The sequence below is a fragment of the Nelumbo lutea genome, chromosome 4, assembly GCF_056320005.1.
Source record: "Nelumbo lutea isolate HS-2025 chromosome 4, American lotus-T2T, whole genome shotgun sequence".
In the NCBI taxonomy this organism is placed as follows: Eukaryota; Viridiplantae; Streptophyta; class Magnoliopsida; order Proteales; family Nelumbonaceae; genus Nelumbo; species Nelumbo lutea.
In genome coordinates, this window is record NC_142687.1 from 19082029 (window position 1) to 19154117 (window position 72089).

The window sequence follows — 72089 nt, forward strand, 5'->3', positions numbered from 1 at the left end:
ACAGCACCGAAGTCGGTTCTGAAGGATATCCCAAGAGGTGGCGAGGAAGATGACGGTATGGGCTTTAAGAAACCGCTGAGGATTATTGATAGGGAGGATGATTATAGGAAAAGGAGGCTTAATCGTGTTATTTCGCCCGATCGAAATGACGCATTCGCAATGGGGGATAAGACTCCAGATGTGTCAGTGAGGACTTACGCAGATATTATGAGGGAGGAGGCATTGAAGAGAGAAAAGGAGGAGACTTTGAGAGCCATTGCGAAGAAGAAGAAAGAGGAAGAAGAGAGCAAGGCTTCGGAAAGAGAAAAGGATGCTGGGTCTGCACCGGTGCAGCCAACTCAAAAGAGGAGGAATCGATGGGACCAATCTCAGGAGTCAGACACCAGTAGCAAGAAAGCAAAAACTGCATCGGCTTCTGATTGGGACATGCCGGATTCGACTCCAGGAATTGGTCGATGGGATGCAACTCCAACACCTGGGAGGGTAGCTGATGCTACACCTTCAGTTTCTAGAAGAAACCGGTGGGACGAAACACCAACGCCTGGTCGTTTGGCTGATTCTGACGCGACCCCTGCTGCTGGGGGGGCCACTCCTGGTGCAACTCCTGCTGGCATGACATGGGATGCTACTCCTAAGCTGGCTGGACTTGCCACGCCGACCCCCAAACGTCAGAGATCAAGATGGGATGAGACCCCTGCAAGTATGGGAAGTGCAACTCCATTGCCTGGGGCAACACCAGCTGCAGCGTACACACCGGGTGTGACTCCTGTAGGAGGAATCGACCTTGCAACACCAACTCCTGGAGCAATCAATCTTCGGGGTTCAATTACACCTGAGCAATATAATTTACTTCGATGGGAGAAGGACATTGAAGAGAGAAACCGCCCATTAACAGATGAAGAGCTGGATGCGATGTTCCCTCAGGAGGGGTATAAGATCCTTGAGCCACCAGCATCATATGTTCCAATCAGAACCCCAGCCAGGAAGCTTCTTGCCACCCCAACTCCACTAGGTACTCCTCTTTATGCAATCCCAGAAGAGAACCGTGGGCAGCAGTTTGATGTTCCAAAAGAAGCACCTGGTGGTCTACCATTTATGAAACCAGAGGATTACCAATACTTTGGGGCATTGTTGAATGAAGAAGATGAAGAAGAGTTGTCCCCAGAAGAACAAAAAGAGAGGAAGATCATGAAGCTTTTGCTCAAGGTTAAGAACGGGACACCTCCTCAGAGGAAAACAGCACTGAGGCAGCTAACTGACAAAGCTCGGGAGTTTGGTGCAGGTCCACTTTTCAACAGAATCCTGCCATTGCTCATGCAGCCCACATTAGAAGATCAGGAAAGACACCTTCTAGTTAAGGTTATTGATAGGGTACTGTATAAGTTGGATGAGCTGGTTCGGCCTTTTGTTCACAAAATTCTAGTCGTTATTGAGCCTCTGTTGATTGATGAGGATTATTATGCTCGTGTAGAAGGAAGAGAGATCATTTCCAATCTCAGTAAAGCAGCTGGCTTGGCAACAATGATTGCTGCAATGCGACCTGATATTGACAATATTGATGAATACGTCAGGAATACGACTGCAAGGGCTTTCAGTGTGGTTGCTTCTGCACTAGGAATTCCTGCACTCCTGCCATTTTTAAAAGCTGTTTGTCAGAGTAAGAAATCTTGGCAAGCTAGACACACGGGAATTAAGATTGTCCAGCAGATTGCCATCTTGATTGGCTGTGCTGTTCTTCCACATCTCAGGTCGCTTGTTGAAATCATAGAACATGGTCTTAATGACGAGAATCAGAAGGTGAGAACAATTACTGCACTCTCTCTGGCTGCGCTTGCTGAGGCAGCTGCTCCATATGGTATTGAAAGTTTTGATTCAGTCTTGAAGCCTCTATGGAAGGGTATCAGATCACATCGTGGGAAAGTCTTGGCTGCTTTCTTGAAGGCTATTGGGTTTATCATTCCACTAATGGATGCGATTTATGCTAGTTACTATACTAAGGAAGTTATGTTCATTCTGATTAGAGAGTTCCAGTCACCGGATGAAGAAATGAAGAAAATTGTGCTTAAAGTGGTGAAGCAATGTGTGAGTACGGAAGGGGTGGAAGCTGATTATATTCGAAGTGATATTCTCCCCGAGTTTTTCCGTAATTTCTGGGTTAGAAGGATGGCATTGGATCGTAGAAATTACAGGCAGCTTGTGGACACAACTGTTGAGATAGCGAACAAGGTTGGTGTGGCTGACATAGTAGGGAGAATTGTTGAAGATCTGAAAGATGAAAGTGAACCCTATAGGCGGATGGTGATGGAGACAATTGAGAAGGTAGTTGCAAATTTGGGTGCGTCAGATATAGATGCCCGGCTGGAGGAGCTGTTGATTGATGGGATCCTGTATGCTTTCCAAGAACAAACAAGCGATGATGCTAATGTTATGCTGAATGGATTTGGAGCTGTGGTCAATGCTCTTGGGCAGAGGGTGAAGCCTTACCTTCCCCAGATCTGTGGTACCATAAAGTGGCGTTTGAACAATAAAAGTGCAAAGGTGAGACAGCAAGCTGCAGATCTCATTTCGAGGATTGCTGTTGTCATGAAGCAGTGCCAAGAGGAACAGCTAATGGGCCACCTTGGAGTGGTCTTGTATGAATACTTGGGTGAAGAGTATCCTGAAGTCCTGGGGTCCATACTGGGAGCTCTCAAGGCCATTGTCAATGTTATTGGTATGACAAAAATGACACCCCCAATAAAGGATTTGCTCCCTCGCCTGACACCAATTCTGAAGAACCGGCATGAGAAGGTTCAGGAGAACTGTATTGACCTTGTTGGTAGAATTGCTGATCGTGGAGCTGAATTTGTACCTGCTAGGGAGTGGATGAGGATCTGTTTTGAGCTTCTGGAGATGCTGAAAGCCCACAAGAAGGGAATCCGGAGAGCAACTGTGAACACATTTGGCTACATAGCAAAAGCCATTGGGCCACAGGATGTGTTGGCAACACTTTTGAACAACCTTAAGGTGCAGGAACGTCAGAACCGTGTTTGCACAACCGTGGCCATTGCAATAGTTGCAGAAACTTGTTCCCCTTTCACAGTTCTGCCAGCGTTGATGAATGAGTACCGTGTGCCAGAGCTTAATGTGCAGAATGGTGTTTTGAAATCCCTGTCTTTCTTGTTTGAATACATAGGTGAGATGGGGAAGGACTATATATATGCAGTTACTCCACTCCTTGAAGATGCTCTCATGGATAGAGACCTGGTTCACAGGCAGACTGCAGCTTCTGCTGTTAAACACATGGCATTGGGTGTGGCTGGACTGGGTTGTGAGGATGCTCTAGTGCACCTGTTGAACTATGTATGGCCAAATATATTTGAGACATCACCCCACGTTATAAATGCTGTTATGGAAGCCATAGAAGGGATGAGGGTAGCCCTGGGTGCAGCCGTTATCCTGAACTATTGTCTCCAGGGTCTATTCCATCCGGCCAGGAAGGTCAGGGAGGTTTACTGGAAGATCTATAACTCGCTGTACATTGGATCGCAGGATGCACTTGTGGCTGCTTATCCCACATTGGAGGACGAGGCTAGCAACATATTCAGCCGACCAGAATTGATGATGTTTGTTTGAGCTGCAGTTACCAAGCAAGGTAGCCCATCAGGATCAAAACCATAGGGTGGCATCATGTAATCTTCTTTGTCCTGCGGTTTTTTTTTGAGATGGGTTCTCTTGCTCGTCCAAGTTAATTGACTTGTTATTTTGCTAATTCTGTTATCGAGATTTAGCTCGTACACCTTTTAAGTTTTAATTTCTCGGAAGTGTTGTGTAACCGCTTTTAATATGGAAGCTCCTTGGTGGAAAAGTTCAGGCATATATAATATGACATGTATTATGATCATTATTTATCTATTGTATGCTCACTTCACTTAAAATTATACATTTCTATATTTTTTCATTGATAGGTAAGTATAAATCCAACACTACACAAACTGTTCCGGCCAAGGTGGGCAAGACCACCAGACCTGGTCGGAAACAAAAAGATTTTGCCCTTTGCGCCATCGTATGGGCAATGCAGTTTGATCGTCCAGTGATTGCCAAAATTCAACACTTCAACATAAGACCACCCTCAACACTGATACGGCTCATTCATTTTCATTCTGTACTGTCCACAACTATGGCATCCAACAAAAGATGACCGTCGACCGGCTATGGGTCGACAAAACCACCAATGCAACGACGACCGAACCTAATTCTGATTCCACTCGAACCTTGATACTGCCCAAAAAACCACCTTTAGCAACCAAAAATTTATATTATGGTCCTGTCCTTTTTTTGGTAAGTTATTTATCAGGGTAAATGTAATTACCTGGATAAATATTTTTTAGGAAACGCTTATTTAGGTAAATGGATTTACTATGATTGTTTTAACCATAAAAGTCATTATTAAAAAGAACAAATTTATCCCATAAGTTCCTTTATTTTGTAACCCTCACCTTCACAAAATAAAAACATAGACACAGTCATAGCACCTTGGCCAAGTTTGTTAATTAGAATTGTCAAACCTGGGCTCTTAAACCTGGTAATGGAAAAAGCGAGTGGGTACCATTCTAATTATCAAACCTGGGCTCTTAAAAGATGCTGGAGTCATAGCACCTTGGCCAAGTTTGTTAATTAGAATTGTACCTTAATTAGTATAGGAAATGGCCCCAATAAGCATCTATCGTTACGATATGTTGCTGAGAGTGATGTCTACCTGTTTATGGGCATGTCTCAGGTTTGAATTTTGTCAAAATTTGAATGGACCTGGCGTAAAACCTGAGTCTGAAACAGTGTAAAGCCAAACCTGAAGCCAGGCCCATGTCATTAGGGGTGTCCATGGTTTGGTTTGGTTAACTGAACCATGTGCAATTTTTGCAAACCTAATTGGTGTCATTGGTTTTTCTATTTCTCCAAATTGAAAAGAATCAGTACCACCGGGGTCCGCTGGTTTTGGTTTTTGACCAGTTTGATTCTTCATTTTTTTTATATTTATAATATATATTATATAAATATATGTATTATATTATATTATAAATAATAAATGATATATAATATTATAAATTTTATAAAAATATATAATATATGTATATTTATATATATAATGAATATATATTTATACAATAGACAGATAATGTGACATATTAAAAATATATATAAAATATACATATAAATATATACCGGTCGGTTCGATTAATCACCAGTTTTTTTTTTGTAGGTTAATCAAAAATCAAATCAGTTTCGGTTTTTCAAAAATACCAAACCAAAACCGAACTGATTGATTCAGTTAACTGCATTTTCTGGTTTGGTTTTTCAGTTTGAGACAATTTTAAAAAGTATCAAAATACATTTTGGACATGACAAAAAGTTGGAGTATACATGGATACATTAGAGGAACAAAAATAAATCCCAAATTATACAACAATAATATTAAACTTGAGTCCTAGAAGACCATAAATATGGTATACACATGAAAAAACATACTTTAAAATTGTGTAAATATCGAAACACACGTTAAGAAATGTTGAAAATTATCAGACTTATATATCTAAATTATTAAGAACCAATATAATTCTTTTTTATTTTTTTGCTCAGAAAGAACCAACATAATTCTTTTTTAATATTTATAAGTGTAAATTTTAATAATTATATATATTTTAACAATTTTGAAAGATTTATTTTTATGCTAAATATGAAAGTTTTTGATAGATATGCAATAGGAAGCACTTGAGCTCTTGAAGAATGAATTTACAGTGTTGGGCTTGGGCCCTTGATCAGGTTCAACAAATGCTTGACCCAAACCTACAAAAGTTGCAAACTTACACGAAGAAACATCTGAAAGTTTAAATCTAGATTAGAACTCACGGAATTATGACAAGTAGTTAAAACATGGTAAAGTGATAGGTTGGTTCTCTGCTAGAAATAAGAGGTATAAGAAGGAATTCTATATAGTATGGAGTATTTATAAATTATAAAGGCAGTTTATACCATGGTTTTTGAACTGTCGTTGAATCAGACAGTTGGACTGTTTGGCTCGGGAATTGTTCAGGCAATCAGTTTCATTTTATTTCAAACTCGATTCTTGGCTAAAAACCATTGAATTAGTCAATAAACCATTGATTTGAATGGTTGAATCATCGACCTATTGACCCACCCATTCAAACCGAACAGCAAACCATCAACCCAAACACTGATAGCCAAAACGATTCCTTTTCTGGATCATTTTTTAAAACCATGGTTTATAGTTTAAACTCCTTATCACAATAACGATGTCACGTTGATTCTGACTGTAAAATCCCGGCCCCAGTAGAAGAACCGTAAAATAAATGTTTCAGTATTAGAAGAGGTGGAAAAGTTCGGTCAAACACCAATGCATGCAGCCTGGGTGGTGTATAAATGCTCCATCAATGATGTGGATTTAATTCCCACAAACCACCGACTTTGGGGTAAAAGTAGATAAGACTACATTTGGTTGTGGTACAAATTTCATTTGTGTTGGTATAAATGTGTGTGAGTGCAAAAAAGGGCTGTGTGTAAATTCCGGTATACTTTTGCTTCAGATTTGACTTTGTCTCAAGAAGTGAAATAGGAATTAGAAAGTAAAATGAAGTGATTTCCACTTTAAATGAAAGAGATAGAGGAAGGAGAGTTATCTATCTAGGAATAAGGTAGGGTGGAAGATGATGTAGTCCCCACTTTATAGAAAGAATTGAGGTAGGAGGAAAGCCAAATTTTGCATCATTTTTTTTGAGATGCAAAATTTATACTACTAATGAGTGCAAAAGAGACAAAAGTACAATGTTTATATCAGGTAGGAATACAAATCAGAACTACAAGTGAAACCAAAACTGAACTAGGTATAAATTTTACATCCAGTCAAGATATGCGCTACAACCAAACACAGCCTAAGGTTTGAACATTTCTCACATATAAATTGTTGATGAAATGGGAATACATACTTGAGAAAATCCGAGGCATGGGTTGGGATGGAAGTAGAACTGTAATGTGGGTCACGCTGTGCTGGATAGGGGTGTCAATGGTACTTGAAAATTCATTTTTGAATTTGAGATATAAAATAATCAAATTGAATTTGGATAATTTGAATATTTAATCATTTGAATTCAGATATGACCTGATTTGATTTGATAAATATCCAAATTTGACAGATTATTTCATTCTTATATACAATATATAAAATATTTAAATATTTTATATATTAATAATTAAATTATATAAATAATTTATATATTTGTGTACTTTATATAAATAAAATATTTATTAATTATCTAAAATAATTAATTGGTCGAATTCAAATTGAATCTAATATTCGAATATTTAATTGAATTCGGATATTGCCTGATTCGATTCAAATTTGATCCATTTACATCCCTAGTACTGGCACAACACGGATTAAAGGTGGCTCAGATGCCACCCGTGCTATGCTGTGTTGCGCCTTGAGCCTTGGTGGGCCGTGCTTGGGCAGCAAGGTCTCCCTCCTAGGTCAGGCCTAGCATAACCTATGGCCCAATTCCTAGTCGTGCCAGACCTATATTTTTGTTTTTTTCCTAAACTAAGAAAAATTACAAAATCATATAATAGTAGAAAATTAACATGAATGGTAGACAATAAGTTGGGAAAAATGTAAAAGTTTTATTTCATGTCAAATTTAATGTGTACAAAAAAGTAAAAAATAATACAATGGCGTTGAATTAATAAAATGATAAAAATGAAGATAAAATTTACAACAGGATTGAACTATTGGAAAATATTACAAATAATTCTCAAATAAAATTGAAAGCAAAAAAAAAAAAAATAGGATTCAACACTTTTTGAAGTTTCACATTCATCATATGCATCTAATGAACCATCAGTTAAGGTGTCATGTTCTGTTTTGTCTTGTAGCCTATGTTCTGTATTTGGCCAATCCTTCAAGTTGATGTACATTTCCAAAGATTGATCATTCAAGCTACTCTTCTTCTCATTCAGAACCCGATTACTTGTAGACTAACAAGACTTTGATGCAACAATTGACACCATAAGGGTTAGTATATCATGTGCAATGATTGAAAGAATTGGATTTTTTTTTTCCATTTTCTCTCCACCAGGCTATTATTTAAACTTCGTTTGCTTCCTCTGAGCTTAGTAAAAAATACTTGATTATTGCAAATAAAATTGAAGTTCACCAAATGATGAACTTGATGAAGAGGTGGCCTTTGATTGTTGCCTTCCTCTATTTATTATTGACCAAATTTTATTTCCACTACCACTTTCACGTGGTGTGGTTGAACTTCTCCTAGTTCTACTGAATTTTGAGATTCATACCTTTCATACATTTGAAATAATAAGGTATTAATTTCATCTTTTTTGTTCCAATTTGAGTTATCATATTTTTATAATAAGGATCAAGTAAAAGATCTAAACTTGGTTTTTTATGAAGTAGGATGATAAATTCTTGAAAATAAATTAGTTTCATCATAAAAAATTCGTAAAAAATCTTTCATCTAAATTGCAATTTTCCAATCTTCATTAGTTATGTAACCATTTGGCATTTTTTCATTATAGAAACATGTTAAATACCTTTATATGATAAACAATTTTCTAACATAGAATATGTTGAATTCCATCTATGTTTTACATACAATACAAATCTTTTATATTTTTATAATACAATTTCTAACTTCATTAGTATGGGGTGAAATAAATTCTAATGCATCTTGTACAAATTTAATATGTGACATGTACATCTAATATGAAAAAAAATCTATTAAAAATTAGTTTAATTGATTTTTTAACATATTTATTGCAAAAACATTATTACTAGCATTATCAACAGTAATAGAAAAAGCTTTATATTCATATAAAGTATTTAAAATACTCCCAGATATTGCAGTTCTAGTATGTGGCCATTTTAGTTTAGTAAAACTTAAAATTCTTTTTTTGCAAATTCCAATCTTGATCAATAAAATGTGTAGTGTCACAAATATAACTAATTTTATATTTGGATGTCCATATATTAGATGTATGAGAAATTTTAGAATCTAAATTAGAAAGAGTTGAAATTAAAAGGGCTGTTCAGCATGCACAATATATTTATCTAATTCTTTCTTCATTTTTTTTTCTTGGAAGTATTGGAAATTACCAAATACCCCATGAGAAATCTGCATTTAGTTTGAATAGTCATCTCCCTGTCTCAAATGAGATGCCATGTGTCTGGAGAAATGGCTGTTGCAACTGAAATCATATTTGCATTTTTTTTGTAAACTGCACTTCTTCTCTTTTTAGGGATTTTCTAAGTCTCAAATATATTCCAGACATTGCTAGTCCTTCTCTTACCAGAGCTGGACTTGGCATTACTAGTTGTAGCATCAATTGGAGAAGTCATATTTAGAGTAGCATTATTGACACTGGTATTTTCGGTGCTGTATTGGGCTTCACAACCTAGGCCTGCCATGGCACTGTAGCGACCTCACTGTGCCAAGCACAACCTCTGTTGTGCTGGACCACCACCAGCCCGGCCCACTTTACAGCTCTAGGTGGAAGAACACAATGTTAGAGTAGGTTCGAACAAGAGATGAGAAGATATAGCAATGTACATGTGTGTCTAAGTGACCCTCACACCTAGAAATTAATATTTGTATTAAGGGGTAAAAGGATGAATTTGCCCTTAAGATACAAAGAGCATACATCAATCTATACTACTTTAAAAAGCACCAATAACCTCAAGAATATTTCTGGAATTTTTTAAGGACAAAAGTTACCCTTCAATATTTAAATTTATTGATAAAAAATGAGGGCAAATAGGGTAATCAATTATTGATATTAAATGAGTTGAAAAGAGACAATTTTAAGACATTCAATGACTTCAATTCTCTCTCATTAAATCCAGCATTTAAGGAATTAACTTACATTCACTTTCATTGAATCATATATTTAAAACATTTTTGTTTCTTTTCATCATTAAGTTCTATTAATTAAATCTATACATAATAAATTAAAAATTCCAATAACATAAAAACTTATACTTTTCAAACCTACAAGATAAATAGTATTTTCATCTAGGTGGTGGTAAGAAATTAATCCATTTTGGGCCAAATGGGCCAACTCATGCTGCCACAATTAAATAATAAAATTCAAAAATAGAGAAAATGCAAAAATATAAAAATTAAAAAAATTGGGAATATTTTAGCATCACATATTCGACATATTAAACAATAATAACTATGATAAATAAGAAATATTTTTTAATGATGGAAATGGAATGTAAAATTCAAAACCAATTAGATATATTCTCCCATTAAATCCTATATTTAAGATATATTTTTTTCATCATTAAATTTTACTGATTAAAGTCATAACAGTCATTTTAATAGTATAAAAATAAATATATTGATAAGTAGCAATTCAACCATTTGGGATCAAATGGGTTAATAAATAATGCCATAATTAAATAATAAGAAGTTAAAATAAATAAAATATATAATACAAAAAAAAGAATTGGACATGTATCTAATGTTGTATATTCGTTATACTAAACAAAAATAAGTATGAAGCATAAGAAGTATTTTTATTAATGTTGAAAATGAAATTCCAAATTTAAAATCAACCTAAAAACGAAATTATTTTATATTACAATAATAAAATTTTAAAAATAGAAAATGTAAAGAATCACAAAAATAAAAAATAGAGAATTTTTTAGGTACATATCTAATGTTATATATTTATAAAAAATAAAATATTGGGTCAATCTCTAATATTATACATTCATTATATTGAACAAAAATAAGTATTATACATAACAAATAATTATATCAGTTATGGAAATGTAATACAAAATTAAATGTCAACCTAGAAAACAAACTATTTTTCTTTTTGGGTGGTGGGTTAGTATTTGGGCCAAATGGATTAATCGACAACATGATAGTTAAATAATAAAATATTTAAAAAAATTTAAAAGTACAAGTAATAAAAAATAAATTAATTATGTCAAACAAAAGTTAACTGTGATAAGTAAAAATTATTTATATAATGTATGTGAAATATATTATTTAAAATTAATACAAAAAAACTATTTTCTTATTTAGATTGTGGGTTTGTCAATGGATTAACTTTTCAAAGGAACTCATGATGTCATAATTGAATAATAAATATTAAAAAAATATAAAACAAAAAAAGAAAAAAGTATAAAATTTTATTAAAAATATTTGAGAACGTTTCTAATGTTCTATATTCATCATATTAAAGAAAATTAATTGTTAAAATAAAAATTTATGTTGTCGCAATTAAATAATAAAATTCAAAAATACATAAAATGCAAATAATGTATGATTAAAAAATTGGGATCATTTTTAACATCATTTATTTGTCATGTTAAACAATAATAAGTATGATAAATAAGAATTGTTTTTCTTAACGATGAAAACGGAATGTAAAATTTAAAACCAATTGGAAATAAAAATATTTTCCTATACTCTCTCATTAAATCTCATATCTAAGGTATATTCTCTCATTAAATCCTATATTTAAGACATATTTTTGTTATCATTAAATTCTACTAATTAAATCTATAACATTAATTTTAGTAGTATAAAAATTAAATATTTTGACAATTAGTAGTATAAAAATAAATATAGCAAAATGATTCTTACCTTTATGGTGTTAGGTAAGCAATTCAACCATTTTGGGTCAAATGTTGTATATTCATGCAAAAAAATCATCCTAGAAAATAAATATGAAATGTAAGAAGTATTTTTATTAATGATGAAAATGGAATTCCAAATTTAAAATCAACATAGAAATGAAATGGCAATATAGTTAAATAATAAAAGTTTTAAAAATAAAAAATTGAAAAAAATTAGGGCACATATCTAATGTTATATATTTATAAAAAATAAAAAATACTGGGTACATCTCTAACATTATGCATTCATTTTGAACAAAATTAAGTATTATATAAGAAATAATTTTATTAATGATGTTACAAAATTTAATGTCGATCTAGAAATCAAACTATTTTCCTATTTGGGTGGTGGGCCAGTGGTTTGGGTCAAATGGACTGATTGATGGTGATGGAGGGCAATCCGGTCGGTCTTAGTTGTCAACGATTTCGCCTCTGACTGGAGCGACGGGGAGCCTGAAACGGAGAAGATGAGGGAACTCCGGGGGGAACCCGGTGAGATAACTCTGAAGCTCAAGTTAGTATTCTCTCAAAGACAAAGTAAAGACCAGATGGCGCAAAGTTCACATACCTTGTTGTTGGGGGTAGGGGGCCTTTTATAACCACATCGTGTACTCACTCCGAAGCCCCTGTCAGGTCGGGTATGATTCCCTTTGTTTCTGCCAGTTTGAGTGTCGTCCTTTTTGCTGGGATAGAACCGCCACTGCTCCTTGTTGGAGCCGTCTCTGTAACTGGAGATGGCGGTGTCAGGTGGCGGTGGCAGGTAGCCGTTTGAAGTGCGGCCGCCAAACGTCAGATCCCAAGTCAGTCAGGTGTGCCGCCCCTGGGTGCGAACTTCCTCGGTGTCAGGCATGGTACGGTTTGTTCGGTTTGGCGTCCTGGAGGCGATGTGCTGGAGTGGTGAGCGAGGTGAAGTCTTGAGTTTAGAGGTATGTCCTGTATTGCTTTAGTGCAGACTAGTTCGGTGAGGTGAGTCCCGAACTGCTATAAGGCAGGCCAGTTCGGCGAGGCGTATCCCGAACTGCTATAAGGTGGGCCGGTTTGGTGAGGTGTGTCCCAAACTGATACAAGGCAGGCCAGTTCGGTGAGGTGTGTCCCGAGCTGCTATAAGGCAAGCCAGTTTGGGCTATTGTCGGAGTGGCTTGGGGCCTAAGGGAGAGTTCGGGCTCCTAGTAGGGAGTTCGGATTGCTGGTAGGGGAGTTCGATTTGCTGATTTCTCCCCTTGGTGCTCGCGCTTTAGGCATGTTTTTGTGTCGAGTTGTTCCCTTTGCCACGTGTTGCGTAACTTTGAGGTCGGGCCAAATCTTCCTTCATCAGATGGCATTATAGTTAAATAGTAAATCTTTAAAAATAAAAAGGGTACAAGTAATAAAAAAAATATAGAAAATCATATATTAATTATGTGAAAAAAAATGAAGTGCGATAAGTCAAAATTATTTATATAATGTAGATGAAGTATATAATTTAAAACTGATCTAAAAGCAAAGCTACTCTCTTATCTGGATGGTGGGTCATTGATCAATTTTTTCAAAGAAATTTACAATATGATAATTGAATAATAAATATTAGAAAAGATAGAACACAAAAAATGAAAAAGTATAGAATGCTATCGAAATTGTAAGTTGGTTCAGTGTCTTACAATAATTGTTATTGTACCTTAAAATTTTCACGTGCGACGCACATGCATATTTACTACAAGCATTGAAATTTATTTTTAATCATAATATTACTTTTGCGAATTTTAGTTTTCTTTCTTAACTATGATATATCTAAAATTCAAGTAATTAATGTGAAGAAAAATTTCTTATGTACAATACACGTGCTTAATTACTAGTAATACTAAGTATATGTTTGGCATTGATGCTGTAGATACAACACCGTTTTCTCGAAAATGGTGTCTTTTTTGTTTGGAAACGTTGCTGTGAGGTAAGATGTTTCCTAGAGCAACACCAGCATTTCCTGTTTAGTACCAATGCTCTTGGAAATGTTTTAAGCACTGGTACCTATTATCGAATGCCATGTCATGTCCCTGCCACTGCCACCTCATGTCCCCCCCATTGGCAGCAACGAGATGCAACTCCAGGAAATGCCAAATTCGGCGTTACTCCAAGCCATGCCTTCTCGATTTCCAAGGCATGACTTAGAGCACCATTTTTTATGGAAAAATGGTTCCAAACAAAACGCTGATGTATCACCATTTTCTGGAGCAACGACATTGATGCCAAACAGATGCTAAGTGTACATCTAGCATACAAGATAAGAAAAAGACAAAACTAACCCTCCCCAGATAAATCACCACATGAGTGGTAGAGGGTTTACCTTGTTATTTAGCAAAAAGACAAGAAGAAGCTTTTATATCTCACAGGACTTCTAGTAGCTATTTAACAAAGAGGGAGCCAAGGGGTGGCAGAGGGGAGCCATGGCCTTCATATGCCTTGAAAATCCTCATAGTAGCTATTTAAATCCTACATATATTTTGCCCCTCTTACCCATGTTTCTTATCTTTTGGCTCCCCTATCCATGTTTATTACAATTTGGTCCCCCGCCCCTGCCCGTGTTCACTAGTGTAGTGAAGTGAACATCAAGAATGCATATGCGCTTTAAAAACAACAATGCACATGAATTTCCAATCCGAATCTCCTAGAATGGGCTGGTGCTAATTAAGTTGAACACCAACCAATGAGAATTCATCAAAATTCATCAGGGTGGTTTTGATTGGTCAAACTCTAATGAGAATTCATCAAATCATTGTCTAGATAGATTTGCTCTATGATGAATTTTCTTTCATTATTAAAAGCGTACCCAGTTCCTTTTTGGCCCATAGTTTCAGTCCATGTCGTTTTTGCATTCTCCTATCTCTTCGGGCTCATTCAACTTGTAACACATCACATCACTTCTTTTTAATGGTGTTTGTAGATGACCTTCTTTAACTGTGCCTAAATTAGATGCATCTATTCTACCTCATTTGATCATTTCTTAAAGTTCTGATTTTTTTCGATCATTTCCTGTTTTTTTCCAATCCATCTCAACATTTGAACATCTTTTTTTGATTGCCCAACACTGTTTTATACAGCATTGTCTAGAAGATCTTACAGTAACTTACAGTTTGCTTTGATCCATATTTTGTTGAATATGAATTCTTATTTATTCGGTTTATTTTTAATGTGTAAATGTCATGCTTTTACAACAATGGAAGAAACAAGGCTGCTGCTATGCTGGTGAAAACTTCGTTCAAAATGCAAAATTAGTAGAACTATTTAGTTTCTTCCACCCCAACCACTCTTCCATCTGGCAAAAACCAAACACCCAGGTTATTATCAATTGAAATATGCACAAGAACACTGTAGAGAGGCTAATTTCGAGCCTGGAGGGTTCTCCACCAGTGATGTTCACTGCAAGATAGCTGTTGCGTTTTTTGGGTTCAAAAACTCATGTCATCAAATCACACTCAAGTATATAGGCAAGAGGCAAGATGCCAACTTGCATTACTAGTCAGTTGGTAAGGTCTCTTGTTGGGTGTATCAGAGACTTGGGATCGAATCCTTCTGTATTAGGGTTGGGGAGTTACGGGTTTAGCCAAAAAAACAAAGATAGACAAAAAGGGTCTGAATCTCTTATGCACAAGAATCCTACCCATACCTGCCCACACGACACTACATTGGAAACATCACAATCCGAACTCTAGGGTTAAACCCTTGATTTGAGGCAAAAGTGGGTTTTGGATTTTCTTAGGTTTGATTATGCGGTTAGAATTCCAATCTTAAAATGGAAAGCACATCATAATTCATAAATGTGATACCGTCACAGCCTTCAGCTTGAAAATGTTAGAGCCTTTAGGGGTGTCAACTGGGCTGGATTTGGTCTAATCCGATCCAGTCCAATGTGAATCCATTATAAATGGGCCAGGTCTAATCCAGTCCAATGAATATTTTGGACCATTCTGGATTGGTCCAATTTAATGTCTGGACCATCCAATCTGTTCAAATTTGTTTTCATTTAGATTGATTTCAACCCAAACCTGATCTAGTGACATCTATGTTCTTATCTTATATCAATAGGCCAGATATTGGCTTAATCCAACCCATTTCAATATAAATTTATTACGGATGGACCAGGTCCAATCCAATCTAATAAATATTTTGGACTGGATTGGTCCAATCCAATGTCTTGTTGATCTATCCAATCTGTCCAAATTAATTTTGAACCAGATGGGGTCCAAACCAAAACCGGCCCGTTGACACCCTTACGAGCCTTAGAGGACGCTTTGGATCATGGATCAACAAAGTCATCCTTGATTGACTATCAAATTAAACATGTCTTTAGTGATCGTCGCTTAGAACATGAGGGGCTTTCCGTTGAGGTCCATGAAGTTGGGATTTCTCAAGTTAACTGCTCTGTAAACCATTATGGATTCAAGTATTTCAATTGCAAGAACATTATTGGGTTGGGCCAATCTGAATCCAACCCAACACATGCACTTGAAAAAGTTGGGTTGGATCCAACCCATTGTTAGAGTCAGGGTTGGAAAATGCCAATCATTATAATATATATATATATATATATATATATATATATATATTATGCTCTTGCATATTATATATAATACATGCATGGATTTGTGTAGCCGACCCCATATAATTGGGGAAGGGTTTAGTGATAATGATGATGAGTTGATAATTGATTTATACATATAAGTATGTTTATATGGAAGGAGAGGAGAAAATAACGGTGACAAAGGGTCGTTTGATTTACTATTGAAGAGTGGGTTGAATTGGAAAAGGGTTGACCTGAGCCTCATCCAACCCAGCCTGAGTTGCATTTGCATCCCTATTATGAACCCACATTAGCTGCACTTGATGGCTGCATTAGGGACTGTTTAACTAATAATCATGCCCCATATCAACCATGCACGCAAAGTGCAGCTAATCCGAGTGCAATACAGATTACAGCCTTCAGCTTAGATTAACAAATAACATTTTGTATCTAAAAAGCCCAGACTTTCAGTGGAGGCCCATGGGTTGCCAACTGTTAAATACAGCCCTTAACTTGAATAAATGGCCATGCAACACTATCGGTGTTATACTGCCTACAGCCCTGAAATAAGGCCAAGTACTCAATAATACATCTGGCCAACTTTGCAGCTACCAAACAACAAAGTACCCACTTTTCTCCTCACTAAAGTTAGCTAATTCACTGTTTGATTTGATTCAACATAATTTACCAAACCCATTTGCTGTTCAATCAAAGCTATTTCAGGTGAGTAGGTAACAATGCTCCTCCACTCAATAAAGTCAGTGCAGTATCCAAAGCTGCAAAATCGTATAAGAAGATGAAAACCAGAAAAAGGTAGAGCTCTCCCAGACTTGCCTATTACCATTTCAACACTCAAGAAAAAGAAACCATCAGAAAAATCCAAGTTGAATCTTACTCTGGTAGATTGGAAAAGTGAAAAGGAAAGAGATTCAAACCATAAGTAGTCCAGATCTCAATGAATGGAAGAACTTCTTTCATGTGCCTCCTTGCACTTCCCAAGTAACCACTTTCAGCTTTAAATTCAGTAACATGGAATGGAATCTTTAAGACCCAGCTTCTGCTTGGGCTGTGTTTCAGGCTTTCAGCTTTCCATATAAACTACTACTTTTATCCTTTCGAGCTCCATCAGCTCTTTTTGGTTTCGAGCTCCATCTCTCACCAAACTCAAGGCTCAGCAATAAAAGCATCAAACAAGAAATATATATAAACAATGAACACGAGTAGGTTTCTCAACAATCCTATCTTGTATCTTCTATCAAATCATTGGTCGCTTTCCTCTGAAGTCTTCGCCATTAAAACAAGCTTTATAATAAGAGCTTCCACTTACTCTTAATGCGATTACACCAACCCCTTAATCATGAACAAAGGAGTAGTTAAATGAATAAAATAAAAAGAAAATGGACATCTAAACAGAAATAATGGATTCGGGTCATTAGATTTTTTCTATAAAATCTAGCGTCACGAGGGCTTAAACAAATAGTTGCAGATCCTCTACTGATTCTTGCTGTGTCGTTTGTTAGAGAGGCTTCAATTCATGCACCTCTCCCTCGGTAGGAAGTAGCATCGGTACATGAACAAAGACCGCGTTGAGGTCGAGGATTTTACTACTTTGGCCCATCGAGGCAAAAAAAAAAAAGAATTAAAGATAAGTTCTCTGGTTTCCAATTCCCCATTAAAGTTTGCTTCAAGTTGGAGTGCCCATTGGCCAATGTCGGGCCATCCGGGTCATGTGTGGGAAACACTCAAACTATACCCGACCCATCAACCCAATTGGAGGACCATTCACACTAAGCTTCTTAGCCTTAGGCGGGCAGTTTCTTTTCTGGTCGATCAGGCACCCAAAATCATGTTGGTCAGGTAATTCAAATCCAAAAAACATATCAGGTGGTTTTGGATTTTTGGGTGCGCTGAGGATTTGGGTCAAGACTTGCCACCCACTGGCACTAAGCTCCAAGCTTAGTTGGTAGAATGAGAATATTACTATTAAAACTTTGGGGCATCTTCAACTATTAATATAATGGGTCCAAACCCAATTTCCATTTGGAAGAAGTACAATAGTCCCCCTTCTCAACCATAACACTGGGGGCTGTTTGGGTGCCCAACCAATTTTTTGTTTTTCTTTTAATTTTTCCCTCATTTGGGTACCCAACTTGAATATGGCAAATAACCCTTTTCCCTTGGTCAAAAGAATTCCCATTTTACTTTTTCAGTCAGAGAAAAGTTTTACTAATTAACACATAGAAACAACAATGTACGTAGGACAGCTTTGCAAGGAAGAAAGGTGGTTGATCAATCTCAGCTGCATTATAAACATATGAGCAGCAAAATTGATTAGCTAGGTTGTCTTTCTTGGTCTGCTACCTAAGCAGCAATATACTTGACATACTTAATGGCTATTACCCAATGCTGGTTCCAGCTATTTGGGGTTTCTGGAGGGGTATATATAGTAATAAAATAAGTAAGACACACACTTTTACATTCTCAATAAGTTAAAATTAGATGGGTTATTAACTTATTATCTGTCTTTCTCTTAGACTTACCTTACTTTTCGATATCTTCGAGGCCCTTTTGTCATATATTTTCCATTTGAAAATTCATGACATTTGCAAGATTACAATGTTGCCCCTCTTTCAGGTTTCAGATCTATCCTTTGAGCTCAAATTTTGAAAATAGGTCCCATCCATATGCTTGAATTGAACTGTTGGTGGGTTGTGAGACGAGTGAACATTAGATTAAAATTATTTAAATCTGTTTGGGTTCTTTTGTAATCATCATCATCATAAAAGAGGAATGTAAATGTCTTTTACCTACTTCATCTTTTGACATATTTTTATGCTTGTTTGTCCTTTTTGTTTGTTGTGTTTGAGCTCCCTGAAGTCTAACCGGTTAAAGTTATTTGTTGTTGCCCTAGTTCTTACTAAAGCTGTTCATGTTTGTTGTTGCTTGATTTGATGGCTTAACAAATGCCCTTGACTCCATTAGAACAAGCTTTGCCTATTAAAACTTTGTATGTTGAGTTTATTTGTTAAGTCCTTCTTTATTAATTCTTAGATATGATCTAGGAAGAAAAGCAATTAATGAATAGTTCAGGCTTAGATATGATCTAGGAAGAAAAGCAATTTATGAGTATTTCAGGCTTGTATATGATCCAGGAAGAAAAGAAATTTATGAGTAATTCAGGTTTATATTCTTCAACCCATGAATATTGGTTTAAATATAAATTCGTGGCATGAATATCTCACTTCAGCCATGGGAGGTTGATATAAATATGGTTTTTAATTACACCTTGTGATTTATCTTAGGTTCTTCTTTTGGGTCCTTCTGCTATGGCTTGACTTTGTCTTTGAGAGTCATTTTTATTATGGTGATGGCTTTACTTTAGGTTCATCTGTTCTCTTTAAACCACTTGAGCACAATTTGTTTGCACTGCAATTTTATTTGCAATGGCGAAAAAATATGTGAGTGCAAATGATTGAATGCAAATTCTACTTTGTTTTAAAAATAAAACCAACCAAGTTGTGGAACACCCCATAAATAAATTAAGATAAAAGCCACAAAATCGGCTTCCGTTAGTGCAAGCCCATGCCCACATTGTTCCAACTGCCTTTTACAATATTGCATTGGGAATATCTCCCCATGAAATAAAGCATGTAAGCAGAGAAATATTCTCAATGCAAGGCTGTAAAGGTTGTTTAAATGGGCTTTGCCCTGACCGAAGCCGAACTCAAAAGCCACAGCAAAGTAAGGTAATAGACCAGAATTTATACTCTTCTGATTTGCATTACCAAACATTGTACTAGTGCAAATGAAATTTATGAAGCGGCAACAATTTTTTTTTGTTTCCTTTTGGTATTGAACCACTTGCCTTTGTGTCCTAATAAGGGCCATATTTCATTTTTTTTCTTAGCATAGTACCATACTTTCTTCAGTAATATTCTAATAACTCTTCTCCAAAGGTGGTGGAAGCTGATATATGGGCTCAAAACCACATCACTTCTGAGATTACCCAATTTACGTACCAACTGATGGTGCGTGACTTGGTCACTCCTAGTTGGAAGTGGTTGTGCTTCTATCTGGCGATGGACGAGAGACACCTGTAAGGAAGAAGATGAAGGATCTCAGGGGGCTCACCTGGCGGGAACACTCCGACGATTAAGTTAGTAAGCTAGGAGAGCAAAGGAGAGAGAGAGAGTTGCAAAGAAATTAAAGAGGTAAGAGTATTGATCACACAATACCTTCGCCCCTGGGGGTCAGGGTCCTTATGTACTGGTATTCTGACTTGTCAAGTGTAACCGCCTCCGAATCTCTGCTACGACGATATGCTGTTAGGTAGTGGCTTGGAGTGGCTGGCCATTATTTGTCAGAGTTGAGCTGTCGGGCAGGGGTGATCGCTGCAGGGTACGAACTTGCCAGACAAGAGACAACTTCTAGAGTTGGCAGGCACAATGCCGCCAGGCAAGAGACGTGGGTGCAGTCTGGCAGGTACGGATGTCAGGCAGAAAATCTTCTACGATACGCTGAACTGCTCTACAACGAACTACCTTACACCGAGCTGCTGGTGATGCACTGAGGTGCTTCTCTGGGGCGGGTCCTTGAGGTAGCCTTAGGCAGGAGCGAGCTTATGTTAGGGAGCTGACGAGCTTAACCCGAAGTGTCTTCAGTTCAGGATTCTCCCTACTTGGGAGAATTTTAGCTTGGGGTGCTTCCTACTTGGGGGAGTCTTAGCTCGGGGCAACGAAGCATCATCTTGTAGCGAGTTACCACTTTAGGCGGGCTGTCAGACTGAGTCAGCGAGCTTCGTTACGCTGAATTGTATCGAACTCGTTATGCTGAGCTGTCACTTATATTGAATCATGTCCACGTGTCCCCTTATTATAAGGTCGGGCCAAACCACCCTCCATCACCAACCAAGCAACCACTCACTTGCTAACAAATTAAGCTTGATTTTGTTGTGACTGATTATTCAGGAAGCAACTTATTTAGCTATAATTTCTGGATTAATGATTTTTTTTTCTTTGGCCATTTTATCCATTGTTAAAAAGGAGCATTTCTTCCTTTCTAAAAAGTAGCCAAAGTTTTTCCACAGTATGACAGTAATAGCCCCTAACTAACATTAACATGCTTAGGATTCCTCCATACCACAATTCTAATTAAATGTTGGTTTGAATGTGAAATCTGTTTGACCACATTTATCATGTTGACAAACCATTACATACATAAAAAGCACAAAAACGATTTTGTTGACAAAAGCTTTCTGTTTGGATATGGAAACATTTCTGCAGGTGGATAGGGGTTAAGACATTTCGTGGCCAATCCAACCTGGTCCTCCATGTTTCTTTTGTTGTTGGGCTTCGGTTGGATGTTAATTTAATTTGTTGGACTGTAACTTGCCACGTGGAAAGTGGAAACACAATTGGATGAACATGTAGAATCATTTGGCCCCACCGACTCCCCTACCGCCCTAAAAAGTGAGGCGTTTAAAAAGTTTTACGACTTCTTTTGCTCTCTGATTCGATTCAAATATAATGACAAATAAGAACATGAAAACAAACAAAGGAAAGAAATCATTATTAGATTGAGCTGGGGTTATTCATATCAGACATTATTTGATAATACACTGATCAACCAGTCATCGGATCACTTCAAATATTTTGCAGATAGTTGAAATTCACCTGATTAGAGTATTTATTTTGGTCTAAAGTCAATGTTTTAAAACCCGGTTTAGATGACATTTAATAGATAAACGTTTTGTATGAAAATGTCTCAAAAAATAAGAAAAACCCGGTTTAAATATTTTCTTACAATTCACTATTAATAGGTGTTATATGCGCAAAACAATAAAAAATCATCAATAGATCTAAAAAGACGTTATTTTTAGTGTTTTTCTAATAAGCCATTCTCATGTTACCTAAAACTGCATTTGGCATTCCTTATTTTAAACACTTGTCTCCTTTTTGCAGTTAAAAACTCAGTATTGATAGAGACATTTTAACTAGAAAAAAGAGATAAGCCCTTAAAATAAACACCATATTAATATCCTTTACATCAAACACCATTTCAATCGTTTCCTCTTTGGATTAATGTATTACAGTATTAGTAATAGATCACTTCATTTTCATTCTATTGTTTTTATCCTTTTTATTTTAATATTTTATACTAACTAATATAAATATTTTAAAAAAATAATTATACTAAAATCCAATAACCTATATACTAGTATTCTTCAATTATTGATACACAACATATAGGCACCAATCTATTATTGAAAGTTTGAAATAGACTGCGACATATAGAGCATGTCAATTCTTCGAATCTTGCCTACTGGATTTATAATTTACTACCTAGCGAGTTACAGGTTGAATCGAACTGAGATTGTGACCAGGTCACCGATTCCATCAAGCCGGGTCAATAAGAATTATTATATATATATATAATATTTATTTTGCTTCGCTCATGGAGATGAACATGATCACATGAATGCCAAAGTATGAATCAGAATCCAGGACGAATGGACAAAAGCTCTACCCTTTTACCATATCCATTGCCCAACTACCCACCCGCTTTTTTCCAAAACTAAAACTTTATACACAGTGCATGTACGTCGTGACAACCCCTCTAAATTTTATGGAAAAAGAATGTTAAGAAAGGTTTGTATTACTTGTCTGGTCTCTGTGTGACTGGGTTGCCGGTTTTTTCTTTTCGCGGAAAATAAAAATGAATCATCAGTAGAGACTAGAGAGTACACTCAGCCCTTGTAAAAAGTAGGTTTTTTTTTTTTTTTTTTCGTGAGGCATCCTTAATCCTATATCTCCGGCTCCCATCAACAAAAAGGAAAAAAGCGTGAAGAGTAAGAGCTTGAAAAGGGGGAAGATTCTCTCATTCCCACCAACAACCTGATGACTGCGATAGGTAAAGGCGATAAAACCTCCACAATCCACATGGCCAAAATTAATAGGACTCTCTTTGTTCACCTTCTTCTCGTTTGTGTTATGTGTCCTCCTCCTACGGTCTTCTTAGGTTACTTGAGTGATGGTGACTCGGGAGATTCATAGTTATCTTGTGTAAGACCTAGTGACCTACCCTAGTAGTTGTTGGCTAACAATATTCTGAGTTCATCATCCCACACTTTTTAATCTGGTCCGGGTCAGGATTCACCAGGGGTGTCAATTGATAGGGTTTGGGTTCGAACCTATTTAATTCAAAATCGATTTGAATGAATGAGTTGGAGGACTAATGGTATTCATTCGATTTGATTGGACCTGATTCATCTATAATGGATTTATTTTGGATTGGACCAATATTTGATCCAATGACAAAAGATAAGTGCAAGGATGTCAATAGATCATGTTTGGACTAGACAATCTAAAGTAAAACTAATTTGAATAGATTGAACACTCCAGACATTAAATTGGACTGGTCCAAAATATTTATGGGATTGGATTGAACCTGATCTATCTGAAATAAAATCATATTGGCCCTAGAATAAATTTATTTGCAATGATGCAAAATTATGATAGTACAAATGATTCAAGTGCAAATTCTGATCTATTATTATTATTTTTTGTTTCAATATTTTTATGTTATTTTGTTGGTTGTAATACAAATAAAATAAAAATAAGACCCAACTATTTTAATTAGCACTATCTGGTCTGACTCCATTATAATTGACGGTTAATTCAATGTCGTGACAACCAAAACCCGTCCGACTTAATTATAACCAAGACACGTAATGCAGGCCTAGACTATATACAATTGGGCCAATTCTTTCGGTTCTGTACTTATCTAGGCTCTGCCCAATACATTAGAACTGTATTATAGTGAATGAATATGTCAAATGAATTTAGATTTGGTCCTCATAAAATGATATTCACATTGTCGTCAGACCCTTTTGTAGCGTTGTATAGAAGATATCTTTATACTTGTATATATTTATTCATTGGGAGATATTTCTAATGCACGGTTACAAGGGATATGAGGACCAAATATGATTTTATGTCAGACAAGTTTCAATTCTATGGAGGTTCTGCTTGTAATGCTGGACCTGGGTCAACCATTATAGCATTGCATTGACACTTCACACCAGGAATGATAATTTTTCTCATTCTCATTGGATACATGGCTTCCCTAACATGATGGGAATGTTTGTCAAAATATATTTAAAGTATTATTTATATTTAAAAAATTTTCGTAAATCTATTTTTTATAAAGAAACTTTTAGTTTAAAAATTTTCAAGATTTGGGTTCTCGACAAAAAAAATTCTCCATAGGGGGATCAGGAATGGAAGGCTACTTTTATCCCTAATCGGGATCAGTGTAAAAAACAGAAATTTGTTTCAAAGGGTTGAGATGAAATACGACCCTCATTCTAAACCCGCCCTGTTGCCATTCCTAATTCACACGTGTGACTGATCTAGTGAATGTGTCGTGATTGACCCAATTTCGTGAGGATTGGGATTCAAGTTGGGTGGGTAGCTCAAGAACATTGAAGATAAAGTATGTGTTTGATAAGGCTTCCGTTTATTAACTAAACATTTGTACTTAATTTATCTTCAAAGCCGAGACAAGTAATAATGTAAACTGTTTATGACAAATAGGTGCCACTAAGTTCCATTAGGCACAACATCAGCAGAATAGTGAATAAACGCCTAATCATTGGAAGAAACATTAAAATGAAACTTCCCCCAACGATAGGCGCACACATAAATCAATACTTGATTTTATAAGTATCTATGCGTATAGATCACCATGATAAACTAAATGCTGATTTGACATTCTATGATCAGCTCAGCCCTCTTTTTCTCCTTTCGTCTCAGACACTAGAGAATGACCCCCATACTAAGTGCGGGGTAACTAAATGTGTATAGAATTTAGTTTGAAGTTTACTATTTAGTTATCAAAAATTAAACTAAAAAAACTAATATGAGTCTTGCATCTTTGTAATTGACAATCTATTCTAACCTATTTTATTTGAAATCCACTATTAATTTATGTTTTTTTTATTTGATTTAAGATATTGGATAAGATCTTATTGGTCAACAATAACCCACTTTATTTGGTATTGCAATTTATCTAATAAATATATTTTGAGTTATTTATTTTTAAAAGTTAAATTAGGTTGCTTCCTAAAAGTTAAATCAAGTTTGTAGTTAATAAAGTATTTTCTTTTTGAAAAAAAATTATTTAAAAACAAATGTGGGTTTATGATAATCTTTTAATGAGTCCCACCATTTGTATTTAATAGACTATGAATAAACATGTGTTAAATTAATAAATAAGTGTTTATTGAAAATGTTTAGAAGTAAAACTACCCATTTCTTGAATCATATTTTTTGAATTAATAGAATGCCCACATGTCTAAATGGTAGTAGTGGATTATGAGCTTTAATAGCAATTCATTAGAAAATATCACCTGTCTAGCTTTTCAGAGAAATGAGAAGGCCACATGTTTGAATGGTGGGGGGTTGATAGTGGGCAATGGGTTTTAGTAGGAATTTCTCAAAAATTACGTGTCTAGCTTTCCAAAAAATGAAAAAACCACTTGTCTTAATGATGATAATGGGTTGTGGAATTTAATATCAAATTCTCAAAAAATACCATATATCTAAAATTAAAAAATATAAAAATACCACGTGTCTCAATATCCTATTAAGCCACTATCTATTAGAGGCTTTTGGTGCCGCTAATTTTTCAAATGGTCAGATTGTTTAATCTCAATTCAACGTTGCAACAAATAAACTCATTTCGCTTTCTTTTCTTCTTGGTTGATTGTCAATCCACATTTGTCTAAAAACTTACTGGATTATCAATTATTTAATTCAAAACCTAAAAACATAAATTTATTTATTTATTTTATTTTAGATGATGGAATGCAATTAGGCCCCCAAAAAAGCATATTTTATTTTTTGTTAATAAAAAAATTAAATTAACAAAAAATCCACGTGTCGATATTTGATTCTGCATATCGGTACTAACAATTACATCAGTTCTGGCCTTCTGTGCTTCTGCCTCTGTAGCACCAATTCTGGGTCCAACCCAAGGAATTTTTTCATAAAACATAACTAAAATTTATAATAGCTAAATAATCCGGATTTTTGTAATATAAGATTTGGATGGTAAAAGTAATAGTTATAGTACGGTAAAAAGTCCGGTTAAAGTGATTTGATCAGGTTGGGAAAAATCAACTCCCTATTTTTCACATACCGTATTTTATCGACGTAACGGGGATTTTGAGTAAAATAAGAAGCATTTTGGTCATTTTGTCCAGCCAGTTCATTCTGATTTTGACGTAATAAAATACAGCTATTAATTAATTAATAATAATGGTGAGGGGAAAAACTGCATTCATTCGTTTCTGAAGTCCAAGCCGTGACGCCATCCTTTTCTTAAGTGGGCCGTGTATCTGTCTATTTCCTGTCTCCTCTCCCGACTCTTGTTGTTGTTACCACAATGTAACCCGGGCACCCGGGTTGACTCGTCTTATCACGAAACGTTCATAAAAAACCAGAGAACAGAGAGCAGACGACATTGGTATGCTTTTGTCTCTGCATTTGTTAAATGTGAACCATTGGATTTGAATTGCCTTTGCATGATCTGTGTATCCCACTCCTTCGACCTCATGAAGCTTACGTGTAAACATATGACTTCTGGATCAAACTCTGCACATGCCGACCTTTCCATCAATCAAAACCATTCGATTAATGAGTGAACTTTAAGGTTTTTCATTGATTTATTATATCCTTGAAATTATTATTTTAAGAAAATAAATTAGGTTATTAACATCTTATCAATAAATTGAGCGAAATTAAGAAAAATCTCAAGGATATTATGAAAATTTCAAAAAGCTTTTTTTTTTTCCGAAACTCACGTTTCATTAAATTTATGAAAATCGGCATCGGCTTCCGTATGGAGATATTCTCAATATAAGGCTGCAAAAACTGTTCAAACGGGTTTTAACTTTACCCTGGTCGGAGCTGAATTCTTCTGTTAGGACATCGTTAATGTTCATTAGTATAAAGTATTTAATTATTTTATACGATCAAATTACTAAATGTCCATGTAACGCTATTAAATATTTTTATTAGGGGTGAAAGTTAGGAGGGTTGAGTTGGGTTTATGGTAATCTAAGCCTAATCCTAAAAATTTGAATTTAAGGCTCAAACCTAGGTAGAATTAGAGGTCAAGTCTGATTTTCTCAATCGGATCCCAGCCTGTACTGTAATTTGATACTCTTGAATTAGGCTCTGGTTTAGGCTGACCTCGATTGGTTAATAAATTCGTTCTAATTTTGGACTCGAGCTGCCTAAGGAGTAAGCTCGGGCTCAGCCCGAAACTCGATATCTTGGGTCCGAGGAAAAAAAATCAAGTACAGCTCGTATAAAATTTCGGGCTGAATCGATTCCGGATCGGTTCGGACCCGCCTAAGTTACACACCTACGCGGCTATGCCTACTAAATACGGGTCTGGAACGACGAACGAATTGAAAACACGATTCACGATATTTGGGACGATGGACCAGAATAAAATAATTAACAAAAAAAAGAAAATAAAGATTTGTTTAAATGAGGGAGGATGACACGTGGCAATAAGAAGAGAGGTGGAGCTCGTCTTGGCCCGCGAAATCTCGGGGGGGAAAACAAGAAGGAAGCAGGAGAATGTACAGAATAAAAAGGGAGGGTGGTAAGATAGAGAATTGAGTCCGACGACGACGGACTGCTCTGATTTTTTTCTCCGTCTCTCTCAATCTGGTTTGAATTGGCAGCAGTTCTGGTTATTGTCGGCGTTCGTTATTGTCGTTGTCATTGCTGTTTTTATTGTTGTTGTTGCAGAAGGGGGAAGACCATCTTCGACCCATCTCTTCTGCAACAACGGCTACTTGCTCTTCATCCCTGCTGGAACTGGACCCTTGTCTCCCTTGCTTCAGGTCTCTTTTCTCTCTCTCTCATTTTTTTTTTTGGTTTATTCTTTTATGGGTTTCTTTCGATAGATTCAAATATTCTTATAATGGCATTCACGTCTCTGTGCGTTTGCTGGATTTACCGTTCAAGATTGCTACTCATTGTCAGATCCTTTTCAACTCCCTCTCTCTATATTTCCGTGCATTTTCGGCTCGGTGATATAATTTTTGTTTATTTGTTTTAGCTATTTTTATTTCATTTAATCTGTTTATAGATTCATCGGTTATACCGTTTATTTTCATGTTTTATTTGTAATTTGAAAATCGTTTGCAAGCGCTTCCTCATTCTATCCCTCTGTTTAATCAGTGCTTTCTTACACTTCTGATTTGCAAATCGCTTTAATTTTGTTTGGCTTGCATTACTAAATAATTGTCGTTTCTCAATTAAATTCCCAGAACTTCGTCTGCGTTCGGGAATTCCAAAGAATCAAATTTCTCGTTCTTTCTCTGCGCGCGCTTCTTTGTTTTTTTTTTTAATTCTAATATATATTTGTTTTCTTTTTTTATTTGGATTTGAAGTGGACCATTTGCCGTCTCTTCTTGTAGTCCCCTCCAGATATTTCATGTTCTATTTGATTTTATGTGAATGAGAATAACAGTCATCTTATTCTCGTTTCTACTTTCTACATATTCATTTTCAGTTGTGTTAAGAAAATTTCTTTTTTTTTTTTTTAATTTCTGAAATTTTTGATCTGTTTCACTAAAATTATACAGGTACGTCTTCTTTAGATCATAGCTACAGGATTCATGTTAAACTGCAAACCGCATTTTGAATTTGATATGTCCATATCAACATCTAATTTGGTAGCTTTTCCTTATCTATAGGGTTCTTCCGGAGGTGAAATACTCGTTTCTTCTCCAAATTGCATTTCTCTTTCCACTCTAACATGTCAACCGTATTCTCTGCCACGGTTTTGATGATTATGGTAAATTCCGAATTGCAATATCAATATCTTTTTTTATTTCATTCATCTTCCTCCATTGTTTTTCTATTTTCTTTATATTTTCCTGACGAGCCATTAATTGCTAATGTAAAAAACAAATGACAAGGACTCACAATCGCACTTGCGTTGGTGAAGAACCGGACACAGAGAAATGGGAACCTATTCATTTGAGTTTGACCTTACAATCCCCTAGTCACTTCAAGTGGGGGCAAACATTCAAGTGGGTATCTGTCTCCTTGACTCGTTGAATGGAGAGGTACTCTCCCAATAAAAGACCCACTCTGGATCATCTGAACCTTCAGGATCTGAGTTCAGAAAGTTTGTTTGACCAACAAAAAGGATTTCTTTTTCCTTTTTTCATTTCGGACTTCTGGTTTGGCACACAAGGTGTTTTGGTCTTTGCCAACACAACGTCGTTTTGTACTCTGTGTGTATCTGCGTTGAGTAGAACTTGTATGGGCTGCAAAATGGATTAGCAAAGCTGTAGTAAAATAGAACCGAAGGTGAATTAAAATAAGTTAACTTTCTTTCTTACATGCCCATGTTTTTTGGCTACTACTTGCCAGGTTCCTTGCGTTTCTGGAGTTCATGCACTTTCTACCAGCTCTTGTCCTGAGGGTTTCATCGCCTATGAAGAAAATTTCCCTTGTTACTGGGATTTAGTGAAGTCATAAATGGGTGCATGTGTATCAGCGCCAGACAGAAGAATTGTACCGCGGAGGAAGTATTCTTATAGATCCAGCAAACGCCGGGGAAATGCGCCAGAGAACCGGATTTGTGATGCAGAAAGTCGTGTAACGGATTTTGCTCTAAGTGAGTTTGTTCATGTTGATTTTGAAAAGGGTGCAACAACTACATGCACGAGATCAGAGGTTTCCAATTTGACATTCCATCTAACCCAGTTGCAATGGCATCACCAAGTCGATACGAATGGTACCTTCTCTCTCCTTATAACAATTTCTCAATTTGAAAACATTCCAATGTCAAAAAACAATCAGATCAGGTGACAGAAGACATCTACAGTGTGCATCTTCATGGTGCTCAAAATGGGAAAAAAAAGGAACGATAAAGAAGAAAATTATTCTGGCCATATGTGGAAATTATTCACTTAAGTTGATTTTTGACGGAAATGATATATTTATGTGGGACATGTTGAACTGTCTGTCACTAACCTTTTCCATGGATCTATATTATATTCTGATATTCTGTTTAAGACTGGTGATTGGGTTTGATGGTTTTTTGAAAGTGTACTCATTTTAGAACCAGATTTCATTGTTTAGCCTGTTTAATAAACTTTGTACATTTTCATATGAGCACCGCAAACTAGAAAGGGCAACTTGATCAACTTGGAGAAGCTTTGTTTAAAAAAAAAGAATTTCTTTGAATCATGGGATTTTTGTATATGCTGCGTACTTTCATATAAATAGGAAATTTCCAATTTTTTATTCCATTATACCTTCTACCTCTCGGCATGATATAAAAATTCCCATTACTAGTTTCCTACTTACTTGTCCCAGGACAGGAACATGTAAACAGTATAGATTACAGAATGTTATTAATGGGCTCTTAGAAATCTTTTAGATTTCCATTATAGGAATTGAAAGAAAAATTCTGATCTTTGATGATATGGCTTGTTAGGTTTGTAAAATTGAGTTTCATCTGTATAAATTTTATGGTTGGGAAATGAAATATAACCTTTCTCCTCAATCTGCTTCTGTATACATGCATACTGAACTCACATATAAAATATGAAAATTGTTCACTTGTACCTCATCAATTTAGATAACATTTCATGGAAGCCATTATCTTAAAAAAATTCTTGCCAGGGTGAATTACCTTCTTGTGCCAGACGACACGGGTTCCTTCATTAGATGATCTGAGAATTCACTATAGAGGTTTATTTGTTTGCAGCAAAATGCCAAGAGGAAGCATGGTTTGATTCTGCCAGTATTCTTGACTCTGACTCTGATGATGATGACTTTAGTAGTGTTCATGAAGGTAAGCCCAATCACCTTTTACCACAACCAGTTTAATTGAATGATTTGAATGCAAGACATTCTTACCGTATTTGAAGAGTTCCCAGCAATGAAAGGAACAAAAATTAACTCCATTGTTGATTCTAACCACCTTATTTTCTGCATCTCTGAAGTCAGTAAACTTTCCAGAATTCTATAAGGGCGCACTCGTTTTTCGGTAAATGTAGAGGGGAAGTTGGTCAATGGGAAAATGGTTCCCATTGACCATCAATCCGACGTTCTTTTTGCAGATTCACGTGGGTCCCACAGATAAGTCACTTACCATAGGTATCACTTATCTCCCAGGTGTAACTTTCCCACCTGGGGGGAAGTTGCCAGCCCATGATGGGATAATATTGTCCCTTCTAATTCTGTTTTTTAAGGGTAAAATGGTTATTATCTCACTCACCTGGGAAATTAAAGAAATACCTGGGTTGGCCAAAAGAAAAATGAATGGGGCCTAAGAGTTTGTTATGTTCACTCTATTACTCAGGAGGTCCCCTAGATGTGATCCATAGAATGCACACTTATCCATTTTTACTTTCTATCCAACTGGTCGACTGGACTGATTTTGCCATTTATGATTAATACTTGCCAACCTACCTGTTGCAGACTGTTTTCCTTCTATAAGCAATGCAATTGGGAATATCTCAGGTGCCCAATTACTTCAGTACGAAGCTGCTACATTTGTTGATTCTGGGTGCAAGTATGAGGAATTCTATGAAAGTTACTTGAAAATAGATGGAAGTAAAACCGAGAAGTTCTTGATCAAAGATGAATGCAAGAATGCAGATGGATTTTCACTTTTAAGCACCCAAGGTTATGAGCTTTCTTGCCTGGGAAAGGCTGATGAAACTTGTACGAAGATGAAAAAAGCATTAGATAATCCTTATGGAAGCTACTTTAAAATAGATGGAAGTAAAACTGAGAAGTTCTTGATCAAAGATGAATGCAAGAATGCCGATGGATTTTCACTTTTAAGTACTCAAGGTTATGAGCTTTCTTGCCTGGGGAAGGCTGATGAAGCTTGTGCCAAGATGAAAAAAGTATTAGATAAGCCCTATGCAAGTTTTAATGGTCTAAAAGAGGATAGGCATGATTCTGAAGAGAAAACTCAAGAAAGTACCCTGAAGTCTTGTTTACCTCGGTTAGGTCCTTCTGTCAGTTTTAATGACATGAATCAACCTCCATCAAGTCCATTGCCTCAATGGAAGAAGTCAACAGTTATCAGGCTTTCTTTCAAGCAGAAGTCCTATGATGGAGAGGAAATTTCTGGAATTTGTAAGTATACACATCCATTAAAACTTTATTATGCATTATTTCCTGAAAACGTGGACTACAAATAAAGTGGATACAGTGAAGGAAATAAGACATCAAATAAGCCTTGACCATCTTGTGGAATTCTACAACCGATTGGGATGTGTTTTGAGTTTCACAATTGCCCCTGCGAATCTGACACCATGCCAAGATTTGATCTGGTTTCATCAATCTAATAGTCATTTGTTCTTCAATTGAAAATTTCTCATTTACTACAAGAAATTGTTCTTTAATGTGATTAAATCACAAATTTCTCCCATTTGTTCTTCCTTTCTTAATTCCGTCACCTTCTATACAAAAAGAACAAAATTGATTCAGGTTACTAACCATGCTACTGCAGAGCCTTATTTTTCAACCCTGTTGTCTCTTCAGGGTGATTCAATTTCAATCTTAATGCCCTTGTATGACATCTTATGATATTGTGCACAGTTCTAATTTTATTACATTCAACAATTTCCATGATACAAGTGTAATTAAAATCATGCAGGTGCCTCAAAGAAATTCCTATATCGTCCAAGAGCAGGACTACTGATTCCATGTTCAACCGTAGAGAAGCCAACCCCAGGATGCTGGTCTGCAATTTCACCTTCAGCCTTTAAGCTTCGTGCAGAGAGCTATTTCAGGCATGCTATTATCTGTTTCATTCAATCATGTATCAAAATTTTAGACATTTTCCATTACTGCTGATAGTTCTGTTTTGATCAATGGATTATATTTGTGCATGCAAGGAATTGACCAACCTAACCTTGAAAATCAATCATGCAGAGACAAGCAGAAGTCCCCTGCTCCAAATTACAGTCCATATGCCCCTATTGGTGTTGATTTATTTGTCTGCTCAAGAAAGATAAACCACATTGCCCAGCATCTTGAGCTTCCATCTGTGACACCATATGACAAAGCACCCTCACTCCTAATTGTTAATATTCAAGTATGAATGATTTCTTCTCTTTACTTGAAACCCTTCCCCCCACCCCCACCCAATGTGGTATGTATCAATACTGAATCATCACATAATGCATTTTTTTTTTCTGCAGCTGCCCACTTATCCTGCTCCCATGTTCCTTGGTGACTGTGATGGAGAAGGCATGAGCCTTGTATTATATTTTAAGGTCTCAGAAAACTTTGAGAAAGAGATCTCCCCTCATTTTCAGCATAGCATTAAGGTAAATTTTTTATTTTTTTGTGCTTGTTTCTTGGGAGTTACAAATTATATCTTACAGATGCACTGCAGATGCTTTTGTTAAAGTGTTTTTTCTAGTTCTCATTTTATCTTATACTTTCAGCTTAAAGAATGTTTAATACAAGAAACTAATCTCCATTGACATTCCTCATAAATGAGTTTTATTTTATTTTATATTCATGAAGTCTATAATTCCCTAAAACATCCAACCTCCCTTTTATAAGAAATGCTTAGTTTCAACTCATGTTATTGATTAATTCACATCCCAGTATACTATGCCTTAAATTCACTCCATGATACTAACCTCTTCCTATGATGTGGATATGTATAATTTGTTATTCTGCAGTGTCATTTTCTTCCCATTTAACTGCAAGTCGAAGTTTTTTGGCATTATTGTATATTGTAAACTCACTCCCATGTTAACAAACCTTTTCCCATGATGTGGATGTGGAGTATTGGTTACTCTGCAGTGCCTTTTTCTTCCCATTTTATTGATAAAAAGGAGATGAATTCTGTTTACACAGGGTAGACAATTTTCTGACTACAAGTATGAAGATGGCTTGTATGAGTTGGTGATAGATTTTCTAAGGAAAATTTCCAAAGTCGAGTTTTAGCACTATTGTTGCCTAATGTTTTCCTTTGTTGTTACGATTTATTTCAAATGTTCCTTCTTTTACTGCTATTACATTTTATCTTATTTTAGGCTTTTATTATTTACTTTATATGGTATATTTTCTGGCTAATAATGTCCTTTTCTACAGAAACTGGTTGAGGATGAAATGGAAAAGGTTAAAGGATTTACAGGGGACTCAACAGTCCCTTTTAGAGAAAGATTAAAGATCCTGGGTGGTGTTGTCAATCCGGACGATCTTCACCTGAGCTCTGCTGAAAGAAAACTCTTACACACCTACAATGAAAAGCCTGTGCTTTCACGTCCCCAACACAATTTCTATAGGGTAAATAACAAATTCCCTTTGTTGTTTCCTGTTTCTGCCAGTGCAAGTTATAAAGGGAAAATCATTCCACTTTTTGAAGTTTCTAGTATTTGTGGAAATTCTCATGTTGGCATTATGAAAATGAAGAACTCAGATATAGAGTATCTGAGTCATCTGACTTGGTTCATGGAATTGTCCGAAGAGTGGCACTGGTACAAGACATTAGCTCTGCATGCTTTACAAGGAAAAATCCTTTTACCACAGGGTTTGTAGTCTGTTTTCCTTAATTGAGAAAATAGCAACTATGCACTAAATTTCAAAATTTGAATTTCAAGCTTGTAAAGTAGTTCTCTATAAGAAATCTTGAAGTTTCTTATGAAAATATTTTTAGTCGTGGAAAACTTGAAACTGCCCAGTCCTTTTTATCTTGGCATCTGAAGATCGATGAAAGGTTATAATTCAGCTTCTGCCATAAGATTATTCCTTAATGCTTGCCATTTTTCATGCAGGGTACAAATTACTTTGAGATAGACCTGGATATACACCGCTTCAGTTACATAGCAAGGAAGGGACTTGAATCATTTAGAGAACGTTTGAAAAATGGGATAATTGATTTCTGCTTAATTATCCAAGTACAGATCTTTATCTTATCAAAATTGCTCCTTCTTTCCCTTTTGATTACTATTTTCCTGTAATATTGAACAAAGTGGTAGTATTGTCAGACTCCGATGGGGTGGAAAACCTGAAAGCTCACCGGGCAACGGTTTTACTGGTTGACTGCATTTTTAGATTGTTCAACCTGTAAGAATCATAAAATAACCATGCCCAAAAAGCTCATTGGCTCACCAGTCACTGGTTCAAACACAGTTCAGTCGAAGTCTGACAACACTGCAAAGTAGTTTAGCTGATCTTTATATATATATACGCACACACACATCTGTACATTATGTAATGGGATAGCCCAAGCAAACTCCAGTTAACCAGGGTTCTAGATTTCAAATGTAATTTACTTTCCTTTTCTCTTTTCATTTTTCTTGTTGCTTTCTCCAAGTAAGTTTTATTACCAAAAACTTAGTCCGTGCATGTCTTCTAGTTTGACATTTGTTGCATGAGGTACTGGACCAAATTTCACTTCCACGTCACTATCTTCTTGTATCTCAGTTCCCATTCTTGAAGAATTCGTAAACTTGATAAACTGAACTAGGTTTTTATTGTCTACTAACTATTATTAAATGCCATGACAGGCACAGAAACCTGAGGAACTGCCAGAGAAAGTCTTGTGCTGTGTGAGATTGAACAAGATTGATTTTGTAAATAACGGTCAAATGCCAACCATTATGACGGTTGATGAGAGTTGATTTGTATAACAGGATGTGGAGTCATGTGCCATAAGTTATGATAGCCACAGGTGGACAGCTCAAGAAGTCCATATTGTAACGCTTCCACAGGCGGAAAAATCAATTTATTAATTTAAGAGAGATTTTTTTTTTAATTCAATAATGGTATCAGGCATCAACCCATATCTGCTTCAGTACTGAGTCTTCCTTAGCATGATGCACCCTCTCTAGATAAACAATTCCACAGAGTGGGAAAGGAGAAGGTCAGCAATCAGCACGAGGTTAATTCCATGAAGATTTTCCTATCCTGAGAATCAATTTTTTTTTTTTTTTTTTTTTTCTGTTTGGCGGAGTGACAGAACTGAGCCACCTCTCCTCTTTTTCATTGTTTTCTATTGTATATTTGATTTGTATTTAAAGTAGATGGAACCAGTCCAGTCTGTAAATAAGATCCAGGTTAGATCTGTTTCATGGGCATCCAAACAAACATGCCACCTCAACTCAACTCAGTTCAACTGAGAGATTATACTCCACTATCATATTCATCCCTTTGCTTTTGTGTTTCTCTATTCATTTTGAAATGGGTTAAAAGTTGCTATAAGTTCCTTTCACAAAATTTCCCTCAAGCTTCGGACTCAGTTTGGGAAGAATACAAATACAAAGTTCAGAAATACAGGGACATATTTTCAAATACGTTCAGACGCCTTACAGCATTGTAAGCTTTGCAGCCCAATATCATTAGTCTAGGATACAAGGAAGTAAGATAGAGCGGTCAATGGGTCGGGTTTACCAGAAAGAATTTGAACCGACTGAACTGATTATGTTAAGTTTGGTTCGATCTGTGCGGGTTTGTATCCCAATTATTGGGTCGGGTCCCTTTCCTGTTCCAAATCAATTATATAGTTAAAAGGGTAAACTTCATATGAGATCATTTTGGTTAAAAACACTTGCATTTTTTATGAATATATAACTACTTTATTATTTACTGTCATTTTTATTAACGTTATATTATAAAAAAGTTTCAACTATTATTATTATTATAGGTAATTATAGATAATTGAGCCTACTCTGTTCAGACCCAATTATCCCAATTAATAATCGATTTGGAACTGGTCTATCCTGTTCCGAGCAAGCCCCCATCCATTGACACAACTCTAAAATAAGGGAAGTATAATTAGGGTTACGATGAAAATATCCCCTTTTCTCAATCAGGTTTCGATTTTTTAATTTACGCAACTTCCTATGAGATCGGATTTGGATTTCTCAGATCTATAGGTGATTATTATTTTATTTGTTTATTTATTTTTCTTGTTTATATAAAATACCCAAAGGTATCCTGGTGGCTGATTTTGACACATCCCGTTTTTATGAAAGGAACACACCATGTTTTACTACTGAGAGGCTCGGTTGGCAAGTTTTCTGGTTGGTTGTGGCAGAGACGTGCCATTTGAACCTGCTGTCACCAAAAGGGGTGTAAACGGATCGAATTCGAATTCGATCCGGTAATATCCGAATTTGAATTCGATTCCGAAATCGATATCTGACGGATATTGAAAATTAATATCCGAATACGAATCCGATTCAATTCGAATTCGATTAATTAATTATTTTAGATAATTAATAAATGTATAAATTATTTATATAACTTAATTATTATATATTATATAAAATATTTTATATATTATATTTAAGAATTAAATAATCGATCGAATTTGAATATTTATTGAATCGAATCAGGTTATATCCGAATTCAACCAATTAGATATTTGAATTATCCGGATTCAATTCGATTATGTTGAATATCGAATTTGAAATCGGATTTTCGAAAACCGTTGACACCCCTAATCACCAAGGTTGGAGAATTCTGGGTGTAGAGTTGGGATCACCTAACAATGAAACATGTTCCAACACCCTACCAACTTGATCTGACACTGCACATTTCACTATAAAATTGGGGCCCACCATAAAAGTTGGCTTCGTCATGTATGAGATGTGCGGTGTCAGATGATGTTGCTAGGGTATTGGCAAGTGATCCGGATTCTTATGGGTATGGCCGTATGGGAGATGGGCTAGCCGACAACCTATGATAACACACACTCGCGCGCACACCATGTTTTGAATTTTGATATATTTGGTGATTAGGATATTCCCATTTTTCAAGAAACTAGTAAGTGTACATATGTTTTGCTTGTGACAATTCTAGATGATGATAATGATAGTAATAATGTATCCAAAAGTTTCAATAAAATTCATGTATTTTTTATTTTTGTTTTCATATTTTTTATTATTAATTAGATGCATATTGCAAAATTTGAATCCGATTACGTAAACACCTCATATTAAGTTGCAAAGTTTCAAGTATCATTGGTAGACCTAAATGCCTGGCCGAACTCTTATTTTTATAATATTTTATCTTCTTAATGCATCTATTTTTTGTTCATTTATAAAAAATGTAAAGAAAAGGAATTGAATGAGGTTAAAATTAGTAGTTCAAATTACATTTTAAACCTCATGAGTAAATAGGGATTAAATTAAAAAATGAGTATTTTAGTCAAAAAGAAAGTTTCACAATCTTATTCATATTTTAATAGTAGTGTAAGTATAGAATTATAGATGTGTTCATTTTTTTTTTATTTCTGTGTGTACAAATAATTATGATATGTCACACTTATTTTTGTTTAATGTGATAAATATATGATATTGTCATTGTTCCGAAATGTTTTTTTTTGTAAAATTTATGCATTTTTTCTTTCATTTTGTTTTTTTTCTATATTTTATTAATTTTTATTATTTAATAATGACATTAGAGGTTGAGACATTTGGCCCAAAAGATGAACTATTGATTTCTGCCGAATAGGAACATAATTTCATTTTTTGTTAGTTTTAAATTATGTATTTATTTTTCACTACCAATAAAAATAATTATTATTTATTACAATTATTTTTAATTTGAATAATAAAAATATCATAAATGTGTCTAATGTTTTTTCTACAATTTTGTAATTTCTATATTTAATTATATTTAAACCTGCTTTCACCAAGGTTGGAGAATTCTGGGTGTAGAGTTGGGATCACCTGACAATGAAACATGTTCCAACACCCTACCAACTTGATTTGACACTACACATCTCACTATGAAACTGGGACCACCCTAAAAGTTGGCTTCATCATGTATGAGATGGGCATGCCAGATGATGTTGCTAGGGTATTGGCATGTGATCCGGATTCTTATGGGTATGGCCGTTTCCGACAACCTATGATAATCACACACACACACACCACGTTTTGAATTTTGGTATATTTGGTGGCTAGGATATTCCCTTTTTTCAAGAAACTAGTAAGTGTACATATGTTTTGCATGTGACAATATGATGATAATGATAGTAATAATGTATCCAAAATGTATTTTTTATTTTTTCTTATTAATCAGATGCAAATTGCAAAATTTGAATCCATTTGTGTAAACACCTCATATTAGGTTGCAAAGTTTCGAGTATCATTGACATACCCAAATGCCTGGCTGAACTCTTCCTTTTGTAATATTTTATCTTCTTAATGCATTTATTTTTTGTTCATTTATAAAAAAAATGTAAAGAGAAGGAATTAAATGGCGCTAAAAGTAGTAGTTCAAATTACATTTTAAACCTCATGAGTAAATAGGGATTAAATTAAAACAATGAGTATTTTAGTCAAAAAAAGTTTCACAATCTTATTCATATTTTAATAGTAGTGTAAGTATAGAATTATAGATGTGTTCATTTTTTTTTTATTTCTGTGTAAAAATAATTCTGATATGTCACACTTATTTTTGTTTAATATGCTAAACACATGATATTATCATTGATCCCAAATGTTTTTTTTTTTTGTAAAATTTATGCATTTTTTTCATTTTGTGTTTTTATATTTTATTATTTTTTATTATTTAATTATGACATTAGAGGTTGAGACATTTGACCCAAAAGTTGAACTATTGATTTCTGCCGAATAGGAACATAATTTCATTTTTCGTTAGTTTAGATTATGTATTTCTTTTTCACCACCAATAAAAATAATTATTGTTTATTACAATTATTTTTTAATTTGATTAATAAAAATATCATAAATATGTCTAATGTTTTTTATATATTTTTGTAACTTTTTATATTTAATTCTATTTAAAAATTTTATTATCTCACTATGACTACTTCATGGTTGACCAATTTGATTCAGATGGTTGAATTGCTTATTTGTCACTTAATAAAGAATAGTTTTGTTTTTGAGTAATTAATTAGTTCCAAAGGGAAAATCTATGATACGGGAAATATATGGTATGGAAAGAGTTTTGACCAAAAGCACTTATAAAGTTGCCCAGGGGTAAAAGTAGGGATGTAAACAGATTGGGTCGGATTCAAATCAGGGTATATTCAAATCCGATCTGACACTGTTCATGTCAGATCCAACCCGATCTAAAGATCCAATTGGATCTTATAGGACTCGATTTGAATTCGAATCCTATCAATAAGTCGGATCTTTGGATTTGATCCAATCCGATTTGTTTTCTTTAAAAGTTAATAAATTGTTAAAAGAAAAAAAATAAAATATACTAATTTAAATAAAGTAAAAACAAAAAATATAGGTATTTTTTAATTGTTTTCATCATATATATACATGTTTTTACAAAAAATAAATAATATAACAAATTTATAAAATATAGTATAAAAATATATTTACAAATATATGTATTATATATATTTATATTTATAATGGTATGATCCATTTGCACCCCTAGGTAGAAGCTATCACCCGTTAAACCTTTTGACCAAACATTTTCTACTAAAAAAGCTTTTTAATGCTTATAGTTTGACTTGAACCCGAATCCATTAATGATAACACTAAATCTCTTAGCACTACTTTAAGCCACAAAGCCATTTTGCCTTTTATGTTATTTGATGAAATAAAATATATTTATTACCTTTTGTGTTCATCAAAACAATCTATACATACATATGATTAACAATTCCAACTAAAAATTAAAAGAAATAATATTTAAAATTAGTATTTTATAACTAAATGAAATAAACAATCTATTAAATCCAAATTTATATTAAATGATGATTTTAATCCCAAGAAATTTATACAAATAAAATACTAATAATAGAATAATTATCTTATTACTTAAACTTTATAAATTTGTGCATGATATATAATATAATAGTTTCACATTTATACATCTCATGTATCGGGTATCGGATACCTTAAAGTTAAAACCTAAACCCATCCCAAACTTTATAGGATTTTGATAAACAAATCCTATTAGGGTTAGAACGAATCAGATACCCGAAAATTCCCTCTATACTACTTTAAAAAGCACGAATGGACACAAGAATATTTCTGTAATTTTCTAAGGACAAAATTTACCCCTCTATATTTAAATTTATTGATAAAAAATGAGGGCAAATAGGGTATTTGGTTCTTCATATTAAATGAGTTGAAAGGAGTTAATTTAAATATATTCAATTCATTCAATTCCCTCTCATTAAATCTAACATTTAAGTTATTAACTTGCATTCATGTTCATTGAATCATATATTTAAATCATTTTTGTTTCTTTTCATCATTAAGTTCTATTAATTAAATCCATACTTAATAAATTAATAATTTCAATAACATGAAGGTTATACTTTTGAAATCTACCTAGCAAAAATAGTATTTTCATCTAGGTGGTGGTAAGAAATTAAATCATTTTGAATCAAATGGGTTAATCCATGTTGTCACGATTAAATAATAAAATTAAAAATAGATAAAATGAAAAAATAAAAATTAAAAAAATTGGGAACATTTTTAACATACATATTAAACAATAATAAAGTATGATAAATAAGAAATGTTTTCATTAATGATGGAAATGAATGTAAAATTTAAAACCAATTGGAAATAAAAATATTTTCCTATTCTCTCTCATTAAATCCTATATTTAAGATATAATTTTTCTCATCATTAAATTCTTATAATTAAATCCACAATATTAATTTTAATAGTATAAAAATAAATATTTTGAAAAGTAATTTGAAAACAAAACCATTTTCTTCCCTCCTAGTGGTGGGCAAGCAATTCAACCATTTGGGTCAAATGAATTAATAAATAATGCCATAATTAAATAATAAAAAATTAAAATAAATAACTATGAAATATAAGAAGTATTTTTATTAATGATAAAATTGGAATGTCAAATTCAAACTCTTCCCAGAAATTAAATGATGTCATAGTCAAATAATAAAATTTTTAATAATAGAAAATACAAAGAATCACAAAAATAAAAAAAAGAGAGAAAATTTTGGGTACATATCTAATGTTAAATATTTATAAAAAATAAAATATTGGGTACATCTCTAATATTGTGCATTCATTATATTAAACAAAAATAAGTTTTATACATAAGAAATAATTTTATCAATGATGAAAATGTAATACAAAATTTAATGTCAACCTAGAAATCAAACAATTTTTATTTTTGTATAGTGGGTTAGTGGTTTGAGCCAAATGATACCATAGACAAACAAAAATTAAGTGTGAAAAATAAAAAAATATTTTATATAATGTAAATAAAATATATAATTTAAAGGAAAAATTATAATCAAAGTTGGTTGTACATTTAAAATTAGGTTGCAGGTTGGTCCAAAAACCAACAAAACTCAGACAATTGGCTCTACATTTCAAATTATAAAAACCCCCGCCATGTCATCGAAGGCTTATGTGGTTGTTGCCAACATGGGACTTTTAATCCATGTTGGACACAACAAAAAACCTATACTGAAAATAGGTTTTCAGTTTCTCTCCCACGCCCTTTGTGTCTCGATCTGCCTCCCTTCTTTTTCACTCTCATAATCATCTCTCGATCTCCCTCTCCCTCTATCTCTCCCACTCTCTCAGCTTTGGTTTGTAGCCAAATCAAAACCTCTCTCTCTCTCTCTCTCTCTCTCTCTCTCTCTTGTTCTCCCTTAATCTCTCTCATTCTTCTCCCTCTGGATCAATATTTCCTTCTCCCTCAATCTCTATCGTTCTCGAGTTGGTGTAAATTTTATAGTCAAGAGTTTCTTGTGAATTTTTATCAAATTGATATAGTGATTTTTTAATCTTGCCAAATTGGTATCATGTTTTTTTATATGATTTGATTAATACCATATAAGTGTGTAAGAAAATAAAACAAATGAGAAAGGGAGCAAGAGAGAAACTAGAGTAGAACGATAGAAATTAAGGGAAAATGAGAGATCGACCAAGAAAGAGAATGAGAGAGATTAAGGGAGAATGATAGGTAGAGGGAGAGAGAATGAGAGAAATTGATATAGAGATTGTAAATACAGAAACCAAAAACCATTTTTATTTATTTTCAAATCACATAGTTATTGAGCAGATAAAGATGATTGTGAGTGAGATGGTGTGAGCGAGAGAGGGAGAGAATAACTAAAAACCTTTTTTTTTTTCCAATCACCCAACATTAAAGGGCAATTTCAATATAAGTTTTTTGTTGTGTCTAACATAAATTAGAGTCTCATGTTGGAAACAACCACATAAGCCTCCGATGGCATGGCGAGGGTTTTTAATTTGAAATGTAGAGCCGATTGTCAGAATTATGTTGGTTTATGGACCAACTTGTCGCTTAATTTTAAATGTACAACCGGTTGTGGCTATAATTTCCCTAATTTAAAACTAATCCAAAAACAATGCTATTTTCTTATCTAGATGGTGGGCCGACGATCCAACTTTTCCAAGAAACCCATGATGTCATAATTGAATAACAAATATTTAAGTTTATTTTTAATCATATTATTACTTTTGTTAATTTTCAATTTCTATCTTGACTATGATATATCTAAAATTCAAGTAATTAATATAAAAAAAAATTCTCAAGTACAACACATGTGCTTAATTACTAATAATATAATAGTTTCACATTTATACATCTCAGGTATCAAATATCGAATACCTAAAAGTTAAAACCTAAATCCGTCCCAAACTCTATAGAAGTTTGTTAAACAGATCATATTAGGGTCAGATCGAATCAGATACCCAAAAATTCCCGCAAAATTATCAATCCCTAATCACAAGTTACAATTTACAAGAGTGCACGTGCCTAAAAAAACAAACCACATTGGCCGTGTCGTAGCCCTCCGCTGAAACGACAGAATCAACGTCTTTGATGTTTTGCTATGGCCCTCCTACCTTGAATTAGGAAAAGTGACGTCTTAGTGGGGCCACTGCAATACATCAAAAGCGTTGATTCTCAATTTTAGTCCTGCGCTACCAGAGTGAGACTTCTTAGAAGAAATGAAAGAATGGCCACGAATCTTGTAGTTTGCAAGGGAGATCATATTGGCGTCCCATGGATGCCTCATGCCTGTCAAAACACATCCCAGCCGTGTATTGGGTCATCTGTTCCCAATGCATGCTCTCTGGGGCGCAAATGTGAACTGCTGCAAGCTGGCATAAATTCAAGAAAATTGAAGTGGAAAGGAGCTTTTGTCCAAATCTTCAGTGAGAGTGAGGCCCTCAAAGAAGATATGAATTACCCTTAAAATCAACAACCAAATAGCAATGCTATATAAAAAAGCAAAAAACAAAAATACCAATGCTATGCTCAGAGGGTAAACAAAGAGGGAAAACACTTGTGGGCCTTAAACAACCTTTCTATTCATTGATGTTGGATGAAACTATTGACTAGAAATCTAGAAAACTAGATCCTTAAAAAGTAACCGTAAACAAGGACCTAGTTAACTGTTAGATATACACATTATACAATTCTGGGACTTCCAGGAATTACAAAATTAATGTAGTTACAATCTACACAAATTGAATTCTTTGATCAAACGAAGCTCAGCTTCTGTTAAAAATGGACTTGGAAGAGCATTCGCCGACACTATTCTAGTTAACTAGTAAAGCAAGCTAGCTCCATCGCCTTCATTTTGGCTACCCCAGCTCAATTGCCATCATCTAAGATCCCCTGGCAGATGGCAAATTCAGAACCAAGAACATGGCAATTACCCTTCTCATTGCTTGTGTACCAAGACTTTTGGGGTCGGCATACCCTGGTAATAGATTCATCTCCTTATTCAGGGACAAGATTTGCATTTCTTGAATTACCTTCTTCATCAACGGGAGACTTCTGTTTGAACTGGAAGGCATACCTCAGACAGCTATTTTCCATGCCTTTTCCCTGCCATGGTAGATCCACCATATCAGTATCAACAAAACTAAATGAAGCCAAGCAGTCAAGACAACCTAGGCCACTAGCCACATCCATCCTAGAACAAGCAGTCAAGACATTGAATTGATAAAGGATGCTTGATACCTCTAGAATATTTCAGTACCAGTATCTAAGTTCTGGGGAAGTTTAAGAGACTGGTAATTTTCTTGTGACGTAAATATTATAACAAGGTCAAGATAAATTTTGTTAAGCATATTGCTAATTAGGTAATTTGGTATGCACAAAAAAACCAAGGAATCTTCCACATGGCAACTTAATTTGGGGCTCAAAAGGAGTGCCTGTATTCCTCTCGCCACTCCATATTCATGGAAAAGATTTTGGCCCAAAATTCCATGCCAAGGGCCATTACCCAATATGATGGGCCAAGCTCTCTGGGGTCTTGGAAGGGTTAGAATGGAAATAGATCTAATTTTTGGCTTTTCTTTTGGACAAAGCAGCCGCTCTGATATTTAAACCAACATCCTTTGCCATGTGCCCAAATAAATGATCTTTTATGGGCTTCTATATTGAAAAATTAGAAGCTTGAGTGATTGTAATTGGTTAATCAAAATTTCAATTTGGTACAGCACTGACATGAACTGTGGAATCATACTCATGGCAGACCATAATGGTCCCAACCTGATGGACAGTCCAAATTGGCCACATGGTTCCTCCATGTGGCAGAAATAGGTGGGGTTGTGTAGGGACATCCTTACATGACCGGCCGTATTTTTACCACATGGAATGATGATGATGTGGGATATCCATGCCGTTCATGAAGTAGGGGACCAGACCATAATGGTCCCAACCTGATGGACAGTCCAAATTGGCCACATGGTTCCTCCATGTGGCAGAAATAGGTGGGGTTGTGTAGGGACATCCTTACATGACCGGCCGTATTTTTACCACATGGAATGATGATGATGTGGGATATCCATGCCGTTCATGAAGTAGGGGACCCCATATTCAATCCTTTAGTCCATATCAGCCCTCTGCCCCATGTTTTATTACTCTTTTTCACAGATAATATTGGTTATTTAAAGTTTCAATGTTTAAGGTCTGATATACCAGAAACTAAGCATGCAGAAATTTTAGAAATTCAAAATGGAAATTTTCCTACCTCTTTGAAACCATGACCTGCGGACTGCTTGACGGATGTGACGCTCATGCCTCTCTAAGAGCTCATCAACTCTATGTGATTGAGACAATAATGGTCCTGAAAACTCAACCATGTCTCCTTGATCCTGATAACCCTGTGAGAGTTTTATATTTAATAAGAATTTAAACTCAAAGGGAAGAAGTCTCAGAAGGGACATTCAGCCTATTGATAGGAATGTCACTCAACTAAGTTACTGAGTCAATCAACCTTCAGCCACTCTGCTAGAATTTTCAAAAGAAGCATGGGCTTTTTTATATAAATTTGGGTTTGAACTCAGTCACTCAATCCTGACTTAGTTGATACCCCAAGTTCAAAAAGGATAAATAAATCTTCATCATTGATCTATCATTATTTGTGTCCTTACCAGATTGCTTCTCTTAGCTGCCATTTCCTCCCTTTGATACAGTGCCACTGATAGTTCTTGAGAATGGTATATATCAGATGCATCAAAAGAATCTGGATGGTCTAAATGGCTCCATTGTTTCAGCATTGCACGCTTAGCAATATCATGTGAGTCATGATCTCTAGAATCAATGCGAGCCCCATATAAAGCTTCCCCATTTTCTACTTTTAGGTCTGAATTATTACTTGTTTGCAGGAGACTTGATGGATCTACTGCATTAGAAACTTGACCTCTTGAACTAGACCTACTATGTGATCTTCTGGTTGCTGGATCCTCCTTTCTCCTTTTTGCCCAAGCAAAACCACTTGATGCTGTGACATGTAATGGGCCAGAGAAAGGAATTTCCCCTTGAGATGCATATTTCATGTGGAAAGCCTCTTGCATGGTATTTGGCATTTCACATAATGTAGTGTCTTTATCTTCCTTGGAAGTAAGTGAATCACAACCATTGATCTTATGGGCACCTTTGGTACTTTCTTGCAATTCCTGAAGAAAAAATAGAAACAATCAATGAGAACAAGGTTTTATCTTTTGTTTGCGGTGTGTGGAGAGAGAGAGAGAGAGAGAGAGAGAGAGAGAGAGAGACCGGTTTGGATGCCAGTTTACTGATTGATTCCCGTGAAGCTCTACAAACTCTTGTTGGCCTCCTAGTTGCTTCAGGTCCACGCACTCTCCCACCAGCCCTTCTCCTAAAAGCATTGCGGTAATGCAAATTACACAGTTAGTATTGGAGACATACTGAACTTTCCGAGCGATCCTTTTTAGCTAGATAACATGGTTCTTGAGATTAAAGCTTGATTTGGCCTTGATAAACTCCTGATTCAGTTAACATATAGTTCATGGACGCAATACTGGCTTTGAATTGCCACTCGTCCAACAATGATTCAAAAGACTTCAATACAACAGTATGGAGTCTTACACTTATAAGTTCAAAAACTAAAAAAGTTTAGCATAAACAAATTCTGAAACAACTAATAGATATTAGGCCCAAAACAGGTGGAACCAGTCCTGATGAGTGGCAATTTGACTTGGTTAGTCAACCTTTGTTTTAAACTTTATCCAGGGTTACAACCACAGATTCAGTTATCTAAGAGAGGATATGAAACCATAAAATTGCAGTGAACAGTTGACAAAGAGCTTACCTTCGTTCCTCCTCACGACATTTTGCATCTATCTCTTTGTTAGGTGGGTACTTTGGTAAAGTTGATGGGTCACATGCATAGGGCTTTGTTGTGAAATACTGAGATTGAACACAAGAAACTGAATCAGAAGAATATTTTTACTCTGGAAAGTAAGCCAGATACACCAAATACAGGAGAAGGTTTTACTAAAACCGTGAATAATTTCAGTTTCATATAAGATGAACAAAAGTAAAATAATTGCATTCCACTTTGAAGAATTTTGAAAGGAAAGTGTTTTATAAAATTATACATCAATATAGATATATGAAAATGGACTTGGTAGTCCAAGTCATTTAGTGCGCAAGGCTGAATGGCTAAGAAATCTTTCAGGTGGAAAATTCGTTAGCATTTCAAAATGGCCTCATAGTTTCCTCTCATTATCCTCTACTAGTGGGACAAATTTGAGCTAGAAGATCATACCATATATCTGAAATAAAGCATCTTATGACACAAATTCAATTCAATGTTAAAATAAAAGGTGGGGCATAGGGTTGATATGGACTGGAGGATTGAATAGATGGTCAGTTGGTCATATATTTGGTGGACATTGGATTTGACACATCATTCCCCCATGTGGCAAAAATATGGCAGGTGATGTAGGGATGCTCCTTATTTGACCCGATAAGGTAACCTTTTTCCTATGCACACACAAACACATACATAGTGCATTATGTATTTTCAATAAAAAATTGATGCATTTTTATTTCAAGGAAATTTAGGAAATTACATTTTTTTAGAAATGCCACAAGTTTTCAGCCATCTATCCAAAGAAGACATTGGGGATAAGCTTGGGAAAGTGTTGGGATTTCAAAAGTGTAATCTGGTTTTGTTTTGTTTGATTTATAATTGAGTTTGTTGGCCAGATTTCCTGGCAGTTGCTGTCAAAAAAAAAAAAAAAAAGATCAGCTTATTTCCAAAATGTGAATACAGTGTGGTGTCAAATACAACCTTCAGAAGAGGGAGTTTCCTTGCCACACAGGACCAAGGGAAAATGTGAGATATGGATGATCAGTCACAATTTGGTTGATAATAGTCGATAAATAGATTGTCTTCCCTCTGAAATATTTTAGTTGGTCACCCACAAGTTATGGCTTAAAATTTGGTTTATATGGATTGAGGCAATGTGCCAGGTAAAAAGTCAAGAAAATGGTGAGGGAATTTTTTTCTATGATTATTAAAGACAACATGCAAAAATCACATGGCATACAACCACTTGTGCAATAAAATAGCAATCTTTGTAGGGTGGGTTTGTATTTGAACATGCTGAAACAGATTGATTCTTTTTTTTTTCCAACATAATTTGTACATTAGGAATTTATGGGTGATGAAAATTCTGCATGAGTTACCTCAGATGCAAGAGCAGAAGAAGCAGTACCACGCTTGTATGGTTCTACAGAAAGAAGCATTTCTATCAGATTCACAGCAGTTGCAGGAAAATCTTTACATGTCTCCCGAAGACAACTCTCATATGGATGCTTGGGTCTAAAAATAGTTGCATGAGGAAGTTTGGACTTATTCCAATATTCATCAGGTGGGGAGCCACAGAGCTTGAAAATTTTGTGCAATTGCTCAACCTGTACATGGGATATGAATTCTCCCTTTAGAACTTAAACTGGAAAAGGTAATGATGTAGCCACCTAGAATTTATTTCCTGATATAAATATATGTGCCTTTCACTTCCACAAGAAAAAAAACTAAAGAAGAGAAATAAGAATAAGCACAAAATAAAAATAAAAACAAAACAAAGAAATCAGAACTGTACATGTATATTAAGCCAACAGATATTAGTAAGAGGCATCCCATACAACAATATATTTCATGCTACTTCCACATTGATCTTTTGATATGTTTTAAAGGGAACAAGAATAAGAAAGATCAAATCTTACTGTGCTTTATTTTCTTACTGTGCCAATGTCACAATGTTTGGTTGGTCAAGCCAGTGGATAATAAATATATCCCAAATCCCATGCCATAAACCTAATGCTCTTGGGCTCATTGGGCTCAAATTTGTCGAACTGCACCTTTTTCAGTCAACTATCCTCCCAGTGCCTAACTCGTGCTCAGAAAATGCAGATATATGTATCTTGCCCAATCTAGAATTCCTGGCTACTTATGAAAGGTTATACACTTAAGTAGATCAAAGATGGTTATCTTTCTCTGTTTGGGGGGGGGGGGTACAATGAGTTATCTCTATAAAGGAAGAATATAAGTTCCTCCAGAAAGGAGTACGAGGGTATTCAACAGATAGGAGTGATGTAAATATTAAATAGTGGGGTAGCAATTTGATGGGAATCATGTCCAACTACTTCCATAAGATTATATTCTAAAAATAAATTTGATCGTATACATTTTATCCATAGCATTACATAATGCACCGGAAAAAGTCTAGATTGTTCACTGAGACCATAGTTGTCAAGGTGCCACCTAGGCACCCATTGACTGGGCACCTCACCTAAACTCCTGACTTAAAGAAACAAGGTGCCCATATAGGCAACAAAAATGACAAGGCAAGCGCCTTCTTGTAATTTCAAAATGCCTCATCTTACTGATAAGTGTGTTAATATACCATATATATCATTAATACTTTGTTTTAAAGTTTTACTATTGAAATTTAAAAGATCAAAGGTTTTTGAAAAGAGAAAAAAAAAAGAATAGAAGTATAAAAAGGTTTCTTTTTTGTTTTTCCTATTCTCTCTCTCCATCTCTCTCACACACATTAAATAAATTTGCAGCTCCATCCTTATTCTTTTTCTCTTCAAATTTCCATCTTTAATTTTTTTTTATATAAAGTTATAGCCTCCTCTTCTAGTTGCTAATTGATATGAAATTGCTCTATTAAATATTCTATTAGTATTATTTGTGAAAACATTGAAATTAATATATTTAAAATATTATTTGTCATCTAGATAAGATGATTTGCCATGTTCTAAGAGGAAATTTAATGTTCTAATAAAGAGAATAGATATTTTTTTCAATAAATATGCATGCTGAATGAAATATAAAACTCGGAAACTAGCTAAATGATAGTTCTTTATTTTATACGCAACTATGCATGATTTCTTCCTTCTATGTTGATTGCCTTACTGTGGAGATCACTTCCTTCTAACAATGTTTTATTATTTGACCTCTACCATTCGCCAAATTGTCTTCTTATTCCCAAACTAAATACTGCTGAATAATATAACACTATTAGGATTTTCGTGCAAAAAACAAACAAGAGATACTTTAAGAAAATGTCATAAAATGATCACCTCAGTTTTTCCCTGAAGGATTGGCTTCCCAAGGAGAAGTTCTGCGAATACACAGCCAACACTCCATAGATCCACAGATGCTCCATATTCTGTGGAACCCAGCAAGAGTTCTGGAGGACGGTACCACAGAGTTACAACCCGACTTGTTAACAGTTGTCTATACCCAGGATTATAGAAATTTGCTAGGCCAAAATCAGCCACTTTGAGAATTCCTTCATTATTAACTAACAGATTGGATCCCTTGATGTCCCTATGCATGATACCGCGAGAGTGGCAATGCTCAAGTCCAGACAATAATTGGCGCATATAGCACTTAACCTGAACAGTATCGGCCATTAAAGCTTTGATACAAAATAATAAATAACAAGAAAGAATATGATACTCCGGGTTCAATAAACCAAACAATCCCAATATACATAACGTTGACATAGTTTTCCATCAAACCAAAATATTGGAAACTCTGATGATTTTGGATACTCTATGATGATCTAAACCATCCAATAAAATACAATTTAGTCTAAAAATTTGGGAATGACTCTATAAGCTACTCAAAGTTTCAACAATCAACCTCAGTGGTATGAGAGAAACAAAGTTGAAATTACTTGGATAGAACTATGGCTGTTAAGTTGGATGTTCAAGCCCTTCGTCTAGTATTACATTAACAATTATCTTTGTAAATCAGGAAAAAAAACTTGATTACTGTGCCATTCCTTTCCAGTGCTAATATTCCTGTATTTCTATTGTGCTAATGCATAACAAAGAAATCAACAAACCTGTGGCTCACTGAACTTGATGTCAGGACAAGATGATAGTCCGGCAAGATCATGTTCCATATACTCAAAAACAAGGTATATACTGCATGACAATCGAGAGGTAATTAACCCCTCCAATTTTACAATGTTTGGATGGTCAAGCCTGCGGAGAATCAATATTTCTCGTGCCATAAACCTAACGCTCTCAGGCTCAAAATTGTCAAACCGCACCTTTTTCAGGGCAACTATCTTCCCAGTGTCTAATTCACATGCTCGGAAAACGCTGCTATATGTACCTTGTCCAATCTACAAATATCAATGTAGAACAATAAGATTCTGGTCTGAAAATACTTAGATTTATTAGGCAAAAAGGGTGGGGATTTTAATAAAACTAGTTTCTGTTATCGGACACTTGGAAAACATGATTAGAAAGAAAAAAAATGAAGCCAAGCGCAGGAATTTCATTAGTACAATAAGGCTAATATCATGTTTGAGGCACAATGTCCTTAATGAGAACACCTCTCTCACTTACAGTAGCCGCATGCATAAAACTGAATCACAGTGCTAACGGAGGGTTGTAATGCTAAATCATAACCAATATATACTCTGGCTCTAGACCAAACAGGAAATCTTAAAGTCTTTGTATACCAAAATTACTTTTTCGTCACTTCACCAATTTTATTCAATTAACCTGGGAAAGTCCCTGAAATAGGTAAGCAAGCATCTAACTAAAAGGTGGTCCAAACCGTTAGGACCACAAAAGGAAATATACATGGATTAACAAGAATAACCATATCTGGAGCTATTATGCTGTGGTGGAGTTTTACAGCAGTTGGTGAATAAAAAATGTAGCACATATAAATAAGGATACTTATATATAGAAATATTATAAAATCGTATTAATAGTCTTGTAATTGATACATAATATGAAGTCCAGTTTATTTAATTCACAGAAGATAAATGTCAGAAATGGAATGTCTTCTTGCACTATACAATATACACGAATTCAACACAGGGAAGCAATTTCAGAAGGAAGCAAAAGACTATGATTGTGGCAAACCTATACAACTTTATTAATTTCGAAAGAAGCAACAATTTTTTTTTTTCGGGGGGGGGGGGGGGGGGGGGGGGGCGGTGGTAAGAGAGAATTTTAGGATGGCGAAAAAAACGAAGAAAACAATTGATAATTTTCTTGCAGGAAGAAGAAACAAATTGAAATCATCATCGAATAAAATGACAAATAAGTGAAAGAGGTGAAATGGGTAATCTTTATTTTTGTTAAATTTTCAAAAAAAAAAAAAAAAGAGGCATTGTCTCTTCATAAAATTTCATTTTTATTTTATTTTTTCTTTCTATTTTTATATGGAAATGCTGCCATAATAAGAAAAGGGGAAGAAGAAAAAAATGAAAAAGGAAAGGTTTAATGAATCCAACCGCATGAAAAAAAAAAAACCATCAAAGTTGCAAGTAAAAGAAAATTAAATACCGGGTAGGATGGTTTACGTAGGATTCTACCCTACCTTCTCCAGTTTCTCAAAAGAATCGGCTTTGAGGGGCACCCATCCTTGAATAGCTTCGCCCGCGACGGCGCTCAGCCAAGCAGGCCACCCGGCTGCAACTTGCTCCCCTTCCACATATTTAGGCAGATTTCCCAATCTCAAGATAAAGGAATCCCCGCCATTAGAGCTCCCCCTCTTTGACTCCCCCAATTCGCTAGCAGCATCTCCTGACTCGGCCTTCTTTTTCTTCTTCTTCTTGTTCTCCAATTCGACCAACCCGGATCGGTTTCGCAGTGAAGAAGTCGAAACCCCGGATCCGTTGTCCCGGAACGCCCCAGAATGATCAAAAGCAGGGGTTACAGAAACCGCCTGCTTCGACGTAATGCAACCCATTACTGAGCGAAACCTGATGACATCGACCGAATTGGAGAAACCCCAGAACGACCCAGATCAGGAAATGGGTCGAAGATGGGGAATTATCACAGATTAGCTCAAATGGGGATTGCAGAACAAGGAGAGATCGGGGGAACCGGCTAAAACCCTATAAGTAACAGGTTCTTTTGATGTGGAGAGGGTGAGAGCTGTTGTTGTTGTATCCTACTATCCTTCCCCGGCTTGGTTTCACTCTGCGGGAATTGCGGAGGATGGAAGGTAGATGGCTTTAATGAGCTGAGAGATTTGTAACAAACAGACCGAAATCAACGCGAGGCAAATTCGTGGGGTCCGAATGCCGAATCCCCCCTACCCAAAAAACAAAAAGTAAGAGGGTGTGAAATGTAGCCGTTGGACCTTATTTCTGTTCCCTTTCTGTTTTTGTTTTCGTTTTCCTCTTTTCTTTACGTTGTTTCCTTCCTCTATCTCTATTGTTGTAACTTGCAAGCTAATTCGATTGATTGCAATTTCAAGAAAAACTCATAAAGAGACCAGAAAGTATTCTAATATTTTCCTTTCTTTTAATTATGTATCTGATTTTACTTTTCAAATATATTAATATTATATATTTCTTGAGAGTTGTTGGATTGCTGCATGGTCTACAATTGGTTTTTTTTTTTTTCATTTTTACTTTGCTCCCACCGAGTTTTTTCTGTAATATGTTCCCACTGTATTTGTTTCTTAATTTGTTCCCACAGACCGCACTGAGAGAATGGTGGAAAAGAACAAGAGAAGCCCGAGTCAAAAAAGAGACGAAGGATTGATTAAAGAAGTCTGCCAAAAGACTAAAGGGGGAACTGAGCAAGAGAAAGAGAGGGAAAAGCCATCCAATTCCTTTATTTTTTTTTCCCTTTCCACGCCTCTAGATCCTCTACATCATTACCCATGGCCTACAACTTGAGCTGTGCAGGGACCCACACGGCCACACTAAAGGAATCTCTCTCTCTCTGATCTCCTACCTTTTTGCCTGATCTAATTTTGTTTCTCTATGTGTTACATGCATGATTACATGTTTCCATTATTAAAGCTTTCTTTGAGGACATTTTACCCATTACTTTTTTACTTGATTAAAGCTAAGTTTTTTTTTTTTTTTGTGGGGATACCAAGATCTTTGCTCCAAATATGTTATTTGTCATATATTTTCAGTTTTCTTTATAGGGTTCTTAACAGTTTTGATGTTATACCTTCCCAAGTCTCTGTCTGTGAGTCTGAGGTCTCTTCACGGGCAAATGCAGTCAATTCACCCGTGCATACTCACAAATGCACAATGGAATTGAATACATACGAGTCTTTTACACTTGGCCGGTAGTTATGACTTACGACTCACGACGTTCGCTAAGATTGAAGACGAACCAAAAGCAAATTCGGCCGGGGATTTGAAGCCAGAGCTAATAGCTATAGTGGGGTCTTTTTTGTTAGATGCACAACCCAAAACCAACTTTGGTTTATTAGGGTGAGGAGGCGATTGGGATTGGACCTTTAACTAGACTCTCCAATGTGAACCTATCAAACCCATTTGAAATTTTAAACTGGGCTAGGATTAGCTGAACCAAACAACTAGAAAACAGATAAAGACACATCAAAAGGCAGATTGGACTAATAAGTAGTAAATGCCACCCTTAGACAAAGTATGTCTCATGGCATACAAGAGAATGACATGGGGGAAGAAAGAAGAAAATATACAATATTTTCATGAAAAGTTGACAATATAAGAGAATGACCTACCACGTTGTTTATAGATAAAGAAAGCCATAGCTTTTGGGTTTCAAGGTTGAAGACCTTGTGGGTGAACTCTTAGCCACAAAGTGGTCATAAAGCCTTGATAAAAGAAATTAATTAGTGGATATTATCCTCTCTACCTAGCACCGATAATACCAAATTAGAGACAAACCAGAGAGAGAGAGAGAGAGAGAGCATCAGAGGTAGAGAGAGGTAGGTGCAGTGGTGGAGACGTCCAATCATTTTCCAACAACTTTCCTATTGGGGTGAGTCCAACAAATTCACTTCAGACCTCATAAGTCCTAACCGAGCAATATTGAGGTTTGAGACTACCAAATATCTTTGGTTTTTTTGTAGGAAACTATGCATTCGTGACTGAACACAAGAGAAGAGAGAAGACAAGTGACAAAGAAGTAAAGCTGGATCCATCACTCTATCTCGAGTGGTAGTAGAGAAAATGTCAGTCAGATTGCTTGATGGTTCTCATCATCAATTCAATTCTGCATTCACAATGGTACATTAAAGGGAAGTGATTAGGCATGGATCCACTCTGTAGAAGAAGAAAATGTGAAAGAATCTTTCTAGAGTTGCACTTTTCCAAACTACATGTGAAAAGGATAATACACCAAAGACCATTTGGTAAATGAAAGGGCCTGGTATTTTGTCCCTTCTTTTTCTATTATATTGGTCTCTAGTATTAAAAAAAAATGTTCATTGAATGGTGGATCTAAATTGAAAAATAAAATGCTTGGTTCTAATTGATCTCTCTAGGTCTTTGGGTCAGTGGTCAAGTCAGAGGAATTGAGGATTGAAATTATTATAAAAGCAACTTAGAGGACGGGATCAACAGAAAGAATAGTTTTGCCCAATTGGGTTTTATAATTCTTCTTCCAACTGAGCTTTGAGCTTTGAAAGGGATGACTTCTCTCAATGCAACTTGCAGACTAAAGAATAATAAGGTCTTTGAAAGGTTAACTTTAAGTTATCACAAAGGAATCATCATCCCACAATTGAAGGGTTTATTTACAATAATATTACACGAGAATTGGAATACCCTAAACCTAAAGTTCACTATATATAATACGTCAATGGTTTATCTTTTTTTTATTTTATTTATTTTTGAATTTTGCGTCTCTTGGTAAGCTGGATTCAAACACATGATCTCATGGTATAGTCAATGATCCACATTTAACTAACCCACATCACTCCAATCCATGAAGGGTTCGTTTGGTTCCTAAATTTGTTCTACATGCCGTTACATATGAGCTTTGTCATGGTGAGCTAAATATCTACATCAATATGTGCTAAAACCCAATGATGCCACCAGGCCAGGGGCTAAGACTGATTTAATTTGGATTATGGAATTGGACATATGAGCTTTGGGTGTATCTCTTTTTGTAATTGCGTTTGAGTGCCATCCGATCTTTTGATTTAGGCTTTATGGTTTGCATGGTTTTAGAGACCTTAATCCCGATGAATTGTGTGATTTTAAGAACCATTTTCAAGTCGAATTGTGTGATTTTAAGAATAATTTTCAAGTTCGGATATCTGAAAGTTGTTGGAACTGATTTTTTTTTCTAGGCCCAAACTCATTATAATAATAATAATTTTTGTTTTTAGGGTGTGCATTGATGCAAAACCATGGCAGTGCAAATAATTTTAGTATAAATTCTGATCTATTTTTGTTTTAAGTTTTAATTAGCTTATTTTGTTTGGTTACAGTACAAATGAATTAAGTTAATACATGAAACAGAATAAAGTAGAATTCAAAACAAAATTAAACAAAAATTTTGCATTTTTTACATTTGCACTAGTGCAAATAGCATTGGACTGCAACCAAACACAGCCTAGGCTCAAAATTCGTTCTTTGTATAATAATTCTTTGATTTAAAACTTTAACCAAACATACCTACCAGTAGACGGATATTTATTCCACAGAAATGGGTAAGAAGAATTGTTGCCACGTGATTTCCTAAATAAACAATACATCTTGAAAGAACAAAAACCATGCTTCAAGAAGCTCTTTCTTGACAAGGAATCCAATCACGCAATCAGCACTTTGGGGAGAAAAGGGGGTAAAGGGGAAAAGTAATAAAAAAGGAGCTCTTTCTTGAGACCTTGATGGGCTCAACATAAGGCTGTATTTGGTTTGAAGAAAAAGGGGGTATATAGTTCTCCTTACCTTTTTATTCAATCCAAAAACGGCATAAGGGTATCAACGGAGGATAATATATGGTTGTCAATGGACTGGATATTGGTCCAATTTGATTCTGTCCAATGGGTCCATTGCAGATGGACCAGGTCCAATTTAATCCAATGAATACTTTGGATCATTTTAGCTAGACTGGTATAATTTTATGTCTATACTGTCCAAATTGTTCAAATTGATTTTAATTTAGATTGAGTCCAACCTAAACATGGTCCATTGACACCTGTGCTCTTATTTTATATCAATGGACTAGATATTGATTCAATCCGATCAAGTCCAATATAAATTCATTACAAATGGACTAGGTCTAATCCAATCCAATAAATACTTTGGACCATTAAGTCTAGACTAATCCAATTCATTATGTCTTATTGGTCCATCCAATCTATTCAAAGTTTTGGATTAGACCCCATCTAGTCCAAAATCAATTTCGATGGATTGGATGGACCAACAAAACATATTGGATTGGACCAATCTGATCCAAAATATTTATTAGATTGGATTGGACCTGGTCTATCCATAACAAATTTACATTGGATTGGGTTGGATTAAGCAAATATCCATTGATATAAGATAAGAATATATGTTTCAATGGACTGGATTTGGATTGAAACCAATCTAAATCAAAATGAATTTGAACAGATTAAATAGTCCAGACATTGAATTTGACCGATCCAAAGTGGCTAAAACATTCATTAAATTGAATTGAACCTGGTCCATTTATAATAAACCTACATTAGACTAAATCGTATTAGACCAAATGCAGTTTAATTGACACCCCTACCTACGATAGTAGGAACAACATGCTGATTTATATATAGCCATGGCATATTTATTTAATGCATAAAAAGAACTTATGTGGGAAATAAGAAGAAAAGGGAAGAAATTATTGTTTTTGAGTATCGGCTTTAAACAATACTGCATTATTCTTAAAGTAAAGCAAATTTAAGTAATTATTACTTCAAATAGAAAACTTGGAGATTATCCTACATTCAATGTGATGTTGAAATAAAAGCTTATAAAAATCATAATGAAGTTTCAAAGAATAACTCACAGGTCACTTCAAAGAAAATAATTGAATAATAATTTGGAATGGACCTAAACAGGTGCTTGCATCTGCTACCCACTGCCTCTTCCCATGGGACGTAACATGTCGATTATGGTTTTCAAAACCGGATCGGATGAAAAAATCGGGAACCACTCAAGTGACTATTTTCGATTTTCTCTAAAACTGGAAATTTGTCTAAAAGAGTTGATTTTGGTTAGTAAACCGTTGATTTGGGCCATTAATTGTTCAAACGGTTTTGATAATTTTTTATTTTTTATATTTTTGTTAAAATGGTTGGACCATTCGACCTGGTAACCGGACCCCTGACCGATTTAGTCATTGGGTCATTTTTAAAAACAATGATTAAAATGACTGAGAGTAAGCTAAGATTGTCAATGGACCAGTTATGGATTGGACAGTCCAATCCAAAATCAATTCGAACGGATTGGACGAATCAACAAGGCATATTGGATTAAACCAATTTGGTCTAAAATATTTATTAGATTGGATTGGACCTGGTCCGTCTGTAACAAATTTTAAGTCAATATCTGATCCATTAATATGATATAAGAATATATGTGTCAATGGACCGGACTTGGGTTGAAACCAATCTAAATCAAAAATGAATTTGAATAGACCTAACGATCCAGACATTCATGGATTGGATTGGACCTGGTCCATTTATAATGGATTCACATTAGATTGGATCAGATTGGACCAAATCCAATCCAATTGACACCCCTAACCAGGAGAGCCTTCTAAACCCCACTCCTCTTAAATGCAACGATATGCATAATGAGTTGCATCCCAAACTTTTCAACACTGGCATCCATGCACCAGGCCAACCTTAACATTTGGATACTGATCGGGGACAATTCTCCATCAAAAATTCGGAATTTCTTTGCAAATTCAAAACGGTGTTCTGTGGGTATAGATGTGGGAACAAGTAGTGGGCAGCAGATCCGAAGGTTAAAAGAGGGCTATAACTCAATGTTGGTCTCAATGTTGGTCCGAACTACCAATATATTGGAAGCGGTGGATCGGATGCGTTTTAACCTTTAGCATTTTGTACACAAAGTGACTGATTTCACTCCCGAATAGGTATTCTCATGCTTGCCAATCTGAAATTTTTCCATTATAATGGATAATGGCCCATAGATAAAAACATAGGGATTATAGTTGATAAAGACAATTTTTGGGCCCTAATATTAATAAAATAATATTTTTAATATAATTTCTAAAATACTTTAATTAAAAAAAAAACAAAAATACTATTCATCTTCTCCCTCTTATAAACTATTAATTGGCGCCACCGCCCACCACTGTCAACCTCCAACTAAGCCTCCACCTACCTCCGACAACGCCTCCGCCTCTGCCCAAGGCCGCTACCTCTACCCTCCTTCCATCGAAGGGTCATAGAAACTCCTCCAGATCTCTCTCTCTCTCTCCCTCTCTCTAAGATCTCAAATCTCAAAGGAAAACCCTCTCTCTCTCTTTCTCTCTGAACCTATAGAGAAGATGGAATCGAGTCCACCGGACATATCCAACAGACTGTGGAACATCGTACGTATAGAGGCATCTCGAAGCGGAAACTGATGATGGATCTTCACCTGATGATGAAACGCGGCAAGAACGCAGGGAAGGCGCTGGGCAACCTCATGTTTCATCACCACTCCAACTTCAGTCGCAGGTCGAACGACGTACAAATGTCGTTCGTCTTTCCTCGTGAGTACGAATTTAGCTGCAGCAACAGCCCAGCCTACTCCTCTTACTTTCCGTTTCACGTCAACAAGCGCAAGAACCACCATTCCTACACCTCCCATTCAGCACCATCAAGACGACGCAGCAACCATTAATGCGGTGCAGAAGATGTTAGAGGTGTTGAGCAATGACGTTATTTCAGAGCCGTCTCCGTTGGTAAATCTGCCGGGGTTCGGGAAGAGCCCCATGGTACGGCAGTTGCGGATAACGGACTCGCCATTCCCGTTAAGATCCATTGACGAGGACAGCCATGTTGACAAGGCAGCTGAAGAGTTTATCGAAAAGTTTTACAAGGATTTAAAGCTGCAGAACCTCTACGAACCGGGTTTCTTCCAAGGCCCTGATAGTAGGTCGGGTAGATTGCTAGTGGATGTTCTTGATGATGGGAAAACCTATGGCCAGTCCCTAAGTTATGTCCCTGCTTGGCTGCTTCAATGTAGGATTTTGACTTGTTCCTGATGCTGGTAGGAAAGTTGGTGGCCAAGGCTGGGTCAAAATGGTATTTTGGATTGTTAGGGTATTGGTTCCCATGCATTTTTCCCCAAGGGTGACTCACAAGGCTACTATAGAATTTATCTTGAGGGATGATGTGAATGAGGTCCCTAGATGGTTCGGGTGGCACTCGTTCTCCCCGATGGTTGTGGTAGTAGGTGTGGGCAAAGTTTGATGCGGCCTTGGGTCTTCTATTGGGCCCACCAGTTGTGGGTGTGTGCGGTTTCTGTGGCAACGATGGCTTCCACTGCTGTTGTTGTGGTGGCACTGGCACTGACACTGACTTCTTCCCAGAGTTGTTGCGATCACTTCCTGTTGCAATGGTGGTAGTTGTAGACCTCTCGGCCAACAATGGTGGAGGGTGGTGTTGGAGTTGTAAGGCAGAGATGTGCTTCTTCTTGGTGCTGGCGGTGCCGATCTTGTTAACCATGCAAGGTGACTGCTCGTCCAAGATCATCAAGGTGTCGAGGTGAGGCGCCGGTGCAGCTTTGGCCTGTATCATGAAGTCCATTCCAAGGACAATATTGAAATCATCTATGTGGACGATAGAGAGGTCAATCTCTCCATCCCAGGTACCGAGTTGTAGTCTTACTCGGCGAGCCATGCCTTCAATAGGTTTGGCACCTGTGTTAACTGCTTTGAGCTAGCCAGGCTCTTTGGAAATGGCCAAGTTTAGTCTCTTGGCCTCTGCAATGGATATGAAGTTGTGAGTGGCCCCTGTGTCAACTAGGGCCCTGGTTGGCCTCCCGCCAATGGTTACATCAACATACCTCAGTCCTCTTTTGACTGAGGAGGGTTGTTTAGAGGTAGCCCCTTTCTTCTTCATGGCATTGAAAAGTTGGAGGGCGCCCACTCTTGGCGCTTGGGTACTCCGTTCCCCATCACTCTGCTCATCATCACTTAGCTTGGCAATGAGGGAATTCAGCTTTGCTCGCTTTGGGCAATTCCTAGTGAAGTGCTCCTCCCCACAAATGTAGCAAATGGGAGGACGGCTTGGTCTCCCTTGATATCTGTTGTTGCAGTAGCTTTGACTTCCTTGTGGCTGCTTCCCCTTGTGGTGCTCGACTGGTTTGTGGTTGAAGGGTGGCTTCTCTTTCAGGGGACTAGGTTGTCTATCTCCCCCACTCAAATGTGTGGTACGCGGGCTAGCTGGTCTGCTTCCTTCGTCATCCGACAATCTTTGTTCTCTAAGTTGTTCGACCACGGCCATGGCGGAGGCAAGGTCCTGAACATTGCATCGTTGGAGCTCGAGATCGACCCAGGGCTTTAGACCATCCATGAAGTTGAACAATAAGTCCTTGTCTGACATATCGGTGACTTCTAATGTGAGGGCTGAAAACTCTTTGACATAGTCATTGAGGGAGTCGTCGTGCTTGAGAGTCTCCATCTTGCGACGAGTGAGGTATTCCACATTCTCTGGGTAGAATTGTCTCTTCAGCTCTCTTTTAAAGTCAGCCCATGTACGGATAACACACGTACCACGTTCTATATCAACACACCTTCTGTGCCACCACAACATAGCGACATCAGTCAAATACATAGTAGCAGTACGTACCTGAGTCATTTCATCAGTCACATTGGCGGTGGCAAGGTATTGTTCCATTTGCCACAGAAAGTTGTCAAGCTCTCTTGCATTGCGGGTTCCCGAATAGGGGGTTGGCTCCCTAATCTTGATGTGGGAGGGAGTACGTGTAAAGAAAGTGCCGGTTGGATTAGCGATGGCCCTCTTCAGGATTGCACATTTTGCTTTAAGCTCCTCTAATTGAGCTTGGGTGTCGGAGGAGGAACATTCGGCGGACTTCATTGAGGCCCACTCTGCTTTCATCTGATCTAGCTGGGCCTGGACGGCCATTGATGTGGAGGTGCTTCTTCTCCACGTTGCCCACTCATTCTTCATCTCATCGAGCTGGGCTTGAAAACTATCAAGCCTGTCTTGGACCTACGAGTTGGAGGAGCTTGCTTCTTGTTGGCGCGCAGTGCTGCAAATTTGCTTGAGCGTGCCATTGATTATGTCTCGGACCTCGTCCATGACTCCACTCATGCGACCTTCAATCTCGACTAGTGTGTTGTCCATGGCTTCCATGTTTTTATGCAGTTCATCTATCGAGTCTCGCATCTCACCTACGGTGGCTTCACAACGTAGCATGCGCAACTCAACGGCTGCATGCTTGTTGGAAGATTTCTCACGTTTGCTGGGTTTCGGTTCCTTGTCCTTGCCGATGTCATCGGCGGACACATCATCGGCCTCGTGGGCTGTGGAGAGTCCATGCTCGATCTCCACCACAATATCCTTGTTATGTTTCATGCTATCACTCACGTCGCGGGCCGAATGGCTTAAGAGGAGCTCCTGCTCTTATACCAACTGTCACGGGGATAATTGTTGAGACCCCGTGCGGTACTCGAAAGGGGCGAGTAAGCCTACACAACAAAGCAAACACACACAAAAAGACAACAAGATGGAACGCGAATTAGCAAAAGGCTAATTGTATTGCATTAATTAGTGGCAAGCACAATCACACAATACAGTATCGAGGGGATCTCGTGCTTAACCTTTACACGCTTATGAACTCACTCGACTACCTACCTCCCCTCAAAGAGTATGTTAAGATTTTGGGGGAGTGACAATAAGAAACATCAAAAAGGTGAAAAAATACTACAATATTACAATAGTGCCATTGGCAATCCCCCATACAAAAGTACATGCATGGACCACCCATGGCACACACTTGGACGCTGGAGTGGTGGCTGTAGGCATGGTGATTGGCACTTGAAGGCGCGGCGAAGAGAACACTTGTTACACGGTGGCATTGATGAATAGTTTGTAAGACAAAAAAGATGAATAATGTTTTTGTCCTTCATATTTTTTTTAAAAAAATAACCTATTTTAAAAATTATATTAAAAATATTATTTTTATTGATATTAAAGCCCAAAAATTGTCATTATGGACTATAATCTCAATAACATATTCCAAAATTGAATAAACAACCATAAAATACATATATAACACTTCATATTCAGGGGTAGAACCAATGGGACTAGGGAACCTTAAATAAGGATATTAGTGGTCGTATAATATAAGCAACATGACTTTAGTTAGGATTCTAAGTATCAATACACATTAGTGTGTATCATATAATTTATACTGGTTTTTGTACCCACCCATACTATAAATACTAGGAATTAGGACATGTGGCCACTTCTGAAGTTTTTAGAGATGTCTTGGTTCGATTCATGAAACTAAAGAAAAGTAAGAGTATCACCCCTGTGAAACACATGATAGGCAATTTTTGCATATCAGATTAGTGTTGATTTGTGTTTGGGGGCAGAATTAGAATTGTCAATTCCTATTAACTCACGTTTTGGTACCATGGAAATCACTAAAACAGGAATTTTTATGCTTTGAATTTAGTAGAAATCAAAATGATAGGAAGAGGAAGTCTCTCCATTCCATGGATACAAGGCATGAAAGGAATTCAAATCTAATTATTTTCCCACAATCCAAACAGAGCCTTATTCTTACATTAAAATGTGTGCACCATCAGATGGATTCCTTCTCAAGGATCAATTGGAGTTTTGATCTCCTCACAAAGTGCACCACACACCTACCTCACAGCACATTAATTTTAGCTGTGCATCTGGAACACCTCTATAATTGTAAATTTTTGTTTATGCCGAGATGTTATAGATAACGGCTGAATTGTGCTGTAACGTCAGTGTGAGACCGTTCTGTGAGGAGCAAATCTGAATCAGATCAATTGTACATGAAACCTTATCTCCTTTTTATCAAAAAAAAATTGTACTTGAAATCTGGCCGAAATTATCACTTTCCACCTGTATTTTCTATGTACATATTTTAGATTTTTTGGACGTTCAATATGTGATATAGGGAAAAAGTTACATAACTGGGTCAGGTTTTTTTTTCTGTTAAAGATAATTGGGTCAAGTTAAGAGCTTTCTTACATGACCTAACCAATGGGGAGATGATGTAGCTAATCAAAACCATACATCAGATATGGATCCTCTGGATTGGCTGTGTTCAATTGCACTGTCCACGTCAACCTTGTATCCACCTTATATTTGATGCTTTCTCTCTCTCTCTCTCTTTGGTAAGAAGGATTACTAACAAAGCAACAAACAACAAGCAAGATAGAAGAGAACCAAGCAAAGGAAAGAAAAGAAAAGCATTCTTTTCCTAAGAACTGTTGGTCATTTAATTCACTTTTTTTTTTTAATTCTAAGAACTCCCAACATTTTTTTTTATCCCTAAACTTTACTCCAAGTGGAGGAACAGCCACCTTAAATTTTATTAACTATTTTCAAAAGGAAAACTTGTAATAACAAGGGAAGACTTAGCCAGCCTTGCCCTATAACCTAAGCATACATAGCTCTCCCACACCATCTCAAGTGCAATCAAAAAAAGAAAAAAAAAAAAAACAAAGCAAAGAAGCCTAACAAAAACCTAATTAATTTTAAGAACAGGCAAACCTAAAATACCTTCATGAATAAGACGAGCCAAATCTCTAAGAATTTGGGAATTACTATTGATCACCTGAAACGAGCATCTTTCATCAATTTCTTTGATAGCTAAGAGATCAACACAGTTTATTTCCCTCTCATAAGATATGAGTCCACCTAATATTCATTCTTTGCACTAAATTCTTAATCCTACGCTTCAAGGATAATCTGATTTATACATCAAAATGTCAATATCCTGTTATCACTTTTAGCCTCAACCTTTTATAGCCTCTTTGAAAACAAAGACTTGGACCATCATACAAAGCTTAAAATTTTGCTTGAATAAAGGTACACTAACCATAGTAAAAGTGAAAAGCAAATATCAGAGCAAAATTACATGTTTTAGCACATGGCTAGGACTTTTGAGCTGATGATTTCCCCACATATAGAGGGTAAAGAAGTGAACAAAATCAAGATCTGCTGCACTTTTACTTGCACTTTACCTGAATTAATCACAGACTAAATGGAAAAAAGTAAAGCAGATCTAGACTCAAGTGAACAGGGGGAGTCTTATTTTGCACTCGAAGTTCAAAATTTCAATACACCTCAATGCACAAGGGGTGTATCTATACTTTGAACCTTACATCAACCCATTTTTTTAGTTTTTTTTTTTTTTTTCAAAAATAAGTCAGGGGGTAGTAGGGTTGTTCATAAGAAGGCCCAACCCGACCAAACTGACCAACCCGGACCGATCCAACCCGAGTCGGTCGGGTTTCATCAGCACGAGTCAAGTTCAGGTTGTGCAAATTCCTAAATCGACCCGAACCGAATCGACTTAGTTTCAAGTTCAAACATGAAGTTCCAAAGCCCATTAGGCCACCTAGTTTTTGAATGGTTGCAAGAAACTTTGGATTAGTGAATAGTGATTAATGAACAACTTTTGTGATTAACTTTTCATTTAAATTTTATCATAAGAGATGGCTGAAATGATGTTCAATTTATGAATGTTTTTAAAATTAGCAAGATTTTATCATAGGGATGAACTTAGAACCAAAACCGACCCAATCCGACTCAAACCGACTTGGTCGGTTTTACTTAACACTGGGTTAGTTTCGGTTTCTATGTCAGGTAACCCGACTAGGTCGGGTCGGTTGGAAAAACTATAGTAAACCAACCCAACCCGACCCGTGAACAGCCCTAGGGGGTAGGTCTAAGGTATTTCTATCCCTGAAATAGGTCAAAACCCAAGAACACATGTATCTTGTGTATCTATGATTCAGTTATTCAATTGGTTTATATGTAATGAAATTTTGAACCTTGTTTATACATAATTATGGAGACCGCATGGATCAAAAAGTGGAGACAAAATCATGTACAACAATTTAGACAACTTATCATGAGTGAATATGTCAATATTCCCTAAACATGGGGCCGATGTAGAAATGACATATTATGCATACAAAACACTGGTGTGTTCACTCGTGATCCCATATGATTTTGTGACCAGCCAATCTAAACTCCAATCTTTGTATAGATTCCTTAGATGTGAAAAAATACAAGAATAGAAAAAAGACAACAAACTAAGACAAAATAGTAAAGTAGACTATAAATCTATCCTTCTTTATTTTCTTTCTCAAAAGGTTGACAAAGCAAAGAAATACAAAAGAGGGTGAATGAGTGTAAATTTATTTTATGTGATTTTTATTGTTCAGTCCACTACAACAAACTTATTTTATGTGCCACATCAGAATTGATGCCAAATTGCCAATACATAAGTGAGTATTGGCAATCAATCTCTGTAAGTGTGCAGAAAAAACATAATATCCGTTGAAGTGTCCCAGAAATGTTTCATTGTCCAATCAATCAATCACAAATGCTTAAGCAGATTCCTCTCTCTCAAAATTTGTTTCATTTACCAGAAAAAAAAATCTTGTACTTCATAGGACCAAACATTTATCTCATCTCAGTAAAACAGCCATCTTCATATTTTTTTTCTTATTTCAGGCAGATTACAATGACCGTATACTTGATCATAGTTTTTAGTCATCTATAAGTAGCTGTCTATGTCAGTCTATTCTCACTCTTTTCTATGTTCTCCAATCCCTTTAGAGTTTTGTGGGTTATTTTTCAATTTAAAAAAAAAAAAGGTTTGGAGATTGAATTATTTGAACTCATCTACAACCAATTCAATTTCCTTTTTATTAGAAAACTGAATTTAATTAACACCATTCCATGCATCATGGGTCTCTTTTAGTTTATATTGTAAATGTATCAAAATTTCATATTCGTTCTTCTAAGACTACAAAGTACCAAAATTTTATTCAACTACATTGAGCTCAGATTTGGTGTTCCGATTTATTAGGAATTCCGAACTGTCAGGTTTGAATTGGGCCAATTCTCAAAATTTAATAAATGCTTAGTCAAACCTAATTCAACCAAAGTTGCGTTCTTGTTTTTTTTTTTTTTTTTTTTTTTTTTGTTTACGGCAGTTGCACTCTTGATGCAAGGATTCTTATCTTAGGCAAATTTCAGCATTATATGGTAAAGATCCATGTTTAGAGAATTGAACTGGACCAATTGGTTCAACCTATAAAATCATGAATTGGTACATTGGCTGGTTCAGTCAGGCTCTTAAAACTAGTGGTAACAAAATTGGCCAAAACCAACTAATTGACCATTCCAATCAGCTGGGAACTGATGAACCAGTCTCAGCTTCATAGAACCGGTTGATTTTTATTCATCTTTTTTTTTTTTTTATTTCCAGATGTTATAACTTTATACTCGTTTGTCTGATTGGAGTGATTTTTTTATAACTCTTTATAATCTATGCATTCGAAGGAGACAAAGGTGCCTTACCCCTCTATTTTTGTACAAAAAAAAACACCTTTTTTAGCTTTAAATCTTAACTTTTAATATAAAAAATTACAATATACATATATATATATATATCATATACAAAATATAACTATATTTTGAATTTTTTTGAAGACAATATATATCATAAGTTGATCTACTGACCAATTCAACCCAAACAATTAAACCATTGACCCGCAACCTGAGGAAGTGGGAAAGATATCAAAATTAATTTGTCTACTAGTTAATTATGCTACTTATCTATTAACTCCTTTTAAAAAGCAAGAGTTCTATCAAAATGTGAAAAGAATATTAAAATCATCTAACTACCAAGGTGGCGTAAAAACAGATCCAAAGGAGCCTCTATCAATGATGTAAGATAACTATAGGCACTGCATCAGTTGAGAATTGCTTTATACTTTATACTAACTAATCAGCGCCAAAAGCCTATATTTGGAATTGGACTTTATTATTATTATTATTGTTAAAATTATTATTATTATTATTATTATTATTATTATTATTATTATTATTATTATTATTAGTATTATTGTTGTTGTTGTTATTATTATTATTATTATTATTATTATTATTATTATTATTATTATTATTATTATTATTATTATTATTATTATTATTATTATTATTATTATTATTATTATTATTATTATTATTATTATTATTATTATTATTATTATTATTATTATTATTATTATTATTATTATTATTGTAATTTAAAATTTCTGCATATGTACATTTAGTACAAGTATTTAATTTATTTTTAGTCATATTGTTACTTTTATTAATTTTCAATTTATATCTTAACTATGATATATCTAAAATTCAAGTAATTAATATGGAAAAAATTCATGTGTGCAACACATGTGCTTATTTACTAGTACACACACACATACATACATACATATATATATATATATATATATATATATATATATATATATATATATATATATATATATATAATTTTTATTATATAATAGTATTTTATATAAAATAATTTTATTTTTTATGTATAATAGTAATTAATTTTTATAATTATTTTTTGTATGTATAATAATAAATATTTTTTATAATTCTTTACTTTTTTGTATGTAAAATAAAAAATATATATTTCTATATGTATAATTTATACTTTTTAGAAAAAGCTTTGCTTGCAATCGAGCTCGAGTCGAACTGAGCTCAAACTTGTGAGCTTTTGAATTGAGCCAAGCTCGAGCCTAACACTATTTCTATGAACCAAGCTTGAATAGCCAAGTATTTGGCTTGCCTCGGCTCAGCTCAAATCCACACCTAGATGCCAACAATTGAACTTGCTCCGAAGCCTTTGTTTCTCCTCCTTCCTCCGTTCAATGATTAGCATCCTCTGGATTGAGGAGTAGATGATGTTGGCAAGTGAGACAAGACCATCTAATCCGAAAAGATCATCGTGGCCAATTTTTTTTTAGATTTTTTATCATATTTTTTTGTATAGTTTATGCAATTATTGTGTTTTAGTTTTTTTTATAAAACATTTTTAGTTAAAATGTATAATGGGGAGCACATGATTATTATTTTATCATTTTTTGTGATTATTTTCTGCAATTTTCATTTTATTCTAATTATAATTTTTGCCTAAAATATATATTTTTTGAAAATTTTCATAATTTTATCCATTGTCTATAATTTTTCTATTTTCCCTGAGGTATATAATTTCTGAAAATTCTTGTTACCATTTTATGTGTTTTTCCTGTTATTATTATTTTTAGTTGAAATATATAAATTTTTTAATTTATTATGTTTTATTTATTATTCTGAAATTTCTGATTTTTTTGCCTGAAAAATATATTTTATGAAAATTTTTATCATTTATATGTTTTTTGTATTTTTTCAATTTTCTATGTTTTTATAATTTATCTTTACACATTTATTTAATTTTTTATTAGTTTCTAATTTTTTTTGTACAATTTTTGTTGTTTTACAGGAAATATATATGTTTTGTTGTGTTATTGTGTTTTTATGCATTTTATTTTTATTTTCAAAATTATTATTTTTTTGTTTTTCAGATTTTGTAGTTGACATAATCATATGCTTTTATGCAAATAGAATAGAGAAAAAAATAAAAAAAAATGTCTAATTAGAATAATTGAATTAGAGGGTCAAATGTGTGGGTAGGGTGGGTCAAGGTCAACCCACTCTGACCCACTAACATGGGTGGAAAAAGGGATAGGTGGTCAATATGGGTTGGTTGGTATTTAGTCCACACCCAACCCAACCCAACCCACCCATTTGTTACCCTAAAATTAGGTCTATTTTATCATACTTATTTTTTTAATATGACAGATATATAATAGTAGAAATGTGTCCAATTTTTTCAAAATTTCTTTATTTTCTATGTTTTTTTGTATTTTATATATTTATAAATTTTTATTATTTATTTATGACATCATGGAATCATCCATTTGATCCCAATGGTTGAACTACTTACCCACCACCTATATGAAAAATATGATTTCATTTCTATGTTTATTTTAAAAATATAAAATTTTATTATATTAATAATTATTGTGTGGATTTATTAGTGTAATTTAACGATGAAAATTAAAAATATAAATGTTGGATTCAATGAAAAAGAGAGTGTGATTTATTTAATGACTTAAATGTGATAATTAATGAAAGGTAATTGAATGTAACCAATAGTATTATTTTAATTACATTTTCTACATTTTCAATAGAGATGAACCAAATTGAAGAAGATGGGTATTTTAGTAAAGAAAAATTACAAAAGTCAATACCTCATTCGCACTTTTATAAGTAGTATAGATATAGATATAGATTAGGCCTCACATAAGCTGAATAGTGAAAAAAAAGCTTAAACATTGGGGGAAACATCAAAAAGACATTTTCTTCCATGGATAACTCTCACTCAAGTCGAGAAAAAATTTTCTTTAATAAACATTTTAACCAAACAACATTTCAAATTCCATTGAGAAAAATGTCTACGTGGTGCTGAGCTACACTACTTTTAGATAAACGACAAAGGAATCAAACACCATCCTAATACGGCATGTTAAAAATGGGTGTTTTTGTATCTTACATGCCAAAACTCAAAAGGACAACATATTAAAAAAGATTCTTGATTATTGGCAAGTGGCAAAATTGACTTAAATGATTGCAAGTAGTAAGGCATGTCAGGGGGTCGGCCCTAGGAGTGCAAATCGGTTATCCAATTTGAAGAATTTATACAACATTGATCGAGTCCATTCAAATTTTAGCAAATCTTCAATATAAGCCCACTTGCCGGGGACTCAAAAAGGGTAAATAAGGTGGCAGCTCTAGGAAGTGGGGAAAAAAAATCAAAATCCGATACATGCAAAACAAATGTTATACACCACCAATCGGTTGTCTTGTTTGAAAATTAAATTAAAAATTTGTTGCGTAATTAATTCAGGTTTTAGTCTTGTTTTATTTTATTTTTACTTATTAGTTTTAACTTTTTGACTACATGATCTGATTGTGTTATTTATTAGTTTTAACTTTTTAACTTCTAGAAGAAATCTTGTCAAAAAAAGAATTGTAGAATATGATAGATTTGCCAGTCAATGTTTAATTTGGAAACGAAACTTAGCACTATCGCCCACATTCCGAAAGACCCAGATAAGGAAACCATCCAAATGTAATTTTAATTTTAAATGAATTTCTTTGAAAGTTTCAATCGATCATGTTAAATATGGCATATATTTATAT

General features: G+C 35.3%; 3 protein-coding genes and 1 long non-coding RNA gene across 5 annotated transcripts in view; 3 read left to right on the top strand and 1 right to left on the bottom strand.

The window, feature by feature from the left end:
- LOC148854362 (splicing factor) overlaps positions 1-3892 on the top strand; it is a 4573-nt gene extending 681 nt beyond the window's left edge. The window contains exon 2 of the mRNA XM_088985199.1: positions 1-3892. This exon is cut by the window's left edge and continues 285 nt beyond it. Within this exon, the coding sequence (XP_088841325.1) occupies positions 1-3615 (3615 nt within the window). The 3' untranslated portion in view covers positions 3616-3892.
- Positions 3893-27698: 23806 nt separating this feature from the next.
- On the top strand, positions 27699-36449 carry LOC148854363 (DUF1336 family protein (DUF1336)). Its single transcript, XM_088985143.1, has 11 exons — positions 27699-28149; positions 29008-29108; positions 29693-30059; positions 31038-31124; positions 31754-32422; positions 32946-33081; positions 33224-33386; positions 33493-33621; positions 34400-34594; positions 35083-35205; positions 35818-36449. Exons 3-11 carry the CDS (start codon positions 29801-29803, stop codon positions 35929-35931), a joined length of 1875 nt encoding a protein of 624 aa, XP_088841269.1. The 5' UTR covers positions 27699-28149; positions 29008-29108; positions 29693-29800; the 3' UTR covers positions 35932-36449.
- An 8106-nt stretch (positions 36450-44555) lies between these two features.
- LOC148854364 (protein IMPAIRED IN BABA-INDUCED STERILITY 1-like) lies at positions 44556-54610 on the bottom strand. 2 transcript variants are annotated; one of them, XM_088986763.1, is made up of 9 exons: positions 53397-54610; positions 51898-52182; positions 51125-51442; positions 49220-49447; positions 47835-47932; positions 47279-47381; positions 46654-47178; positions 46251-46383; positions 44556-45100 (listed from the first exon to the last, which is right to left on the bottom strand). In XM_088986763.1, the coding sequence occupies exons 1-9, from the start codon at positions 53766-53768 to the stop codon at positions 45081-45083; spliced, it is 2082 nt and encodes a 693-aa protein (XP_088842889.1). In that variant the 5' UTR covers positions 53769-54610; the 3' UTR covers positions 44556-45080. The 2 variants fall into 2 exon arrangements, with proteins under 2 accessions (XP_088842889.1, XP_088842890.1); XM_088986764.1 differs by lacking the exon at positions 51898-52182.
- LOC148854365 (uncharacterized) lies at positions 54162-54905 on the top strand. Its single transcript, XR_016113432.1, has 2 exons — positions 54162-54305; positions 54506-54905. It is a non-coding gene; the product is annotated as an uncharacterized LOC148854365 (long non-coding RNA).
- Positions 54906-72089: the final 17184 nt, after the last annotated feature.

Coding starts and splice junctions, on each gene's coding strand:
- LOC148854363 (XM_088985143.1), top strand. CDS start 29,801: ATGGGTGCATGTGTATCAGCGCCAGACAGAAGAATTGTACCGCGGAGG. Junction 31,125..31,753: donor CTTTAGTAGTGTTCATGAAG/GTAAGCCCAATC, acceptor TACCTGTTGCAG/ACTGTTTTCCTTCTATAAGC. Junction 33,387..33,492: donor TCCTAATTGTTAATATTCAA/GTATGAATGATT, acceptor TTTTTTCTGCAG/CTGCCCACTTATCCTGCTCC.
- LOC148854364 (XM_088986763.1), bottom strand. CDS start 53,768: ATGGGTTGCATTACGTCGAAGCAGGCGGTTTCTGTAACCCCTGCTTTT. Junction 47,179..47,278: donor GTAAACTGGCATCCAAACCG/GTCTCTCTCTCT, acceptor TTTTTTCTTCAG/GAATTGCAAGAAAGTACCAA. Junction 45,101..46,250: donor CAGGTCATGGTTTCAAAGAG/GTAGGAAAATTT, acceptor CTACCATGGCAG/GGAAAAGGCATGGAAAATAG.